The sequence below is a fragment of the Lissotriton helveticus genome, chromosome 7 (assembly GCF_964261635.1).
Source record: "Lissotriton helveticus chromosome 7, aLisHel1.1, whole genome shotgun sequence".
NCBI lineage: Eukaryota > Metazoa > Chordata > Amphibia > Caudata > Salamandridae > Lissotriton > Lissotriton helveticus.
In genome coordinates this window covers 1642095167-1642167255 of record NC_136068.1, presented here as the reverse complement: position 1 = coordinate 1642167255, position 72089 = coordinate 1642095167, and positions in this window count along the sequence as shown.

Below are 72089 nucleotides of genomic sequence, written 5' to 3'. Positions count from 1 at the left end.
AGAATTTGCCCTTGTTATAAAGTTGTCTATTGGGCCTATGAGTTTTTCCCCTCCCGCTGCAGTTTTGCTCCGTGTGCCTCGGGTAGACATCGTAATAGATGGACCCGGGGTGTAAGTAGAGATGTACGTCTGTAGTACAAGATGGTAAAAAGCAAGTTAGTACACTCAAACAGTAACTTACAAGTTGGAAGGATTCAGACCAGTCCTGTCTCTATCGGTCACTAACGGGCACAACCGGGCCCGCCCTTGGCCCGGGCTTTGCCCGGGCGCGTCCGCGTGCGTCCCGCGGGCCGGGGATAGGAGTCGACCTATATAGTAGGAGGGAACACGCCCCTTTGCAAACAACACAGGTGATGATTTACCAGCCCACTTTTTAAGGTTAGCGATGGAGGCGGGAAGAGGACCAGCTGCGGCAGGTCAGGCCGCACAGCACGCTGGTCCTCACAGTCCCGCTACGGGCCTCTGTTTAATGTTCCGGTTGAAAAATAAAATCCTGAAGCCAGTAGAAAGATGGGGCAGCACTCCGTCGGTGTTTAAACAGCACGAGCGGCTCCCGCGAAGCGGGGGCCGCGAGGCGTGGAGTCACACATTCCAAGGAGACAAACCCAAGGGAAACAGCGTCCACGGGGCTACATCAACACGCCCCTTTGCAAGCAACACAGGTGATGATTGACCAGCCCACTTTTTAAGGTTAGCGATGGAGGCGGGAAGAGGACCAGCTCCGGCAGGTCAGGCCGCACAGCACGCTGGTCCTTGCAGTCCCGCTACGGGCCTCTGTGTAATGTTCCGGTAGAAAAATAAAATCCTGAAGCCAGTAGAAAGATGGGGCAGCACTCCGTCAGTGTTTAAACAGCACGAGCGGCTCCCGCGAAGCGGGGGCCGCGAGGCGTGGAGTCACACGTTCCAAGGAGACAAACCCAAGGGAAACAGCGTCCACGGTGCTACAGCAACACGCACCTTTGCAAGCAACAGGCTTTTTGCTACCCAGAAATATAAAGTTTAAAAGTATATGTCAAATGCACCTCATCCTGCCCTGTGGGTTAAATAAGGCCTATCTTAGGGGTGACTTATGTGTACAATTGTGTCCCTGAGCCTTAGGCAACAGAAGGCAAGTCAGCAAGCCCATGGAGTCACTCTGGGTGCAAGTGATGTAGGTCCAGTCCTTCTCAGGTGAGCAACAGGCAGCAGGGCAGCTCAGCAAGGCAAAGTTCAGCAAAGAAGAAGTCCAGCAAAGCCACAATCCTTTCAGGAGCCTAGAAGTTCTTCTTTATGGCAAAGTAGTCTCAGGTCAAGAGGTTTACTGATTTGTTAGTGCCTGAGGTCTAGTATGTATATCCATTGGTGCCTTTGGAGTGGGGTAGACTTCAAAGAAAGCTTTGGGATGCACAGTGGTTCCCCCTTCCAGATCTGGCTCCAGACACGCTACACAGGAGTAATCAATCTTTTGTGTGGGGGCAGGATCTGACTCTTCCAGGTGCTCTTGTCAGCACCTCCCTCCCGCCCTGTCTTAGGATGACCCATCATCATGCAGATGGGCCACTCAGTCACACATACCCTTCCTTTGTGTGCACCTGTCAAGAGGGAATGCAGGAAACCAGTTTCCACCGTTCTTATATATTTGGGGGTTGGGCCCTTGAGAAACAGCTGGAATGGGCCTCCTTCAAATACATATAAAACCAAGAACCCTACTGCAATGTTCAAAAGATCTCTTTAAATTCAAGGTCAAGTAAATAAATTGTCTTAACCTGTGTATTTATTACCAGTTATTTCATGATCTTCTGTGCAATTTCCTATACAATTACATATATCGGTTAGACCACATTCAGACAATCAACATACACATTATTGCACTATACAATACTGTGATAACATAAACATTTTAAAAAACGTGCTCTCATGACCAGTCTGATAATTTACAAAACACAGTAGTTGCAATTATTATTATTATATATGTAGTGATGCTCTTGCTATTAGTTTCCCTTGGGGGTTCGAGATCAGTTCTATTACAGTAGACTTTTGAGTTCTGGATTAGAACTCATTCATTTTGCTTTGCAAGGATTCCTCTTCCATATAAAATCGGTTTCCTTCTGTCCTCCTTTCAAGTTCATATTCTGAAAGAAGGATTTAAATGTTAATGAAGCAACTTTTACTGAGCTCACATTTTTAATTGACTTCATTGATATTGACTTTATTGATATTTACAGGCTCTTACAGCCAGCATATGTCCATGAGGGAAAGCTTTTTCTTTGAAAGATTGGAGTGTTTAATGACTTGTCCTGTTTAAGTGTTGTTTAATTACAAGTACAAAATATATTGTTGCCATCTTATTGAAGTGTACTTTATCAGCCAGACAGTTTTTTGGAGTTGGGGCTACTTTTTAAATCATTAAATAAACGTTTGTTGTTAATTAGGGCTTCCATTGCAATTCATACTAAAAAGAGACTCTTCTCTGGCTGCATTGATGCAAGCCTGCAACACTGTATCCTATAACTGTGACTGGATTAGAAGCATAAGATCTGACTTGCAATGTGTATTCAGTCAAAACTATTCTGTGCAATGTGTTGTTCTGAATTTCATTAAAAACAACATTTCTCATCTTTCTTGGACCGTGCTTCACATTTCAAAAGATCTGTTTTTCAGATTAGGTGTTTCAACTTTGTTTCTCTTGAAAATAATTATGATACATGTGTGCCACTGGCTCAGGTCTGCAACTTTAAAACAAACATACTTTTCATGTTATCTAGAGTCAGTGCTTTATTTGTAAAATATTAAGTACAGCTGCTCAAATTTTTGTAGGAGGCCACACCCACTTCCTGGCTCCACCAACTTCCTTCACTGGCTCCACCCACTTACTATTTTTGCTCCACCCACATTCTCAACTGACATTGAAAACCAGATGTAATACCCGATCTGAATTTCAGCAAAACACGCTGTTAATAAAATCAAGGCAAACCCACAAAAGGGACTGGATAATATAACTTTTGGAATCGCAGATAATTAACTTTTTCTGACCATGAAAGGCTTTACTCTAAAGTATTGCTGGAATGACTATCTACTTCTCTTGTGTTTTGTTTCTCTCCAGGTTTGAATTTCAAATAACAGCCTAAACTGCCCCGGTCCATTCTATTAGTAGAAGAGAGTACCACACCTTGCACACTTCTCAATTCTTTTGCTCTGAGAATTTGCGAAATTTGCATTTCACTGATATATGTGCATCTTGTTACCAAACAATATATGGTATTTTAGAGCTGAGAGGTACGAGCCCACTATGAAGGCATTTATCACATGAAGAATATTGGACTCTGCTAGATACACAGTATGCACCTCTCTGGCATATGCACTGCCTATAACTGATTCCTTTACATCATTCAGTCCTGTCATATGCCCAATATGGACATCTAAAACCTCTGAATATATGCTATATCAGGTGTCTAAAATTTGCACATACTATATGCTCATGTAAAATGTAATATCACAGATATGCCTATAGTATACAGTGCAGACCCTTTGTATATGCACAGTATGTAATGTTGTAGCATGGTATCTGAAAATTACACTTTTCAGATGTGCAGATGACTTAAGAATTACAGCGCATATAATGAAGGTCTGCAAATGTTATATACCCGAGTCAGAAATTCCCACTTGTGCAGCCTTCTGTTTGTTTGGTATATTATATATGGCAAGTTGTGAAAGCCTATGTACATCATTTGGGCAGCTGATATTTGCCCACTACCACATGCCTCTGGCATATACATATTAAATAGCCATTTGATATTTGCCCAGTGCTTCAAACCTTTGGCACATGCATTTTTTGTTGACAAGAGTGCTCAGTAGTGCAGGCCTCAGGGATAGGCACGTTATGTGATCAAGGAACATTAGTCCAATTTTTAAATGTGTTTACATCAATAGTCAGGGATTATGACTCGTGTTTTCAACATTTAACACAGCAGCAGCACACCAATATTGCTGCAAATATTCTCTGTCAAGCCCTCCCATTTCTCATTTGAGAGGTACTGCTTTGGTCTAAAAGAATTTTTTTATAGAAGTTACATGAAACATAAAAACAGCATGTCTCTCCAAAATGTTCATAAAACACTCTCGCATATCATTCACATTAAAAAGGAAAACGGTATTTAAAACAATCTGTTTAAAAAAGAATTAGTCATGGTGATCGGGGCAAGACTCTCTGCAGAACAGAGCTAGCTAGCTAGCCCTGAAAAGCTGGGGCCCGAGCAGGGGCCCTCTTTTCCCATGCCTTAAAATGTCTCCACTGCTGGGTAGGCCAAGGGTTTCTGACTTTGTAGGTGTAGTGCTGCTGAAAGATCTTCAACAACGTGTGCACCAGACAGGGGACCTGAAAGTACAACCAATGTAAGAGGTTACAAAGATGTGTATAGCAAAGGAAAAAGCAAAACACAAAGCTAAATGGAAGGAGAGAATCTGGATTAAAGGGAGTTATGTTATGTTATGTTATGTTATGTTATGTTATGTTATGTTATGTTATGTTATGTTATGTTATGTTATGTTATGTTATGTTATGTTATGTTATGTTATGTTAAGTCCACTTGTAACGCGCACGGCTACTCGAGAGTGTCCCGGCGCGAAGCCTGAAAGGATACAAGAGGAAATTAACAAACAAAGAGGTGAAAGGGATGGAATGAAAAAAAGGAGACAGAATTAGTGGATACAAATTAGGTGGAAGCATAGAATGCAAATAGAGATAAAGAACAAGCGAGAGAGAAGACAGAGCCTGAAAGAGCGAGACAAACATGAGGAAGAAAAAGAAGTCGAAGTAATGAGATGAATGAAGACAGAGCGAGTGCTATAAAGGGTTCAAGCAAAGGAGAGAGACAGAGACATATGGAAGAAAGAGGAAAAAGATCTAAAAAGAGGGAAATTAAGTACATCTGTTGAAAAAAATGAAAGTTGGGGAAAGTTGAGCTGGCAAAGAAAGACATATAGACAAGAGTGGATGGACAGGCAAAGTAAAGAAGGGGCGGATTCACAGGAATGGAGGCGGAAAGTTATTTTGCCAATAACAACATTTTTGTAAAGAATATTGATGCCCTCTTTGCTCTAGTGGAATGCTGGTTAAAAAAAACAATGATTCTCATGACGTGGTGCACTCTTGTTTTGTATGGAGCAAAAGTTGATCAATTGATGGTTTCTCTTAATCACAGGGGAAAATGACCAAGGTACTTTACTGGTATTTCTAAAAATCCATCTAAAGGGATGCTGTAGTGTATTTACTTGATGGCTCTATATCCTTAGTGAAAAGCTAATCCAGTTATGTTCTTTTGTTTTAGTAAAATATGTAATCTCGTTTTAGTACAATGGGTACAATTAAAGTAAACCAAGATTACAGATCCCAGAATGCAATGGCATGCTAAAGAAAATTCAAGGTGAGAGTCCTGTTTTCCAAGTTACAAGAATTCATCCAAATCCCCTATACATGGACCCTGTATTGAACTTATTGTTACCACACAGTTCGGACAGTGGACCACTACAGCACAAAGCAAAGGACCAATCCACATATTGCCAAATTATTCAATTTTCAGTAAACCAGCGTGCAATTTTCCATATGGTCCCTGTCCCAAGAGCATTACCCAGACCTGGGTAGAGAATATATTTTGGTCCTAAATGAAAAAGCACCGCTACAAGGGTAAACTTCCTCAAATCATGGAAGATTAATGAGTCTTTCAAATATCCTCTTATATAGACGCTGAGTCGTGATGTACAAAATTCAATGTTCTTTTAATGATCCACTTAGAGACAAGACATCAGCCAATGCGTTTCGTTCTGTTACCAGAACTTCTTCAGGGCGCAAGCAATATTTCAAAAGCCGTGTTATATTCCAAACGAAGTATTTATCTTCGATCCCATATATATATAGGTCCTCTATATTCGGTTTTCCTTCTACGGTAAGCCCGGTGATCCGGGTGCTTAGATAAAAATGTTACAGGCAAGGCTTGACCTTGTGTAATTGAAGTTCTTTACACGCAGGCAGGAAGCGCCACCTCCTATTCTTTGTATTGAACTGTATGAACGAAGGCCTTAACCATGCCTCAGAGCACTGTAAGTGGTGGGCAACGTGAAAAAAAATCTGGGTCACTCGATCAGATGTTGGTGATCAACCCAGCTGCTCACCATTCCAAATTTCAGAACTGGTGAATAAGCCACAAGAATAGTTTGGGGAACACTTTTATCATGGTTACCATTGCTAGAGAAAACACTTCCTTGGTAACTATACTACACCTGACACTGTAAAGCCGGATTTTTTTCATTCTGAAGTCCATGTTCTGATCACAAAGTGGGTGTAATTGTGCATAAAATGTACTACATTTGCCTTGTAATGAGCTGCAATTTTATTAAACCGATTCCGAGACACATTTTTGGCATACTCAATTCACTCACATCTATCAAATGTGTGTATTGTTTAATATATTGTAATATAATTCTTTTATGGACATAGTTACAATTTTAACTGCAATTATGGTGGGGTTTATCATTTAGTAATATAAATCCTCCCACAAATACTGCAATCTCCAGCATCCAAGTTTCAAGCAAACTCGTCCTGCCTCCTCATTCCCTACAACCATTGGTTTCACTTTCTCTTTATATTTATAAAGCCCTAGCTCTCGGCTCCTCATGCTTTTTCAGATCTCTGCAAAATACAGTAAGAAAGAACACAACACTGCACCAACCAAAAAAATGAAAGCTGGAAACCTGGTTGCTGTAGAAACAACATGCAGAGTGCAGACACACTATTTATCATTACTCAGGTAGTCCGGCAATCAGGATTGTACGGCAGGTCATCTGCAGTAGAATTAGCAAATGAATTTAAACTATTTTTACATAAAAACAAGCACAAGAAATGAGAAGTTACACTTTTCTGGGCATGTACCTCAACCACTAACCAAGACATACTTGCGCATTTACGAAAATTAAACCATTCCTTACTGCCTTTCTCTTTTAAAACTTTTAATTATAGGGCTGATGCTGCGTGACACTCTGCTTGCTTCTTCAGCTGACACTAGTGCTGCAACTGCGCAGTGCGCTGGGGCGGGTGAAAGTGAGGACACTAATCTGCATTGGTCCGACTCGGGTGGAAACACTTGCTGATTCTCCAAGGAGGGTGGGGCCGGGCTATTAATCCATTTTCAAGTTGTCATTGGTAGCGCGCTAGCGCTATGATTGCTGTCAGTTCGGCAGAGGCAAGGCCCTCACCCAGGCAGTTTCTGGAGGTTTGTGCCTCATTAAGGCGGGCGGCAGGATCATCCAAATTCTAATATTATAAACAGAGATCCATGCCAAATCATTCCCTGCCCAACACGGAAACCCAGGTATGGATTAACAGTGGGTTATCACCTCTTTCAAAGGAAGATCGTGTGAATGTAGCAGTACTGGAATGTAGTGAGCTAATATCATGTGTAGACCCGGCCCTAAAAAATAATGCCGGTGCTAAGCACCGGAAAGCACGGGTACAAATTAAGCACTGTCTAGAGTGCATATACACATCGTAACTCATCTCTTTATCGTTCCTAAGCAGCTGAGTGAGTTTGGATACTTTCAAAATTACTTATACAAAGATTTCATGGAGGTTTAGCATCTCTGCGGTTCCTGCTTGCTTGAGTTTTCTGTGCTATTGATTACCAAAGGCTTGAGTAGTAGATTATTAATTGGGCTTCACTATTGCATGCTGGAAATTGTGGTAACAATAAGTGATGTCATATAATTTACAGGCCCTGGGCACATGTGGTGAACTTTACTATTGACTTATAAGTAAATTAAATATGCCAATTGGGGAATGAACCATTATTACCATGTTTTGTGGAGAGATCACTTTAGCGTTGGCTAGCAGTGGTAAAGTGCGCAGATGCCAAAAGCCAGCAAAACGTGGTCAGAAAAATGGAGGGGCACAGGCAAAACATTGAGGAAGGCTGTCAGGTCTAACATGTCTCTTGAAGGAATGTCCCACACTTGTGTAAACCCTTCAGTACCTCGAACACCTCCCATGAGAACCCATTACCGAGAGGTTTCCTGCTCTTCTGGTGCCCTATATATTCTTCTCTGCTTTTTCTGTACTTGTGTGCCTTTTCCAGAGCCAACCGATGACTCCCTCAGTCCATACCCCTCATCTGTGCAACAATTCATACCCTTGTTCACATAACGGGCATGTAATGTAATGTAATGTAATGTTACACAACACTTCTATAGCGCACTATCACTCCAGGGAGCATCTTGGCACTTTAGATCAAACTGATGTAAAAAAATGACCCGCAACTGTGCTGTCCATGGGCGCCAACACTCATACCAGCGCTTTACATACTGTATCCGTAAGACTGTAGAACCAGGTCTTAAGAGATTTCCGGAAGCACATTTCAGAAGAGATCTGACGAAGATGAGAGGGGAGTTTATTACAAGCCCTAGAGCCAATCACTGCCAGGGATTTCCCTCCCTTGTTAGCAAGCCTCAATCTAGGGATAGTCAGTAGGTTAGCTGTGGAGGATCTAAGGTTTTGTGATGGACAGTAACGGGTAAAGCCTTTCAAAAGATATTTCGGGCCCTGAGAATGAAAGGCCCTGAAAGTAATAATTAAAACTTTGAACAAAATGCATTTATGGATGGGAAGCCAGTGGAGGGAATCCAGCGCAGCAGGCATGCAGTACATATCGGCATATATATACTTGTTTTTTTACATTTCAAACAACACGTGACCATAGATAGTGAAAAAATACTTATGTGCAAATAAGGCAATGTTATGGATTCCACTTTCTTCCTTTGTGTATATATTATATATCCTTGAAATTTTCTGACAGCATGTAAACATATCCATATTACTATTTTCGGTTCATAGCAGCATAAATGCTTAATTTGAATGTGCAAAATACGCAATAAATATTGTTTATAAAATTAAATAATAAACAATTCACAGCTTTAACACATATTTGCAAACACCAAATTTAAAATCACATTTGGAATTTGTGCAACATACGCAATTATTCTTTCTTTTGTTAAAATCACATTGATGGCTCTATGTGCAAATAACAGCTTCAATGCTGAAGCGTTGTGCAAATCAAGCTACATTTTCAAAGAACTCATTTAATATCACCAATGAGTTCATTATTCTTGTGCAAACATATATAGGTGCTATATTACTGCCTTAATGCAGTCGCATTTGTGCAAAAATAAGCTTATGTATTAATAGCTGCCAAGATTATCTCAGAATTTTCAAGTATTTATAGTTTTACATTGTCAAGATTGAAACACTATTTTTTGTCAATACTTGATCCCAAGTATAAAATCCTAAAAAATCGTTCCATTTAAACTTGCCAAAGTGTTTAGTGCTGATCGTGAGTGCAAAATTAATAATAATAAAAAATCTTTTAAAACCAATGAATTATAGTTAGAAGCATAGACTGTATGTGGGGGCTTAATTGCATGTAACTCTTCCATCCCATATATAATTATATTCCCCAGTATCCAATATGTCGGGAGACCACACTCTCTACAAGCCTGCAGGAGTAGACTAAAGATATACAGATTTCATAAATGGTTCCCTTAAACCATCACAAGTGATAAAATCAAGTCAGATATTCTAGAGGAACGTATGTAAGTCTTCCGTAGTATTGAGACCATTTGGATATTTACTATCCAAATTTAAAATGTACCTCGTTTCTAATTGTCTCAATAATTTTTCCCTATTGCCCCCTCTACGTGGCATAGGAACAGAATCAATAACATAATATGATAGACAATTAATATCTTTAGTTTGAACAGATTTAAAATGTCTTGCGACTGGATAAGTCGGATCGCAGTTTCTGATGGCTCTAATATGTTGTAATATTCTCACGTGCACCTGGAGCTTCGTACTTCCCACATACCTTAGCCCACAGGTGCACGTGAGAACATAGACTGCAAAATCCGTGTGACAATTGAATTTGCCCTTAATGTCAAGTTCATTCTCTCTGAAAGGTGTGCTGTATTTAGTGGTGTTTACACCAAACTTACAAGTATGACAAGTAATGCATTTAAAGAAGCCCTGTTTAGTTGTCAACCAGGTATTCATCGAGGCCCGTTCCACTTTAGTTTTGGACAAGTGGGCTGCCATGGATTTACATTTTCTAAAAGTTACAACCGGTTTGACTGGTAGCCTTTCATTAAGAATGCTATCTGTCAAAACTATAGGCCAATTTCTATTTAAAATGTCTCTAATTTTGCGTTCTTGCATGCTGTAGGTTGTAATCAGTCTAGGTGCTTCTTCTCCCTCACTAGTTTCTTTTTCTATTTCTCTTTCTGTTGGCAGTAGAGATATTCTAGGTTTCGCACTGGCTTTTAAGACTGCATTAGCTAGGATTTTATCTGTGTACCCTCTCCTTCTCATTCTGTCCAGGGCTTCCTCCTGACACTTTTCAAATTCTTCCGGTGTACTACAGATACGTTTTAATCTCAAAATGTCCCCATAGGGTATACTAGCGATTAGATGTTTTGGGTGCGCGCTGGAAGCATGCAATGTTGCATTCCCTGCCGTCGGTTTTCTGAATGCACTAGTTGCTAAACTGTTGTTATTTGCATATACGCGTACATCTAAAAATTCAATTGTGGTGGCACTACTGTGTGATGTGAAGTGCAAATTAAAATCATTGACATTAATCTTCTCAATAAAATCCTCTGCACTTTCAATGTCTCCTTTCCAAATTATAAAAACATTGTCTATAAAATGTAGCCAGTGCCCAATCCTGTTATCAAAAATGTCCTTGTATTGTACCCTGAGGACCTGCTCCTCCCAGAACCCAACGTGTAAACACGCGTAGCTCGGGGAAAAGCAGGCCCTCATGGCAACACCTTGCTTTTGTCTGAACATATCATTGCCAAATGAAAAGAAATTGTTATTTAAGCACCATGTAATCAATGACAATAACATCTTATTGTATTGTATTGTATTGTAATTGCATTTATATAGCGCTTACTACCCCTGACGAGGCGTCGAAGCGCTTTTTCGGCGGGTAGCACGCCACTCCGGGACCCACAGAGGACCAGTGCTGAACTAGTACAGTGAAACATGCAAGCACACCCCAAGTGGTAGATAGGTCAGTCAGTCATTCGGACCCGGAACTATAGCAGAAGGACAGAGTAGGACAAAGGCCTGTATTCATCCATCGCTCGCTTGTTGACGCACGCCACTCAGGGAGCCCACAAAGGATCAGTGGTGAATTAACACGGTGAAATATGAGGCAATTTCAGTGGTGGATATTAGTCTGTTACCTGGAGTGAGAAGGACAGCGGATAGACAAAAGGGCAAGAAAGATTAGCACTCACATAGCACCCGCTACCCCTGATGGGTGCCGAAGCGCCTCCCCGGCGAGCAGCACGCCACTCCGGAACCCATAAAGGACTTCTGCTGAAAATTAGTATAGTACAAACATGAGGTAATCTGAGTAGTAGATATGTTATTCAGTTATTAGTATAGTTGAATATGGAATATGGAATTTGAGAAGTGAACACGCCAGTCCGTTAATTCCGAACGAAAAAGGATAGTGGAGGGATAAAAGAGCGAAGGACTATTTTATTTCTTATAAGTCTTAGCAGTAGGAAGAGGCCCATGGATGAGCAAAAAGGAGCTCCAGTGGGAAGGAGTCAGAGGGCAGCATTTCTGGCCCTAGTCCCAACCAGTCTCAAACAGGCCCAAACAGGCAACTACCCTTGTCCTCTCCACCCTTAGCCTCGACGCCCGGGCAGAGACGCCCCAAGCCCGGCCCTTCCCGCAGCCCCAGCAATCAGGCGACCCCCTCAGCCAATGGGAACCCCAGCCCCAACACCACCCAATCACAACACCAGCCCCAACATCCAGAACCAATAGGAGACCAGGACCCCACAGCCAATCCCAGCCCCAGTCCAAGCACCCAATCAGTTAAAAAAACCCTGCTCTCAACATCCAATAAATGCCTTAGCCCTACCACCAGTCCCAACACAACTCCAAGCAGCCAATCGCACAGGCAGACCCAGTCCCCACTTCCAACAGAAAGCCCAACCCCACTCCCAGTCCCACAACCGGTCGAACAACCAATCACACCAGAAGCCCCAAACAGCTACTTCCAATCAAAGGTCCAACCCTAGCACCAGTCCCACCCTACTCCCAACAACCAACAACACAGGAAACCCTAGTCCCCACTTCCAATAAAAATCCCAACCCTAGTCCCAGTCCCAACCCCGCAACGATTGAATCACAGACCGAGAAACCAATCCGAAGCCTCAAACACCCAACCAATGAGGACATCAACCCCAACCCAACAGAAACACCAGACACAACCACCAATCAGAGCACACACGTGCCAACCACCAGCACACCACACAAGGTCCCAGCAACCTCAGACAAGGTCCGCCGGCCAGGGAGCCGGAAGCCGCCTGCTCCTGTCCAGAATCTCCTAGGAGACAGACAGGCCCAATCCACAACCCTGGACCTCAACAGGCAAAGGCCCCACCAACTCGAAATCCAACAACACCGTCCGAACAAAGCTCCACTCCCCCTGCTGGCCAAAAAACGAAGTGCACAGGCACCAGCAAACACAGCCCAAGCAGCTCACAGAAGCACCCTCCGATGCAGAAAATCCCCGTTGCTGGCGGGGGGGGGGAGGGGGCCCACCGGCCCGTGAGCACAAAATGGTGGCCGGGGGTGCACTGCTCGAGCACACAGGCCCAAGCACAGAGCAAAGGAGAAATTTGGAGGGAAAACAGACCCGTCACCCAGGAATGAGAGGGACAACCACAGAGGCTGGACTGCAAATCCCACAATTCAACACACCAAATGAAAGCAATCATGGGCAGGGAAAACCACACATCCAAAACACAACACAGGTGACAAAATATGCAACCACAGGCAGGCCAAAAATACAACTTTCAACTGCAACAGCCGCAGGCACAGACAGCAAAACAATTGTGCAATACATACTCTGCAAACCTAGTGTTTAAAAAATATTCTATCCCTTGTAGGCCACACTTGTGTTCGATACACGTATACAACAACTCGATGTCCAAAGTTATTAAAATCAAGTCATTAGTCCATGCAATATCATCAAGTTTTCTTAAAAAATCTCCAGTGTCTTTCAGATAAGACGGCATGCTATTGATAGCAGATATAATTGAACGGCCTGGAATTGGAAACGTTCCTTTGTGTATCTTGGGTAAAAGATATAAGAAGGGCACCTCTGGATGTTGATTGAACATAAAATTATATTCCTAAATTGATATTAGCCCCTCACGTTTCCAATTTTGTAGTTATTTTTTATGGTGTCTTTTGCTTTATTATAGGCCTTCATCGTAGTTTTTTCATAACAATCCATGTTATTGAGATGCCGCATAGCTTCTTTCTCATATTGATCTTTTGGCCATAAAACTATGTTTCCGCCTTTATCAGATTTTTTCACCTTTATTCCTGAATTTTTACTTATTTTTTCCATAAGATTGTTGTATTGCTCTTGGTTCTGGTTTACTCGTTGCTTTTTTAAATTAACTTGACGATTTAGTTTTTTAATCTCTTCAATGACTCTGTCATGAAATACATCTACCGCGTCTTTTGGCATCAACGGCAAAAATGAAGATTTGGGTTTGAACGGACTTTCACCTGCACCTTTTTGTAGTAAGTCCATTCTTTTCAATTTAGTTTGTGTGGGCATTTGTGAAGTGTTTAATTCATCATTATTTAATTCATGCATAGTCCATAAGGTGGAAAACTCTGATGCTTGCAGATTAGAATTTGCCACTTCGTGTCCTTTATCCTGTTTATTGTCCCACCCATTTTTCAGTGCAAAGAAATTCCTTAATTTTTATTTTCTTATAAAGCAGAAAATATCAATGCGTGTTGTGGCATAATTAAAATTCGTGTTTGGACAATAATTTAAACCTAAAGCTAAGAGTTGTTCTTCTGCTTTGGTTAACGTCATGGTGGTTACATTTATAATTGTTTGTTCGTCCGCCACTATTTCTTGCGCAAATAATTTTTTCTTTTTTTCGGCTTCCTGCTTGCGTTTACAGCGCTCTGTTCGCCTGACTGTGTACCGCCTTTTTCGGGCAGTTTATTTTCGTTCCGCGGTCTTAGGGTTTTCATCCGGACCTCCACCAAAAAATCAATTTCCTTTTCTAAACTTAAAATAACCATGTTAGAATCTCTGCTATTGCTGGGTGTATCCACACTGGACTCACTTGTTAAAGATTCTGTGTCAGTTTCCGTTCTTACTTCATTCGTTTCCTCAGGACCAGAATTCAATATATTTGGTTCATTCACATTTTTGCCTTTTAATTTGCGAACATTAACGTATTTCCGGGCAAATGTATATATTTGCCGCAATTGATCATCTTCCTGGTCCCGGGCAAATTTATGCACCTTCCTTGTCTTTATCTTTTCTTCATGTTTTTTTTAGACGCTCTTTTATTTCATTTCTTTTAGTCGTTATCCAGTCCTTTTTGTCCGACTTACTTAGTTCCCTTTCAATCTCTTCAATTTCAGGTAGTAGTGCTTGGCGGTCAATTTCTGCATATTTACTTAAGATGTGTACTAGATTCATAGATGCTTGTAGGTTGCTTCCCCCTATTCTGGCAGCATTGGGTCCAACTATAGGGGGTACGATTTGTGTGCCTGCACTGCTATGCCTCAGACTTCTTAATGCCTTAACTGCAATCACAGGGGGTACGAATTGGATGCCTGCGCTGTGTGTGTTTTTAACTTCAATACCTCATTGTTTTTACTCTGCTGCGCAATTGACTCACTCTCCCCGTTCCAGCCGGAGCTTAGCTCGTTTGTTGTGGAGGGAGATTCTTCCTGTCCCTTGTTCTGGCAATTATCCACTTCCGGCGGAACGGTGAGCGGTCTAGCCGTTCTACCGCTTTCACCCTTCATAACCGATGTGTTGGACGACGCACAGCGGACGCGCCGGTGGCGCGCCAAAGGCGTGCCTAAGGCAAGCCCGTCTGCGCCCGTCCGCACCTGTACGTCGCCTCTCTCCAGGACATCTGGTCAGAACCTGTCCAACCCGATTCACTATGGTAGGGAAGAACTCCTGGCATTCAACCCCGGGTCCGTTACCTGTAAGGTCTTTCCATCTAACCTTGGGAGAGAACAATGGGTATGTCCTGTTTGCACCAATTTCTCTATCCCGGCCCCTGTCCTCCCAGCATGTGTTAAGCTGAATAAATCTCAGGCTCAGCTGAAAATACTTCAGCTTAATGTAAGATCATTGGTCAAACATCACGCTTAAATATTTGAGTTAATCACAGAGGAATGCCCTCACATATTCTTTATGTGCGAAACTTTGCTTAAAGATGAGATGGTAGCGGAACCGAACTTTGCTCTACCCCTAGGGTATTCCATCTGTACGATCAATAGGGACTACAGGGGAGGTGGCCTAGCTGTTGTTTTTAAATCTCACTATTCCTGCTTACTTAATAAAGAAACTATTGTAGGATGTGAAGCTGCTCGCTTCAGGGTTTCTGTGAGCCCTCAGTTTACTCTATCTGGCCTTCTGATATATCGCCCTCCAAGTCCGGCTGCTGAGTTTAAAGAGGCGCTCTTAGATGTAGTCAGCATGCTTGTTACGGGCTCAGCCAATTTTAGCATTTGTGGGGATTTAAATCTCCACCTGGATCTAACTCAGGACAATGCCACCTGTAGTTTTCTCACAGACCTAGCAGCACTACAGCTGGACCAATTAGTCTCTGGACCCACGCATCTTGCTGGGCACTTGCTAGACCCCCTATTTTCCAATCTGCAATCCCTAAAAATGGAGTTGCCTATTCCCATGGGCTGGACCGACCACTCTTTGGTTAAATGGTCTGTCCCGCTCTTAGAGCCCCCCAACTCAGGGACCTCAAAGTCTGTGTTTAAGCGCCCCTGGCATAAATTGAAGCTGGAAGACTTCCATAATTTCCTCAATACCAACCCACTAGACAACAACCTAGACTACGGTTCGTTCTGTGACTGGATTAATAAGGGTCTAGACACCTTAATCCCCGCTAAATGGGTTAAGGGGCGTACTTCCACTACTAGCCCCTGGTATAATGACTCCCTAACTGCTTTAAGGAAAGCATGTAAGCATGCAGAACGAGACTGGAGGAAAGATTATGAGCCTGAGAAGAAACTGTGCTATCTGGCGAAAATCAAACACTATCACAGATTGATCTGTAAAGCTTGTGCGGCCTATTATGCAAATGAGATCAGGTCTAGCTCCAATCCAGCTAAATGCATTTTTAAAATTCTTAAAGACCTTAGGACTAGGAAAGCGGATACACCTATTATACCATCTACGCATCACTGTGATGAGTTAGCGACCTTCTTTGTTGAAAAAGTTCGCACCATTTATCACTCCTTTCCTAATCCCTCCACCTTCCCCACCCTTGTGAGGTCTAGTGGGGGGTCCAATGTCTCCCTGGCAACAATTCCATGCCTTTCAGAGGAGGAACTTATTTGGCTGAGCGGCAAAATCAAAACTGGCTCCCCTCTGGACCCTTTGCGGCCATCACAATTTATGGAATCCCGTTCCATTTTTATGGATCCGCTCCGCAAAATAATCAACTCTTCTTTCTCAACTGGGACTGTTCCGGCCTCCTGGAAACAGGCATGGGTCTCCCCTATGCTGAAAAAACCGGCACTGGATCCCACCAAACCAGAGAATTTCAGACCTATATCCCTCCTTCCTTGGGTAGCCAAAATCGCAGAGGCACATGTTAACAACGTGCTAACTCAGTTTGTGAATTCCAATAACATTCTGGATCCCTCTCAGAATGGGTACCGTCCGAGCCATAGCACGGAAACGGCCCTTCTGGCCACAACTGAGCACCTGCGGTCTATCATGGATGCTGGTCAAAGTGAGGCGCTGTTCTTGTTAGACCTCAGCGCCGCCTTTGACACGGTATCTCACGGAATACTACTTCAGAGACTTGAGGAGGCAGGGATAGGGGGCCTGGCCCTGGAATGGTTACGTTCCTTCTTGGCCAATAGATCTTTTCGAGTTTCTGTTCCCCCTTTTTCCTCCCAGATCCACTCTATCGATCAGGGGGTTCCCCAGGGTTCGGCCTTGAGCTCATCACTCTTCAATCTTTACATCCAGCCTCTGGCTGCGATTGCCAAGCAATGGGACCTTACTATAGTCTCCTACGCTGACGACACGCAGCTTGTTATCACCTTGGCTCAAGGTTCTTCCCCTTCTGCCTATAGATTTAAAGAAGGTATGACTGCCGTAGCAGAATGGATGGTGGCCAATGGCCTGCAATTAAATGCTGTATAAACGGAGATTCTGTTGGTGGGGAAAACCGTCAAATTGTGGACCAAGCAGTGGTGGCCTACTGCCCTGGGGGCAATACCAACGCCCAAGAGAGTGATAAAAAATCTTGGAGTCTTGATGGATTCGTCTCTCACTTTTCAAGCTCATACAAAGCAACTCGCCGCCATGTGCTTTGGCATTCTGCGAGGCCTTCGACCCATTTTGAAGTACTTTGATCCACCAATACGACAACTGATCGTTCAGGCTACTGTTCTATCTCGCCTGGAATATGCGAGCTCCCTTCTTCTGGGGGCAAATAAGGCGGAAATACTCAGAATGCAGCCTGTCCAAAATCCGGCTGCCAGAGCTTCCGTGTTTTTGCTCTGCCACTAGCACTATCCGGAGACTGCATTGGCTTCCCGCTGAGAAGCGTATTCACATAAAGACTCTTTGTCTATCTTTTATGATCTTGAAATCCTCGAGCCCTACCCTGTTGGGCAACATGCTTAACCCCTACGTTCCATCTCGTCCACTCTGCTCTGCCGAGCAACATCTGGCGGTTGTGCCTAGAGTTAGGCTTTCCCGGGCGGGTGGACGTTCTTTTGGCTACCTCACGCCCAAGCTCTGGAATTCCCTGCCCGCACATATTCGTGCTATTGACTCCCTACTTGTTTTTAGGAAGGCTATCAAGACCTTTCTCTTCCCTTCATTATAGTCGGTTATAGGTTCTATCACTACTGTTCAGTCTGGTATTTGCTGTCTGTGCCCTCCTCGTGGCCAGCGCCGGTACGCCCCTTCGCTGGGGCAGCTGTGCGCTTTATAAAACTGTTAACATAACTGTTAGACCTGGCATCATTGGCATGAGTCTCTCCTCCATTTATTCTGTTTGCCTCCTCTGTTTACGATGTTTTTGCTGATATATTGCTTTGGGCACTGTGCCACTGCTGATCAGTGCCACAGTGCAAGTGCTCCCTATGTGAAATTGATGTATTGATTGGATTCCATGTTTGGCTTATTTGGTTTACTGTCAGTCCCTAGTAGAGTGCACCAGGAGTGCCAGGGCTTGTAAATACAAATGCTGCTAGTGGGCTTGCAGCACGTGTTGTGCCACCCACAAGAGCGGCCTAGTAAAAGTATGTCTAAAGGTCTGCCATTGCTAGACCTACGTGCAGTCTGGTACTGTCACGCATGCTGCGCAAGTACACCTACTTGCCAGTCCCTAAAACCTCCCCTTAACTTCATGTTAGTCACCCCTATGGTAGGCCCAAGGGCAGGGTGCATTGTAAGCATAAGGTAGGACAAGCCTGATGAGGTTGGCATGTCCTAATAGTGAATTACAGCCATATTCGTTTTTCACTATTGTAAGGTTACCTGCTCTCCGTAAGTTAGAATGGGAGGCCAGGATTTTTAATGGTATAATCCTAGCGGGCTCGAGGAGCATGGTGCAATGTCGAGTTTGGTATTCCTGAACTCAGAGTTTAATAACGCATCCGTTTGGGTGGATGGTTTTTGGACTCAGTTGTGTTTGAAAATAGCACTTTTAGAAAGTGGCTATTTTCTTGTCTAACTCTGCTGGTTTGGTGTGCGTGTGACAGGAGCTGGGTGGCTCCAGAGGTCTGAATGAGTCAGTGTGGGGTGAGTGGGGCATTTGCATTGAGAGTAGGGGAAGAGTAGCTCCTGATAGCCTGCCCTGCCTGACACAATGCTGGCTCCACCTCCTGCCAGGCGACTGATGGCTCTCTGCCTGCCAGGGACGATCCTGGCCCCACCTCCTACCGGGCGACTGATGGCCCTGCCCCTGCCAGTGACAATGCTGGCTCCGCTTCCTGCTGTGCGGCTGAAGTCTCTGCCCTGCACAGTGAAAAGGCCAGGTGCCTCGGCCTGGCAACACCCACAACAAACCCAGGATGGGGGGAAATCTCCCTACACAGACAAAGGGATCAAAGCAGAAAAGGGGTATAAGAGAAGGACCCCGGACCTGAGAATTTAGATCACTTCTGACAAGGAAACCTGAACCAAGGACAAGAAGCCTACTGATCCAAGGACTTGCCTACCCCTTCTGCCAGTGTGCTGTTTGTTGGGGGAATCCTGCAGTTACTTCTTTATTTTTGCCAAGGAACCAGGAGAGAGGAACTGAGTGTGTACTCAAGCTTTGCCTAGGAAATCTCCAAGGGCTGGAAGAGTGCCAGCCTCCTGTTGAAGTCACAGGGTTAAAGGACTTCATCATCTGCTAAAAGTGCTTGTTGCTGGAACCTGAAAGTCCAGCACCTCTGAAGAATCCAGCAATCTCGCCGCCGACGCCGCCGCCGAATCCAGCTCGACATCGTGAGTGCAGCTCTCGTGTCCCGCACCTTCGACGCCGGCCGCCGGGCCCGATCGACGCTAGTAGCGACGCCGCTGCCGACGCCTCGACACCGAGCCCTCTGGACGCCGTGAGCGCTGCTCACTCTTGCAACATCATCATCGACATCGACGACGATGCCGTATCCTGCTTCGACCCGTGAGCGCTGCTCCTGCCTGACATCTGTCGACGCCGCTGCAGATCACCCCGACTCCGAGGCCCGATCGACGCCGAAGACGCGACGCCGGACATCTCAACGCCGCTGATCATCGTGTGCTTCACTTTTCCAAGGTACTGTGTTGTGGGGGTCTGTGCGACTCCGGGCTCGACGTAGCGCTCCTCGCGATCGACGCCGAACCTTTGGATTAATTTTGCCTCAACGTCGTGTGACTCCTGTGGGGGTTACATTGTTGCCAAGAACTGTGATTTTAAGAAGAAGAGTTGCTTTTGTTATTAAAGACTTTTGTGCTAAGAAGAAACCGTACTTGAACTATTATTTTTCCTTCCAAGAGTATTTATTAAGATTGTGGTATATTTTTGTCGTTATTTGGTCTTGTGCTAAGCCTTATATAAACATCCTTATTTTTATAATACTACTGTGTCGTGTCCATTTGTAGTGTATTCACTTTATTACTGTATGTGGTCATAAATGCTTAACGCACTGCCTCTGAGATAAGCCTGTCTGCTTTGCCAAGCTACCAAGGGGGAGAGCAGGGGTTATCTAAGTGTGTGATCCCCTTGCCCTGACTAGAAAAGGTGTGTCCCTATTTGTCAGAAGTGTATACCTCTGCCAACTAGAGACAGCCGCTTCTAACAATAACATAACATAACATAACATTGCTGGGTTTGGTTTTTCGAAGCTGGGGGCCAATAAAATTCGCAGCCCCCGGGGTACTCTTCCTGCCTTGACATATTTGGTGAGTGATTTGTGCTCCCACCACTTTGTAATTTCTGTTTTCATTTTCCTCTCGAGGTTTTTCAATAAATCATTCACATCATTGTCAGCTCTACCACCGCTGTTATTGACACTTGTGATCGCTGTATTGGCTTTGGGAATGTTACTAAACAGTACATCTGCCTCTGCTTCACGTTCTCGTACTGCGTCTGATAACATTGTTGCCAAATGTGGATAATGTATATTTCAGCCTGCAAAACCAGTGCAATGGCTTTGAAGGGGAACCTCCCGCTTCCTAATGCTGCACTTAGCCTCGTCCTGCACAATAGCCTCGCTCACTCACCGATATCGTAGACGGTATACAACCTTTACAACGCAACTTTTACAACGACCTACCATTACCACGCATTTTTTACAACGCAGGATCCATTACAACGCATACCATTACAACGCATGTATTTACAACGCAGGTACCTTTACAACGCATACCATTACAACGTAAGTATTGGTAAGTATATCATTTTATTAAAGTTTGGGTTTTTGGGTAAAGGGGTATTTTTAGGGTTCAGGGTCAGTTTTCAGTTTTTGGGTAAAGGGGTATTTTTAGGGTTCAGGGTCAGTTTTCAGTTTTTGGGTAAAGGGGTATTTTTAGGGTTCAGGGTCAGTTTTCAGTTTTTGGGTAAAAGGGTATTTTTAGGGTTCAGGGTCAGTTTTCAGTTTTTGGGTAAAGGGGTATTTTTAGGGTTCAGGGTCAGTTTTCAGTTTTTGGGTAAAGGGGTATTTTTAGGGTTCAGGGTCAGTTTTCAGTTTTTGGGTAAAAGGGTATTTTTAGGGTTCAGGGTCAGTTTTCAGTTTTTGGGTAAAGGGGTATTTTTAGGGTTCAGGGTCAGTTTTCAGTTTTTGGGTAAAGGGGTATTTTTAGGGTTCAGGGTTAGTTTTGGGTTTTTGGGGTACAGGGGTATTTTTAGGGTTCAGGGTCAGTTTTGGGTTTTTGGGTAAAGGGGTATTTTTAGGGTTTAGGGTCAGTTTTGGGTTTTTGGGTAAAGGGTATTTTTAGGGTTCAGGGTCAGTTTTGGGTTTTTGGGTAAAGGGGTATTTTTAGGGTTTAGGGTCAGTTTTGGGTTTTTTGGGTAAAGGGGTATTTTTAGGGTTCAGGGTCAGTTTTGGGTTTTTGGGTAAAGGGGTACAGGGTAAAAAGTAAATATAATTAAATTTAAATTACATTAAATTAAATTGATTAAATTAAATTAAATTACATTAATTAAATTAAATTAAATTAAATTAAATTAATTAAATTAAATTAAATTACATTATATTAATTTTAATTAAATTACATTTAAAAAAATATTATATACCTACCAATACTTACGTTGTAATGGTATGCGTTGTAAAGGTACCTGCGTTGTAAATACATGCGTTGTAATGGTATGCGTTGTAATGGATCCTGCGTGGTAAAAAATGCGTGGTAATGGAAGGCGTGGTAAAAGTATGCGTTGTAACGTCATACATCCATCGTAGACAATCCTCCGCGAGTCCAGCGTTTAGGTTGAAGGCGGCCTCCAACTTCCAGGGCGGGGTCCGTGAAGGCGAAAGCAACCAAACTTCCGCAATTTGTATCCAACTACTTTCTGTCTCTCCAGCGCGGCACCACAGAAATAACGGACCGCCAGGCAGCATAGAGTATTCGGGTAGGTTTATTATCCCTCCTTTCCACTCGGCATGACGCGTTTCGGGTAAAAAGTACCCTTGTTCACATAACGGGCATGCAGTACATATCGGCATATATATATATATATATTCGCTGAAAAAACCATAGGTTATAGACCATATATAGTTAGGAATTAGCATTTAAAAAACCTTATTTTACTCACACAAAACCATTGAAATTCCATATATAGTTAGTTGTACTAACTATATATCGCGCACCCGCAATCCACTGCTGATGATGTCACATATTACATCATTCATGACATGGTCAGTGACATCACTGATGACATCACTGATGACATCTCAAATGACATCACTGATGACATCACTGATGACATCTCAAATGACATCACTGATGACATCACTGATGACAACATCCAGTGACTGTATGTTTCTGTAAAGTTAAAATATGTCTTACATATTGAAGAATGAGTGGATGTATAAATGTCTGGATGAAGGATTTAGTAGGTGCATGACTGACTGTATGAGTGAGTGGTTAAATGTGTCTCACTGAGTGCATGGGTTAGTGACTAAACTGTCTCAATTTGTGCATCATTATGTCTCTTGTTCTATAAACTGCTGCATGTGTTGATCATTAGCTATATGATTAACTATATGCGTTATTGATTGGTTGCCTACGTATTTGTATGGGAGACTGAGAGTGTGTATGGGTGGCTGGGAGGTGTATGACTCTGTGCATAGATGTGTGAGCAGTTGATTCACTAGATGTATGGGTTCAAAAGTGCATGTGGAAACAGCTGTATGGGCGGTTGACTGTGTGCATGAGTGTATTGCTGAGTGAATGGATATCTCAGTGCTACATGTAAAAGTAAGTACATATGTAAAACACAGTACATGTGAGAGTTGACATATATAAATAACTGTGCATAAGAGCCAGTGAATGTGTGAGTGGCTGTATGGATCATTGTGAACTTGTATCAGGGATTGTATAAGAGACTAAATATGTGTTAGTATATGTTTGAATAAGTAAGGTGTGTATAACTGTATAGTTGAGAAAATGGATGTGTGATTGATTCTTTGCATGACTGACTAGGTGTGTGTGTAACTCTATGGATGAGTGACAGTCTGTGAGTGTCTGTTTACACTTACTGTATCTAAGGTTATATTAGAGTCTGAAGAGCTTCATCGTATTATCACATGAATGATGTCATCAGTGATGTCATCAGTAATGTCAAATGAGATGTCATCAGTGATGTCATCAGTGATGTCATTTGAGATGTCATCAGTGATGTCATCAGTGATGTCATTTGAGATGTCATCAGTGATGTCATCAGTGATGTCACTGACCATGTCATGAATGATGTAATATGTGACATCATCAGCAGTGGATTGCGGGTGCGCGATATATAGTTAGTACAACTAACTATATATGGAATTTCAATGGTTTTGTGTGAGTAAAATAAAGTTTTTTAAATGCTAATTCCTAACTATATATGGTCTATAACCTATGGTTTTTTCAGTGAATTTCAATGGTTTTGTAAATGCTAATTCCTAACTATATATGGTCTATAACCTATGGTTTTTTCAGTGAATTTCATTGGTTTTTTAAAAGCTAATATCTACAGCTGTAAAATGTATTCTTCTTTAAATCCAAAAATATATTTTATATGTTTATTAATAAATTTTTTTAAATATTTTTTTTGTTTCGCTCCCGGTCCGCTAACCGGGAAGCTTCCCGTTAGCTCAATTCGATTCCGCGATCCGGTCCGCGAACCGGTAACAAATCAACATAGTGACGGTATCGCGTTGCCGCGTAATGCGTCTTATGACGTACTGCGTTAGCGCACCCGGAAGTGCCCCGGGGCGCGGACCGAGGCGCGAAACGCAACTCCCCGGAAGCGATCCGCGGCGCGAAAGCGCGACGTATCGCGTTGCCGCGAAATGCGTCTTGTGACGTATCGCGTTAGCGCACCCGGAAGTGTCCCGGGGCGCGGACCGAGGCGCGAAGCGCAGCGAACCGGAAGCTAACCGGGGAGCGTTCCGCAGCGCGTAACATGAGCGTGAGAGGTCATGTGACTTGTTAATAAAACTTTTCATTGGTTCATTTCACTTTTAGTTTCATAATTATGGAAGGCTAGGTCATGTGACCTAAAAATAACACTTTTCATTGGTTAAGAAGTATTGTTTTTTCCAAATGATGAAAACCACTCCTTCTTTCCTCACTCTGACTTTCATTATTGTGAGAGGAAGACCTATTTTGCTTCTTGGAAGACCTATTTTGATTGTATGAAAATGGCTTCACTGATTGCTTCAGCTGGTGCACCCCCACCACCACCTCCACCTCCTCATGGGAAGAGAGGACCACCTCCCCAGGTGGTTACCAACACTGAGGAGGAAGATGAAGAGATGGATGAGGAGGGAGAACAACCACAATTCCTGGAAGAGTTGCCCCGGGTTTCAAGAAAGAAACCCAGTTTCATCTGGCAGTTTTTTTCCATCCCTCGTGGCCAAAAAAAGGTCAATGCCAGGTATGCAACATGCCTCATATGCAAGGAACAATTGTCCAGAGGGACGGACAAAAAATACAGCTACGGTAATCATACCATGCATAGGCACATGATGAGGAAACATCCCCTAAATTACAGCCGGGCGGAATTAAGGGATATGATGGACAATCCTCGACCAACTCCTGTGGCGAGACCAACAACATCGGTTTCTTTATCACCAGAGGAGGCACGGGAAACTGTGCTAAATATCCAACCTAATTTTGGGAACATGATACACTTATGTATGCGCTGTCGTGCATTATTAGCTTGTGGCAACATGAGCATCAATGCACTGAACCTGGCGTATGAACACCATGATTGCCCTAACCGCCCCCAGTAATTTTTTTTTGCTCCTGTTGAGCCCTTTTCAACGCCTGTTTTTTGTTGTTTCCCCCCCCAAAAAAACAAAAAAAAATATAAAATCGTTCAAAAAATACAAAAAAAACAAAAAATGTTCAAAAAATACAAAAAAAATATAAAACAACAAAAATATTTTAAAAAAAGTTCTTTTCAGAACTACCTTCCCTTTCCAAAAAAATTGCTACAATGTTTAGCACTCTGGCAAGCTCTATTTCTTTTGGTTCGCTTCCGGGTTAGCTTCCCGGTACGCGGACCGGGAGCTAACCAAAAAAAAAAATTTTTTTTAAAAAAAAGTGTAAGTATAAGGAAAGTAAACAGAGAGTGATGTTTCAAGAAAGACAGCTATAGGGAGTAAAGAAGAGATACTGTTTAATAGATCTATTTACCAAAGAACAGACAGAAGAGGGTATAATTGTGAAAAACAAAATAGATAACGAAGTGAAAGAAAAACAAGCATTGGCATAGCCAATAGGTATCGACTTTGGGACCTTCTAAGTATTTAGTTATGCAGCATAATATCCTTGGTGCAGCAACATCAACTGTTGCATGGCTAAACACGTATAAGGTCCCAAAGGCGAGACCTATTGTCTATGCCAATGCTTGTTTCTTAAGTAGAATTGCAATACGTCTGGCTCTTCCATGTGAAAAGATCTTATCTTGTGCTCTAAAGATTGCTAAAGTCTCGACAGAGAACAGGCTAGATTGTAAGTAGGGTAAATTGCGCTTGGTGATCTGTTTGAGGGAGCGTCTGCTTTGCCTGGTGTCTTTGGAGAGCAATTTTGATTGTTATACTGGACAATATAGCCCTAATGTAAATAACATAGGGGCATATTATCAACATAGGCAATAAAAGTTTTGCAGCTTTTATCGGCAGAAATGTGTCGCTAGAGCTGCTTTTGCGGCAGAAAACTGCCGCTAAAGCCGCTTTTGCACCAGTTTTCTGCCAATAAAAAGAGCAATAATTTTATTGGCTGCATTCATAATATGCCCCTTAGTGTGCTTCAACTACACAGAGAAAGCTTTATGAACAAATAGTGATACAGTGATCAGTCAAAGACACTAAGAGTAATAGAGACGGAGTGAGTGAACAAGAGTGAGGAACTATGAGAAGAGAGGGACTGAGAAAAAGAGTGGAAGGAGTTGAGTAAGTAGGTAATAGAGAAAGGAATGAGGGAAGTAGCAAAGGCAGGAAACTGAGGATTAAAGAAATGAAGCAGTGGAACTAATAGTAGTTCAATGTGATAGAAATGTAACGAAAAGAGTACAAAATACTTACCTTATAATTGTCGTTAAATTCCTCATTTTTTATTTTTATACTTTCAATCTGTGAAAGAGAGAACAAACATTTGAAAAATATAAAAACATGTATTAAAAAATTACAAAAGACAAGGGCAAAGATTGAAGGACAAACAGTTTTTCAATAACTTTGACACTTACAGAAGCTACACAGTCCTAAAGATATACATTTTAAACTAACAGTATCTTGATGCAGATGAAGTGAGGCCTATCTTAAAACATGGTGCATCTTTTGCATTGCTGTTGTCTCAGAAAAGTGTCGCAAGACACTAAAATTTAAAATAATTGCTTCAGGATGCCAATAAGATGTCTACTATCCAGAGTTTTGTTTCAGGTGAGGCCTACTCAGGGTTGCAGATGAAATTTCGAGTTGTTGAAGAGAATAGAGGACATAATACATGTGAAGGTCTACCAATGAAGTGAGTCATGTCCACTGCAATCTTCAACAAAGTCCAAACCTCCTATGTTTCCCTGGACAGACCTGAACTTGATCTGCACAATGTGATTCGTAATGATAGGAAACACAGGTGATGTAATTGAAATACATGCAATTTATTTTGCTCATTTCACAATCACATCACTTGTGTTTCCTTTGCTTAGGTATCTCATTGTGCAGATGTAGTCTAGCATATGAAAGAATACGCAGAAGTGCAGCACTGCATGCAACAACTTTGACACTTACAGAAGCCTCACCTTCTCCATGCCTCCTACACAGTTCTACATATACATCATAAATGCAAACAGTACAGAATTAATTATACATGTTAAATGGTTTATTTTTGCTGTTCTCAGAATGTATCAAAATTCACTAAAAACAGTGACTTGAAGGTATTCATCATGTAACAGCGGGGAAAAAAAAACACAATCAAAATGATTGTGTTTAAAAAACCCATACAACATCAGAAATCAAAAATCAGAACTCCTTAAAGTTAACTTACTTTCCATGACGTCCAAGGATGTCCTATGAATAGCTTACACTCTTTTGTGCTGTTATTACTTTCAGCCCGCCACTTTCTGAAAGAAAATCTCCATCGTTTTTAAAAACATGTTACATACAATAAATGACTTCTTGCTCTCTACCACAAGATTCCACAAGGCCAAATCTTCTCAGGGCCATGTATAACTCTTGGATTTCTTGTTAGCCAATCCCATCATTTGGCATTTCCGCAACTTTCAGAATTAAAATGTTGAAGATCATTTTCACAATCCTGGAATAGTAATATCTTCCCCTTCTTGCTCAGTCATGTTCTACATTTCCTATGACACTGATACTGCTTAATATGAAGCAGACTTACACTACCTCTATGACTACAACAATTATTTAATTCTCTACATCACTTTTAATCACAAAGCAATGTAAAACAGTAGACAGCATTGCAGACTTACATTCCCTCTACTCCATGTTTTGATTGGCTGCTTCAATTAGCTTATAAAAAGAAACAGTTTTTCTGAACTCATTCAAAGTGCACATATATCTCCATGATGTCCAGTCCTATGATTAGAAGTTATGTCTCTGAACTACACTTATCCTCAAGGCCAAATTGTGTAGGAGCCATTAGAACTTCTTGAAATTCCACAGAGCACATCCCGAGAATATTTCCCTAAAATTTTGGTTTTAAAAACACCAGGTAAGAGTTTTTAAGGTCATACGGCAATTTTTTTTTGAAAATTAAAACAGAATCATTGCAGAATGACCAGCCATTTCTAGACTTTAAATAAGCTGTGTAATGTCCTGATGATATTGAAGGACCGTCATGATATATAATTGCTGTAGTTACAAAAGTCCTTCCTGATATTGACAACTGCGAAGCTACAAAATTTTTTATTAAAGTTGTCAATTTTGTTCCATCAGGCCTACATCGTTGGAACATTAAAATGACATACTGGCCATATGTTCGTATAAATAATGTGGACATCATTTCAGATTTACATTGGCTACACTCCATGTTGTGATTAGCAGCTTTTACTAGCTTATTAAAGGAGACTGATTTACTGTCTGGCAAAGTTAAATATATAAATCTTTCTGAGTCTACACTAGTAGTACTTGATATCATACAGTTCTCGCAGTCATGCTGCCATTGATAAGAAAGCCCAAACAGCTGATCTACATCTACACCTTCAGCATGTAATACATCAAGCATATACATTAAAAACTCCTGACAATCTTGCTGAATATTTTGAGAGAATTGTGTTTGGCCTGAACATCTGTCTAACAGATTTCGAATTTCAGACACACTTTCTATGTTTCTTCTATCAGTGGTACATTTCTCTAACACAGAATTTAACAAACCGCAAAATCTTTGATCAGAATTGACCACAATCTCTTCTTTTACATTTTTTAGAGAAAACAAAACATTAATTACTACATTAGCATAGCAGTTGACACCAGAACTGTTTTCAAACTGAAAACCAACAACATCTTCAACAGAATCCTTTTTGTTTCTGCTTGTAATTTTAGGTTCATTCACTTTTTGTCTTTTTGCTATAACCTCCCCAGTATTGTTCTCATTTCTTCGTTTCCGGCCTACCAGACGTTTCTCAAACAAAGGAAACTGAGGCAAATGTGGCGCATACTCTCTTCTTAACCTATTGTATTCCTTAACACAATCTAGATCTGCACAAATGTTTGTGACATCACACTCAATCAAGTACAATCCCGATAAAGTTCTAACTCGTGACAATGCCACATATGCCATACCCTCCTTGAACACAGAACTGCCAATATTCACCAATGCACTGTCTACACTTAAACCTTGCGATTTATGGATTGTCACCGCATATGCCAAGCAAACAGGAAACTGCTTACGGCGAACATATAAGTCTTTTACAAGCAAAAATCTAGCAGAACAACGAGCAATTAGCTGTACTTCCTCAATGCCATCAAATTTAATTTTTAAAAATTCAATTCCATCTCTATTTCTGTATTTCACAAAATCAACAACATTACCCATTGATCCATTTACCAGACCTCTTTCAACATGTAAATTCCTTCTTAAAATTATACGGCAGTTCAAGCACACATTCAGAGTCTTTTCAAAACCTGCAGTTTTAGATATACTCTTCTCTAATGAATCCAATTTTGTTTTCAGATTCTCAGACAAAATAATTGTTGATCCCATATGCTCTACTCTATCAATAGCTTCCAGTTTCACAATCTCTTGCTTTTCTAAATGCAACATTTTGTTGTTAAATTTGGCACATTCTGCAAGAGTTGGCATCAAACATATTCCAGATTTCTTCTCAGTAATTTTCTGAAAAATATTCTCAGGCACAACATCTTGTTCTGGATATAAATTTGACAGTAATCGTGCATGTAAAGCTTCCTTCCCATGCTCGGTCACTTTTCCAATTCTAACATCTTGTAGAATAGTCTTGTAAACTTCATCCTTTGCCTGACGCATATTTTCATGCAGTTCAGCATAATTGAAGTTTAACCATATATTGACGTTGCCAATGCTGCCTAGGCACTTCCTGGTATCTTCATGCGTGAGCATTTTGAACACAGGTTGCCCTTTCACTGGTGTCAGCTGCAAAAGATCTCCGAAAACAATGATGTGTTTGCCACCAAATAACACATCATACTCTGTTTTGAGAACTTCTTGCATCCTCAAATGCACAAAGGCAAGCATGACATTGGAAACCATGCTTACTTCGTCAATGATAAGAAGTTTCATTTTCCTCAAGATTCTTGAAACTTCAAAACAAGCATCTCCAGATAGCTTATGATATTCTAATTTGTTGTCATGCTCCACTGGCAGCATCAGTAAACGATGTAAAGTAATCCCTTTAATATTATGTGCTGCCAGTCCAGTTGGAGCAGTGACAACACAAGACAGCGATGACTCTGTCCTTTCCTGCAAATAGCATGAAATTGCTTTAATGAGGAAACTTTTTCCAGTTCCCGCTTCTCCACTCACGTACAGTCGGACAGGCTTCAACGACGTACATGAGCACTCTTTCTTATCATGACTTAATCCATGATCAATTTGCATGGTAACTTCGTCATATATTTTCCTCTGCTCAACGTTGAGTTGCCTTTCCAACTCTTCTAAGTTAACCGCATCCTCTTGAGCATGTGCCATGGCTCTTTCCACTTCATTCATAGCAGTGGCAGCTTCATTTTCGATAACAGGTCCTCCTAGTGGATCCTGACTCAATGAAGCAGAACTCTGACTGTCCTGAGAACTGTCTCTGGCAATCTCGGCTGCAATCGTTGCTTCCTGCTCAATTTCCGCATTCAACATTTCTACATATTTGGGAAAAGCAGGACATTCTATGGTCTCCTTGGCGACATTGAAAGAGTCTTCGTAACAGAGAAAATCTCCAAGCAGTTCCTCTTCTGCACGCCAAGGCTTGAAAAGTTGCAAAAGTGCTAAATAGAAAAACTCCTTTTTTTCAGGAGATTCGCCACTCAATTTTCGATGGTTTACCAAGTGGCATTTTCTTTGCTTGACCAGACATCCCTCACTTCCTATTACAGCATACACTCCTTTCTCAGTATCTTCTTTGATGTTCCTCTTGAATATGTAATTTTGCAGAACCTCATACAGACAAACATTCTCGAGGTGACTGCTTCGATTTGGATAATATGTATCCAACATGTTTGTCTTCAAAATGTCGGTACTGTTTGGCTCCTTTTCCGCCAAATACTCAATTTCCCGCACAGGTTTTAGAACTCGATTACGCGTTGCAGCAAGACCAAGACTCGCCCAAACGATACTCCTGGACTTGGCATAGAGACTTGCTGAAGACAACCGGTCAGAACATTCGTACGCTCCGATTTCTCGATGCGACAACATCTTCAGACTGAAACTGTACAACTTCTTGCTGAGGCTCTTTTCATGGGAAATGTCCTCCCACATATCCTTCAATTCTGTCTTCTCTTTTTTGGTGATGTAAGACGTCACATACCGCGCCACAGCCATACAGTTATCAGCCACAAACTGTATATCCATGTTAGCATTCCACATGGACAAAATCACCGGGTTGTAGTCGTTGATGTACTTGGACTCTTCGTTCCTCTTCAAATTGTAAGTGTTTTTAGGTGATTTCTTCATGACATTGTGTCGCAACGAAGACATCAAACTGTTTACTCTTCCTTTAGAAATCACCGGTCGTGGAAAGCCGAAACGACATTTAGTGTAGAACTTGTCTTTGTTTCGGAATTTACGACGGCAGTACTTTCCACATCGATGGCTTTGGAAACGCAGAACTTTTTCTCTTAGGCTTTTCTTCTCCTTTGCGTTTGGAACAGCACACGTAGAATACTGTTGGATGAAACTCATCACTGAGTCTTCTGGATCCGTTCCAAATTTAGGTGCATCCTTGATCCACAGCAACATATGTATATGAGGAGCACCTCTTGCTTGGTACTCCTTTCTCCAGAAGAAATCCAACACCTCTCCAAGAGGTGGATTCTTCTTATTCATGATGAAAGACATCATAGCTTCAAATCTATGATTGAAGTACCTACATACATTGACTGGATCCAAAGAGCACAGTTCTCCGGGTGTCTTGAATTCGATGTTATCTACGTTAGCATTTGCCTCTCGTAGAAATTCAATTAAGTCTTCCCAGCCATACTCGGCACAGCTCAGAGTGAGGAACCATGTGGGAGTACCTAAGTTCCTCAGCATACATTTTAAATCACCATGACGACGGTACCAGTACTCATTAGTACCACGCTGACACGCCATGAGATTAATCAGGTGAGAATCCAAAATACTATCTTGGACATTGACTTTATCCATAAAGTCACTTGCCGAGATGTTTTGCATGTGTATACCACTTTTCAAGATGTGGTTCACTGCATATGACAGTCCAGACAGATCGCTTTCAAACAGGAGATGAAACAAATAAGGAATGCATTGTCGAAACCTAGCATCTCCTGCATACAATCGCAAAGTCCGGTATTCAGAAGCAGGAATTTGATGAGGTCGCTCATCATATCTTCCTCCCTGACCTGTTGGAAAAAGCTGTGGGAAACACCGAGCTTCCAAACTTTCCTCCCAAACACTAATGGGACTCCCTTTGGCTTGTTTCATTTGAAACAACTCAATAGCATTCCCCATGACTTCCTTGGAATGCAAAGGATGAAAACTATAATGTTCATATATTTCTTCACTAGTAGAGGGTTCTACTTTCTCAATTTGACCAGCACACAAATCGCTATCCTCTTCCTCACTTACTTCCTCTTCTGCAACATATACATTCTTATAGTATTTATTATTTTTTTTCAAATACAATGTTGCCTTTTTAACTTTCCTAACATCTACTAAATCTTGCCATATTTTCTTATTCTTTGTCGGAACCCCATTAACTAAGATAACCAGAGGTTCCTCTTCCACTTTTTCTACTCCAATTGTGTTAATGTTTTTCTTGAAATCTAGAGGCAAATAAACAACTCTTCCCTTTAATCCTCTCTGTAAATCTGATGGAGGCAATTTCCCTGTCTTTGGCTCCATTCTTACAATAGCCTGAAAGGGATGGATACTTTGAATCAAAATAGATTCATAAGTATTTAAGTCCTTCAATTCAGAAGGAATCTCAACCAATTCCAGATTATTATGAACTGCTCTAGCAGGCATCTGGTTTTGTTTTAATTTGTTACAACAATAAGTACACACACGTTGATCCAATCCCAAATCAAAACAATTTTCTACCATCAAGTATGTTGCAAAATCCTTCCATTCACTATTATTTTCCCTTTCACTTTTTGCATATAAATCCACTAACTTAGTCTGATTCTTATAATAAGTGCGTCGACAACACACACAAGTGAAATTAGGCCTCTCACTTGATTTTACCTCAAACGTCGCAATTTCCCTCTGGAAATTATCTGTACTGGAAACCTGTACACTATCTTCCACATGACCCTCTACTTCTTGCTCAATTTCAACATTCTCCTCTTTACTTCCAAAGTAACAAAACTCAATTTCTTCACACATATTCTTCACATCTATTTCAGAACCATGCAAAAGAGCAGCGCATAATTGTTTCAGCATAATTGCTGGACTCTTAGCATAATACAACATTCTAACTAATTTCCTCACTTTGTTATGATGCACTGCTAGCATCCTGAAATGATGAAAAACACTCTGGCATACTCTCCTGGAAAGACAAGCCAGTGAATGACCATGCAAACCTGTCACTTCTCTTACTCTGCAAGGATCTAATTCTTGCAACAACATCATTTTCTGCTTCAAACTTTTTTTGTTAAATGACCGTACAAAATCACAAAGCAAATTGATGGAATCCTGTCGCACACTGCAAATACTACTACACTTCCAGGTGTACACAGGACCCTTAGCACGTCTTCCTAAAACCTCATTACCTAACACCTCTTCTGCCTCTGTTGTCACAAGTTTTTCTTTTTCAACTGGACAACCATCTTTCACTTCATAAGCACGACCACTGGTGTCAACTGCATGCACCAAATCATTATCCTGGAAATAACTCTCCTCATTAAAAAATGCCTCACAGCTTGAACTATGCATCCATTCTCCAGAAAAAACTTCACAAAAATTACTACGATTAACTATTCTCTTCCATCTACTATTTCTTTTGAAATCAAAAATTGCCTTGTTTAGCTTCCTAATTCTATTGATTATCAAAATAAATAACTTATGTTTAATTTCAAATGCCTGATCAATAACTTTCTCAACTTTTTTTTTTCTCTTATAAAAAACTAGTTTCTGTTGACCTTTCTTAATATTTTTCAACAAATTGCCAATTATCCTGTTGCGGAACATTCGTTTACGAATCTCCCTAAACTGTTGTTTCCTTCTACTATCATGCACAGATTTATCTCTTGCTCTAGCAGTAACATTTTTCATTGTCCTTTTCTTTCCATTTGATTTCCTTCTCGTGTTATGGACTGAAACATTTTCTGTAGTAATATTTTTTTTATTACAAATATTTCTTATGAAATATTTAGAGCTCTTACCCGGTGCTTTCTTCGTGGCTTGAGAAATCTTTTTGTTAGAGGACTGCTGGGTTTTTGTTTTCACCTGCTGTCTTTGACGTTTTGCAGCCTTTATCTGTCTTTGTATTGTAGGCATGGTTAAATCTTGAAATGATCTGCAGTTGAATCTGAGGAAAAATATAATAAAAAATGTTAATAAACATTATTACCAAACAGTAAATCAGTAACAGTGATCAAAAACTTAACACACTACTTGACATTTTAATTTGAAGATTTTTTAGTCATTGGCAATCTTACAATACAAAAATACCAGAAAAGAAATGACATTTATATTTATGTTACCTATGCTATTTTATATGTGAATCTGATCTAATTTTATGAACATATTTTAATATTTTATTGAAGACACTACACATAACCTGTTTTTGAAGGTGTCTTTATTTTTAAATTAAACGGTTTACCTTTTTACTTTTTATTAATTATAAAATTTAAAAATAAATGTTTATATTTCCAAAGGCTCAAGCAGGTCAGCTTCCCATCCTATATCATATAGTTCGGACAAATCTGCATCCTCATCACGCTCTTCTTCATCCTCAGGATTTAAATCATCCAAAGGATCAACATCCACTGATGTTTCAATTACAAGTTCAATGATGAGGTCAAAATCAACTGATTGCAGATTGTCGCTCATGTTGAGGTTGTCTTTATCTTTAAAGAAAGATAACAACAATGAGATGTTGCAGAGTAAGAGACAAATCTCAGAGATTATAATAGTAAAATTGTTTAACAAGATTAACATTTAGCAGCTATTATTTAGCCATGTCCAGCAATGCTGAGCAGGTGAAGCCTATGTCTAATTATTCACTGAACAGGACTCATCTCTTCTTAACCTTGGATAAGCCTCACCGACTCTGTGTCCCCTGCACATACTTAAATGTAAAGGGGCAGATTTATATTAAATGGCACATCCCCAGGCATGCACCAGTTAACGTGCACCACTGCTCTGCCACCCATGGTGTGCCGCATTTACAATCAGATAGGAGAAAGCTGCGTCAAAACCCTGCGCCTGCTTGAAGCTGGCATAGGTCTTGACGCAGCATTGTGGAGATGCGGCACCCCTGAGCCTTGCTGGAGCTGCATCGCACTTGCAATACAACTCCAGCAATGCGCCACCTTTACGGCACATATGCGTCACGCATCTGTGCCATTTTTGCCCCATGCTGCGCCGCATTGTAAATGCAGCACACCATGGGTGGTGGAACAGCGGCGCAGGATGACTGTCACATCCCTGGTGATGCGCCAGTCATCATAAATGTATCCCTAAGCTTCTTATCTTGTTAGAGATGAACTGCCATATGTATCATCAAAATATTTTACATTTCCTAAATAGCGAATTTTAAGGAATAAATAGCGATTCTTTACCATTCCTAATTTGCGATGAGCAAATTGCTAATTGCAAGTTACCCATTCATTTCCATGGGCTAGGAGGCTCATAGGAATGAAGGTTTAATTTGCGATTACCAATTTGCTCATCACAAATTAGGAATTTTTCCAAGGGTGCAGGGGTGTCTCAAGAACACCCTGCTGCACCCCTGAAAAAGAAATTTGGGGGCATATGGCACACATACATGCCCTAAGGGCATGTGTTGGCGTCATATGGCACCTTTTGTTTTTTTGAAAAAAAGCTTTTTGAAAAGAATTCACAAATTACCACCAATTTACCACAATAGTTTCCAAATCCTTAATGTCATTTTTTACATAGTTTTTGTTTGATACATTGCATTCACGTAGTCACAAAATTTGCAAATCCTTCAGTGCAATTGCAAAATAAGGAATAGCAAATTTTGCTACTCCTTATTTTGCATCAAACTTGTTTGATACATACCATTTGTCTAATTAACATTCACAAAGGCCGAAATTCGTAGAATTTTGATCTTTGCAAATGCTAATTACCTTCATACATATGGCCCCAAGTGAGGCCTGTCTTGCGGCATGGTGCATCTTTTGCATCACTGCTGCTTGGGTTTTATGTGGTACGTTTTTTTTACACCATGACATATCTGCCTAAATGCATCAATTTGTAATGTTGTCGCCTCATAGCAAATCTTTTGCACCACCGCTGCATCATAAAAGTGACGCACAGTGGCACAAAAGAGGCATACACCTATCATAAATCTGTCCCTACCATTTTAAATGATTAATCCAGGATGACAATAAAGTGTGTCCTATCCAGAGGTTTGTTTAAGGTGAGGCCTACTCAGGATTGCAGATTAAAGTTACGCTTGATGAAGAATACAGAGGAGATAATACATGTAAAGGCCTACCAATGAAGTAAGTAATGTGCACTTTATTGCGCTAGTCATCATAAATGTATCCCTAAGCTTCTTATCTTGTTACAGATGAACCACCATATGTACCATCAAACTATTTTGCATTTCCTAAATACCAAATTTTAAGGAATAAATAGCAATTCTTTACTATTCCTAATTTGCAATGAGCAAATTGCTAATTGCAAATTAACCATTCATTTCCATGGGCTAGGAGGCTCATAGGAATGAAGGTTGCAATTTGTGATTAGCAATTAGCTCATCACAAAATAGGATTTTTTTCAAGCGTGCAGGGGTATCTCAAGAACACCCTGCTGCACCCCTGAAAAAGAAATTTGGGGGCATATGGCGCACATAAATTTTAACAACATTCCTTTACCTCAACAACGATTTTCAAATCATAACTTCAAAACACTACACATGGGAAAATTACTTAAATTGTCCTTAAGACACATAAAAGCGTTTTTTGATTGGCTTTCCTGCATGGTAGGGTCACTTTTAACATGGCTATGTAACACAAACATTCAAAATCTAAATTTTCCATGCACATGTGGGAGCATATTTACAAGCAATTTGAGCCACAGAGAAAGGTCTTACACTAAAATGAGAAAAATAACATCAGGGACAGTCAATTGCCTTATAAAGAAGCATACACCATTATGTCCTTGTCATGATTTTAAAAACAATTCCTTTTCCCCAAAAACGATTTTCAAATCATAATTTCTAAACACTGCACATGGGAAAATGACTTAAAATGTCATTAAAACACATGAAAGCGTTTTTTGATTGCCTTTCGAGCATGGTTGGGTCACTTTTAACATGGCTATGTAACACAAACATTCAAAATCAAAATTTTCCATGCACACGTGGAAGCATATTTACAAGCAATTTGCGCCACAGAGAAAGGTCTTACACTAAAATGAGAAAAATAACATCAGGGACAGTCAATTGCCTTATAAAGAAACATACACCATTATGTCCTTGTCATGATTTTAAAAACAATTCCTTTTCCCCAAAAACGATTTTCAAATCATAATTTCTAAAAACTGCACATGGGAAAATGACTTAAAATGTCCTTAAGACACATAAATGCGTTTTTTGATTGGCTTCCCTGCATGGTAGGGTCACTTTTAACATGGCTATGCAACACAAACATTCAAACTCTAAATTTTCCATGCACATGTGGGAGCATATTTACAAGCAATTTGCGCCACAGAGAAAGGTCTTACACTAAAATGAGAAAAATAACATCAGGGACAGTCAATAGCCTTATAAAGAAGTATACACCATTATCTCCTTGTCATGATTTTAAAAACAATTCCTTTTCCCCAAAAACGATTTTCAAATCATAATTTCTAAACACTGCACATGGGAAAATGACTTAAAATGTCAATAAAACACATGAAAGCATTTTTTGATTGCCTTTCCAGCATGGTTGGGTCACTTTTAACATGGCTATGTAACACAAACATTCAAAATCAAAATTTTCCATACACATGTGAGAGCATATTTACAAGCAATTTGCGCCACATAAATCATAATTTTCTCCTCAAAGCACACTATTCTCTATCTAAAGTAAAGAAATATTTTCTCACCTTAGCAAATACTTTGAGTTTGAAAACAGTCTCAGAAACACACCAATTTGTCTGCAGCAAAGCAAAAGGTATGCACTCCAGAGTCTGCAGCTATGAAAAGCACAGAAATGCTGTAATTCTTCACACATATCTCTCATGTCACCCAATCAAAAGTCTTCCCTCACTTTTTTCAAATGAAAACCCATCCCCCCTCTGCCCTTTCTGCTTTATCTGCATGGCAACCACCTCCTGGAAGAACTCTGTTGTTTGCAAGTTCACACAACAATGTTGCAATTGAACTCTGAACTCTCAGTGCACCTGCATATCCAGTGCATTCTTTCATTTAATGATTTTTTATTGACCACTCAAAATACATCTTTCAAAGAACACATCCGTGCACCCTAACTTTTTGTTTTCAGCAATCAAAATCCACCAATCACTGTTACTGCTTCATGAACACAGAAACTCCACAGTTTTTTTCATTTCAAACTCTCATTTTTTCAACTGCCATTTCATTGCCACACTTCATCTGACTGCAGGAGAACCTTCTCTCACCATGTTTTCTGTCTGGATTGTTGGTCATAGTTATATTCACTGGGCTCAAAGGTACGTTGAAAGCAGGAATTTACCTAACCTCAATTTACAAGATGTGGAAATTAAGTGGTTTGGCCACAGAGGATTAAAATGTCACCAATTGATACCATTGGTGAAAACCTTTATGCATTTGCCCAAACCTGACCTGTTAATTGTGCACTGTGGAGGTAATGACTTGGGCACTTTGACTGGTGTAGGTCTGGAAATGCTTTTAAAGGACACCTTTGAGCAATTAATGGCACTTTTTCCTCAGACTGCCTTGGTATATTCAAATATATGCCAAAGACAGAAATGGAGGTGGTCAAACCAATTTTGTCCACAAATTGAGAAGTCGAGGAAGCATGTAAACAAATCTGTTTCAGCTTACATGAGAGACCATGGAATGGGCTCCCTGTACAACAATAACTTGCGTTACTACATGCAAGATATCTACAGAGGAGATGGAGTTCACTTCTCAGATGAGGGCAACAGAGTTTTCACTCTGAATTTAAGAATGTGCATTGGTACCTACTTATAAGTACCTAAATGTACCATAAACCCAAAAGCTCTTCTCAGAGCTACCCTACATCTGATCACTCACAATTATTATTTAACTCTAACATTTTTCACTAATTTTCAACAAAATACGCTACCGGGGCCGCTACCGGGTACGCGAACCGGGAGCTAACCTCGCGAATTTTTTTTTAAAAATGTTTTTTTTTTCGCACATATAAGCCTCCTCAGCCACCCTCAGAAAACCTAGGGGGTCAAGATAACTCTACCGTGCCCCCTTCTACCCATTCTGAACATTATTTGCCCTCCATCTTGTATCTTAATTCGACCGAAACACAAAATGGTGGACTCCCGGAACGCTTAAGGTCCGCGAACCGGGGCGCTCAACGGTTCGCGTACCGGGTCGCTCCCTGGGAAGCGCACCATCAAAAAAGGTGGGAAAGTAGTTCACACAAAAGCCACTTGAGACAATTTCACCAAATATAGATTAGCTCATACTACATACCAATCCCTACCATTTTCACAAATTTCATTGGAATTCCATTTAGCCATTTAGCCTGTAGACCTCTCTAAATACCGTGAGGTAAATTACTTCACAAAACACATCTGAAGTGTTGGAATTGACAACCAATTAAAATGTTACTTTCATTTTCTACTTTTTTTACCTGACATTTGATTGGTTATGTACCCGAATATATATAAAGGAAGAGAAGGAAACACAGCCATTTTGACTACTACTTCCTGGTGTACATTTCAATAGGATTTTCATTAATAACTTCAACTTCTTTTTAAAGGTAAGTTGTTATTTTTAAAACTGAAGTATATTGTGCACTTTAAGTTAATATGGCAAACTTTTTCTGTTAGTTATATACTATCCCTCTGTAGTACTTATAAATTTAGATACAATTTTTTATATTCCTACTTCCACTCTGATACTATACACTGCCCAAAGATAAATTCACTGTTAAAAACTGCCTATCTAAAATTAATCCCAACAGTGCCCTACCTCTACTAATATATATTTTTTTATGCAAATTTCAGGGAAAATGGAAAGCGAACAAAAAATTTCATTTGAAATTGTCCTTCCAGAGTCCAACACAGAAATCATTGATCCAAATGAGATTGAATTTATGGATGAAACTTGGGACCAAGAACTACTGCAATGTGTACAAGCAGTAGATAACCTCCTTGCAAATGAGGACATTTTACAACCTCAGAGACTACAATGTATATTCCATGATAATTATGAAATTTCTGACAATGAAATGTTAGAAAGTTTAATAAATTATGAAACACAATAAAAAATGCTTAAAAAATAAAAAAAAAATAAAAAATAATCAACAAAACCAACAATCTTTGGTCGCCAGTAGGTAGATATAGTTAGGATTTTTTCTCTATGGGATTTTTGAAAATTCTATGTCTAATAACTTTGGCGTTTGTGGACGGAATTGGCTGAAATTTTCAGGAAAATGGAACATTTTGTTTCTGAGCAGCCCTTGAAAATTTGGGGGGGGTTCGTCAAGGGGGGGCCGAGAAAAAAGGGGGGTCCCAAAACGTGTTTTTAACATTGAGTTTTCCATAGGGCGGTTGGCCTCACTTTTAGCCCGAACAACTGAATGGATTTGCACGAAACTTGGCAAAATTGTAGGGACTGGTAGCCCGATGTGCCTTTGCTAGGTCTCAATATATGTGCTTCAGTGGATTTTGAGAAATTAACGTTCAAAAAAAGATATATATCTGTAACAGCGGACCAGGCAGCGCTCCGGTTCGCGGACTTTTCGCGGTACGGAGCTTTGTGAAGCGAAGCTGATTGGTTCTCCGGCGTCTGTGAACATTCCAAACAGTCCGTAGCGGCCGCCATCTTGTCTCTCGGTAGGATCGAGAGACAAGAGGAGGCCAAAGCGAAGGGGCAAATGACCATAAGGGGGCATAGTAGATCCTCGCTGACCCCCTAGGTTTGATGTGGAGGTTTTAAAAGGGCCCCGCGGGGCAAAAAAAAAAAATTATAATAATAATCGAACGGCTGAATGGATTTGCACGAAACTTGGTAAAATATTAGGGACTGGTAGCCCGATGTGCCTTTGCTAGGTCTCAATATATGTGCTCCAGTGGATTTTGAGAAATTAACGTTCAAAAAAAGATATATATCTGTAACAGCGCTCCGCTTCGCGTAACGGAGGTTTGCGAAGCTGATTGGTTCTCCGGCGTCTGTAAACATTGCAAACAGTCCGTAGCGGCCGCCATCTTGTCTCTTGGTAGGATCGAGAGACAAGAGGAGGCCAAAGCGAAGGGGCAAATGACCATAAGGGGGCATAGTAGATCCTCCTTGACCTCTTAGGTTTGATGTGGAGGTTTTAAAAGGGCCCCGCGGGGCAAAAAAAATAATAATAATAATAATCGAACGGCTGAATGGATTTGCACGAAACTTGGCAAAATTGTAGGGACTGGTAGCTCGATGTGCCTTTGCTAGGTCTCAATATATGTGCTTCAGTGGATTTTGAGAAATTAACGTTCAAAAACAAGATATATATCTGTAACAGCGCTCCGCTTCGCGGAGATAAATTTATCTCTGTATTACCTAGCTGTTGCTAACACCAGTTAGCGACGGCTAGTAGGAGATAGCGACCATCTTGGGCCCCACTTTGCATGTGAGTGATATTTATCACTAATGACATGCAAAGTGGGCATGCCAAGATGTTAGCGACTGGAAACAGTCGCTAACATCGCTATCTCCTATTACCAACTTTTGGAAATATTCGCGATAAGCGCGAATATCTCCAAAAGCTACCACCTGCCCTGAGCAGTTCTTAGCCATGTTATCCAATGGGAGGTGGATAACATGGCTAAGAGCATTAGCTCGGTAATGCATGAATATCGCTGAGTTTTCAGCGATATTAATGCATTGCAGTCGTTTTTTATCGTATTTGCGATAAACCTTGATAATAGCAAGGTTTATCTGCGATAATTTCTGAAGATGCTTAGCGGTAAAAAATTTGTTGCTAAGCATCGTTAGGGATAAATATCGCTTAACTTTGGTAATATGCCCCAACGTCTGTTAACGTTCGATTCGAAGGAAATCAGGAAGTGTTGAAAAACATTGTCTGCGCCATCTTGCCTTTTTTCAAATGCCACACTTTTGTCGTGCACGGCAGTCATTTTAGATGCCTTGACCAGACCCACTCTCTGCACGCTGTCGATCCTTAGCATGGCTCCCCACCCTCGCAAGCATCTCCCCCAGGCAGTGGTCACCCCCGCTCTCTGTCTTAGGCATGGGTAATAAACCACCCCCCATCTGCGCTGCTCTTCCCTGAGAATCACACCCTGTGCCCGCCCGACACCTCCCTTTCGCCCTATTCACTACCGCACCCTCTGACACTCCTTTTCCTCTGTGTCCGATTGTCCAGGCCGGTCCTAGGGTATCAGCTAGCCCTGCAGATGTAGTTTATGGCCCCAGCTGTAAAGAATCACCCCTCTTCAAAGGAGTTATAGTAGATCAAGGCCCACACTCGATGAGATCCGTCACAGCAGACGCGTTCCTATTATCTGAAAACCATCCTGTATTGTGATTGGGGAGGGGACCGAGCCTGAAGCGGAAGATTCCAGGGATGACTCTTTGTACATCAAAGTTTTTACAATTATGTGTCACATTAAAAATATATAGCACTCCAACAAAGTAGTAAGATTATAAAACTTTAATAACTTATAAATATATACAAGAAAACAAAAACAGTAATAACATATAAACATTTTTAGGGAAAAACAACGAAGTAGCGGTCGGCTGTGCGAATAGTCCCAACGCAGCACAACGTCCAGATTTCACTGATTTCGGAATCCGGCGTGGGGCGTCGCGGGGGGTGGGTCATCAGTAGCAAACTGTTGTGCGAATAGTTCCAAGGCAGCAGAACGATGGCACCAAGGTGATGTCCAGTAAGTTGCCGCACTGGTTTTGGTATCCTACAATGCTGCTCCGAATAACGGCGTGGGGCGCCCCGGGGGAGGCGGCGTGAACGGGCCTCTCCAGGTGGAGTCTCGTCTGTTGTAGTGGGGCGCCCCTTTACCGTTTCAGTTGCCATTCCGTCCGCTTTTGGTCCACTGTGTCAAAAGCCGCAATTCAGCTGAGTTGCGCCCACTCTTGCGGTGCAGCGATAGGCGGCTGTCACAGGATTCTCAAAATGGCGGCAGGCTGTTTCCTTTTTGGGCCTGGTCCACTGAAATGGCCCTGGGACTCATTGGAAATCGGACGCTTGTCTGCTAGGTCTTGGACCCCATTCTCGAAAGCGTCCCCTCCGCCTTGAGGATTCATCAAAAGTTTTGGGGGCCCCCGACTCCTGCAGGCTTCTGGTGGGGAGCGCCTGCCATGATTGCTCGCGGAATGACTACGACGGAGCCACGAGATGGTGGTGCTTTCATGGTGACGCCAGCTTCAGTCTGAAACATCCAGAAACAAGGTGGGGCTTTCATCGTTTGGGGAAAAAAAAAGTTTTCATCCAATGAAAAGTGTTGTTTTTAGGTCATATGATCAAGCCTTCCATCATTAGGAAACCAAAAGTAAAATGAACCAATGAAAAGTTTTATAAACAAGTCACATGACCTGTTATGCGGCATAGGGTATAAAATGCGGAGAAAATACGTTGGCACGTGAGGCGGCGTCAGTAGCGGACCGATGTGCGAATAGGCCGAAGGCAACACAACGCGCCAAGATCCGGATGGCACCGAGGTGGTGTCCAGCAAGTTGCAGCACTGGTGTGGCCATCCTACAATGCTGAAAGTCGGCGTGGGGCGCCCTGTTGGCCTGTGAGTTCGCGTCAGTAGCGGACCGATGTGCGAATAGGCCGAAGGCAGCACAACGTGCCAAGATCCGGATGGCACCGAGGTGGTGTCTAGTAAGGTGCACTGGTGTGGCCATCCTACAATGTTGAAAGTCGGCGTGGGGCGCCCCGTTGGCCTGTGAGATGGCGTCAGTAGCGGACCGATGTGCGAATGGGGCCAAAGGCAGCGCAACAATGTTTTCTGAATAGAAGACACCACAAGGCGCTGAGATGCCAAGATCCGGATGGCACCGAGGTGGTGTCTAGCAAGTTGTGGCACTGGTGTGGCCATCCTACAATGGTAAAAGTCGGCGTGGGGCACCCTGTTGGCCTGTGAGATGGCGTCAGTAGCGGACCAATGTGCGAATGGGGCCAAAGGCAGCGCAACAATATTTTCTGACTAGAAGACACCACAAGGCGCTGAGATGCCAAGATCCGGATGGCACCGAGGTGGTGTCTAGCAAGTTGCCGCACTGGTGTGGCCATCCTACAATGTTGAAAGTCGGCGTGGGGCGCCCCGTTGGCCTGTGAGATGGCGTCAGTAGCGGACCGATGTGCGAATGGGGCCAAAGGCAGCGCAACAATGTTTTCCGAATAGAAGACACCACAAGGCGCTGAGATGCCAAGATCAGGATGGCACCGAGGTGGTGTCTAGCAAGTTGTGGCACTGGTGTGGCCATCCTACAATGGTAAAAGTCGGCGTGGGGCGCTCTGTTGGCCTGTGAGATGGTGTCAGTAGCGGACCGATGTGCGAATGGGGCCAAAGGCAGCGCAACAATATTTTCTGTATGGAAGATACCACTAGGCGTTGAGATGCGAAGATCCGGATGGCACCGAGGTGATGTCTAGCAAGTTGCTGTACTGGTGTGGTCATCCTACAATGCTGAAACTCGGCGTGGGGCGCCCCATTAGCCTGTGAGATGGCGTCAGTAGCGGACCGATGTGCGAATGGGGCCAAAGGCAGCGCAACAATATTTTCTGAAGAGAAGACACCAAAAGGCGCTGAGATTCGGTTACCACCGAGGTGATGTCTAGCAAGTTGCCGCACTGGTGTGGCCATCCTACAATACTGCTCCGAATAACGGCGTGGGGTGCCCGAAGGGGGGGGGGGGGGAGGCGGCGTGAACGGGCCTTCCTAGGTGGAGGCTCGTCTGCTGTAGTGGGGCGCCCCTTTACCGTTTCAGTTGCCATTCAGCTGAGTTTCGGCCGCTCTTGATGCTACAGCGACAGGCGGCTGCAACAGGACTCCTTAAAATGGTGGCTTGTTCTTTGGATTTGGGCCTGGTCTACTAAAATGGCCCTGGGACACTTTAGAACTCGGACGCTCGATTTTTTTTTTTCCTTTCCTGTACATGCAAAAAAATGTAAATGCCCGGTACGTTACACGCTTCATCTGCCACGATGTACTCTCCAGAGGAACCGAAAAAAAATATAGTTATGGTAACTATACCATGCATCATCATATGGAGAGGTGGCACCAATTAATTATAGTGCTGCATAAAAGAGAGATTTGGAGGAGAACCCCCGACCTGCCAGTACATTCATCAAAGAAGTGGCACTGACAGCATCAGAGGCAAGGGAAATGGTCCCAAATATTTAGAACTTTGGAAAGATTAAAATGACAAGTTTAGATTGTGGCAAATTAATTTCATGTGGACAGATGAGTGTTACTCTAATAAATACAGCATATGAACATCATCATAGTCGATGGTTGGTAGAGACATTTTGACTATATCCTGGACCTGCCCGTCCTCGCCCAAAATGGCGCCGGAATAAATGGGACTCGTAACTCCTTGTTGTGTACTGGTTGCAGAACCTTGAAATCACGAGATACGTATGCAGTTTTGAAGCATATGGCGGGCGGGGACGAGAATTGATTGAATATTTCGACATCCCTATTGATATTAAGTTCTGATGTGTTATTGATTACTGTACTATTGAAAGTTCGAATTAACGTCACCCATGGTACTTGCCCGCAAATGTATATCTAGATAATTTTATTGTAACTGGCCCTGTCGTATTTTAATTATAAAATGTACGTCCACCGATTCCGCAACTGTTAGACACCTTAGTTCTTGCAACCTAATGGCCCGCCCGTTACGTTCCTCTACAGTGTAAATGTCTACTCATCATATACGATTACAGTTTGCTCCGTGGCCGGCCCACGTGGTTATAGGCTCGTATTTGTATAATGAAATTTTCACAATAAAGGTTTTTAAAAGAAAACATGGTAGTAGTATATACATTGGTAAAGTTTTTAATAATAGTCACTGTTTTAGAATCATTAAAAGGCAAGTGAAATAAAGCAGACCAATTACATGAAGGGTAAAAGGTATAATACGCAGGAACGCAGTAAAGATAAATGGTCAAGGGCTGTTGTGTTTTCTACTCCTGCAACATAAAGTGATCGATAAGAATCTCATATTCAGGCGTATCGGCGACTAAGACAGCAGGTCGACCCTCTTTTGCTCAACGGCTCCGTCATGGGACGAAGAAACGCTCTTTTTCTCGAAAAAAGAATATATTTTACTTGCAGGACAGTTGTAAATTTTCCGGGAAAGTACATTAGCCTGGAACATTATAACATATATTTAAGAAAAAATAATGTTCGGAAGTAATAAAAAGCGTAATTTTTAGGTCATATGACCAAGCCTTTCATCATTAGAATAAGAAAAGTAAAATGAACCAATGAAAAGTTTTATTAACAAGTCACATGACTTGTTATGCTTACGTTACGCGCTGCACGTCGCGCCCCGGATGACTTCCGGATGCGCTAACGCGGCACGTCATATGACGCATTACGCGACAACGCAGGTCCAGAATATAGTCAAAATGTCTCCACCAACCAGCGGTCGGAACACACCCCTTTCAGCAGGCTAAATAGTTCTGTTAAATGACAACAGAAGGGACAGGCAACAAGAACCATCAGTCAAAGAGGGGAGGGCTAGTTCTTCTCTACCGGGTTACATTGGGGCACTACCGGAACTGATCGAATTGGTAGTCTACAGTGTTTCTGGATGTTTCAGACTGAAGCTGGGGTTAGCATGAGAGCACCACCATTTCGTAGCTCCGTCGTGGCCATTCCGCAACCAATCATGGCAGCCGCTCTTTATCGTTATTTTGGGCGGGGTGGGTGGCGGAGCCGAGCTGTTTTGCAGCCATCATTGTGTGGAGTTCAGTTCATCTCACTAGTTTTGTATTTGTCATGAGGGGTTGTTCCTAATGTTTCTATTTTAGCGAGGTCAAAAAGAGATCCCATTAGTGGCCTACTGATTTTGCTCGATTCCTTTTCTTTTTTTTACACGATTTTTCGTTATCTGCAAAGACTAAACAGAGTATTGCGACTCTGTGTCTGTTTGTAAATAGAGAATGAACCAAAGAGAACCAATTCTAAAACAGTAAATGCTTGGATAACAATCAATCAAATGGAGAGAGAAGCAGGCACGACGTATTACAACGGGGGCAAAGGCCTGCGTTAACTACCTTTCACTATCTGCAAAGAGAGAGTACTCCTAATAGAAATGAGGGGGGGCACCATTCAAAGCAGATGTTATGTTATGTTATGTTATATGGATTTGTATAGCGCGCGGCTGCCCCAGCCAAGGGGCGTCCCGGCGCTGCGAACTGACCAAAGTGCGAAATGAGGGTGCACAAAAGAACGGATTATTGGAAAAGATGAGTTTTAATGGCTTTCCTAAAGGCTAAAAGATCATGCATCCCCCGTATGGTAACAGGCAGGCTGTTCCATAGTTTGGCAACAAGGAGGCTGAAAGAACGTCCCCCAACTCTAGCAAGTCTGGTGCGTGGGATGGTCACTAGATGTTGTCCCTCTGAGCGGAGAGATCTGCTGGGTGTATACTCAGACAGGAGGGGGCTCAGCAGTGGGGGGGAGGCGGTTTTAAGGATCTTGAAGGCCAAACACAGAGCCTTGAACTGGATCCTCCTTCCCACCGGGAGCCAATGCAGTTTCCTTAAAGTTCCAGAAACAGAAGAGTGGCGAGGTAGGCCGACCAGAGCTCTGGCAGCCGCATTCTGGACTCTCTGCAGTCTAGTGATTTCGGCCAGGTTTGCTCTCAAAAGGAGAGAGCTGGCATAGTCCAGTCTTGAAAGGATCGTCGCCTGGACGATGAGCTGGCGGGTGCGGCAGTCAAAAAACTTCAGGATGGGCCTGATGTTGCGTAAAATGCCGAAGCACGTGGCGGCCACTTTCTTGGTGTGGATGGTGTATTTTAGAGCTGAGTCGATCCAGACGCCTAGATTTTTAACACAGTCTTTTGGCTTAGGGGGAGAGCCCAAAATATCAGGCCACCAGTTATCTCCCCAGGAAGCGGTGTTTTTTCCCAAGAGGAGAATCTCGGTTTTACCGGCATTTAGTTGGAGAAAGTTCGCCGTCATCCAGTTGGTGATGTCGATGAGTGTCTGTTTGAAATGACGGGCTTCCAGACCACTGTTGTTATTCAAAGCCACCACCAACTGGGTATCATCTGCATATGATACTAAAGCCATTCCATTCCTTCTGGCCACCTCCGCTAACGGGCGGACATAGACATTAAACAGGGTAGGGCTAAGGGACGAGCCCTGCGGCACTCCCTGTCCAATGCTATGCTCCTTCGAGATGTAAGGGGGGGTGGAGACTCTGAAAGACCTGTTAGACAGGAAGTCTCTAAACCACCCCAGGGCTGCCCCTGTGACTCCGATTTCCTCCAGTCTCATCAAGAGGACCTCATGTGACACCGTATCAAAGGCAGCACTGAGGTCCAATAGGACCAGTGCTGCAGTGCCGCCGGCGTCAAGGATGGAACGGAGGTCCTCAGAAACACTGAGCAAGGCTGTCTCGGTGCTATGACCAGCTCTAAACCCGTGTTGGGAGTCGTCCAGAATGTTATTGGTCCGGAGGAAGTTAGACAAGATGTTATTAACGTGTGCCTCGGCCACTTTAGCGGGCCAAGGGAGCAGGGAGATCGGCCTAAAGTTTTCCGGGAGTGAGGGATCCAAGGTGGGTTTCTTCAAAATGGGGGATACCCATGCCTGCTTCCATTTAATAGGGACCCTGGCAGTGGAGAGTGACCGATTGATAAAATCACGAACATGGTCTGTGATGAGTGCATGAGCGTCACAGAAGAGGTCAGGCTTTAAGGGATCTGCCGGAGACCCGGATTTAATCTTTCTACAGATTTTAGAGAAAGTATCACGGTCAAGTGTGGGAAAAGAAATGAGGGAATGCCTGGAAGGATCAAAGGTGACCGGTGCCTGTGGGTCTTTGGGGAAGGTGTCGTATATCTTCTTGATTTTGTCTGTGAAGAAATTAGAAATCAGTGTGCATAAACACGAAAATGTTTTCACTTACCACGTACTTGACATTCGACAGCTTATGATATTTGCTATTAAAAAACCATTGAAATTCACTGAAAAAACCATAGGTTATAGACCATATATAGTTAGGAATTAGCATTTACAAAACCTTGAAAATTCACTGAAAAAACCATAGGTTATAGACCATATATAGTTAGGAATTAGCATTTAAAAAACCTTATTTTACTCACACAAAACCATTGAAATTCCATATATAGTTAGTTGCACTAACTATATATCGCGCACCCGCAATCCACTGCTGATGATGTCATATATTACATCATTCATGACATGGTCAGTGACATCACTGATGACATCACTGATGACATCTCAAATGACATCACTGATGACATCACTGATGACATCTCATTTGACATCAATGACCACATCACTGATGATATCATTCATGTGACAATACAATGCATCTCCTCACATTTTAATATAACCTCTGTTTCACCCAGTGTTAAATACAGAGTATAATTTTTGAAACCATTGACACACCAATACTAGTTACTACATACGCACTCACTGATTCCTACGTCTACACACACATTCACTCATTCACCCATACAATCATTCATACATACAATCACTCATCTTTACAACACTATCATATGCACTCATACACCTATACAGACACTCACACTCTGCCACTCATCCATGGAGTTACTCACACACCTAGTCAGTCCTGTAAAGAATCAATCACACTTCCATTTTCTTGTCTATACAGTTAAACATAGAGCACCTTACATTTTCAAACATATACTAACACATACTTACTTTCTTATACAATCATTGATACAAGTACACATTGATCTGCAGAGAGTCACACACCTCCCAGCCAGCCACACACACACTCAGTCTCCCATACAAATACTTGGACAATCAATCAATAACCCATATAGTTAATCATATAGCTACTGATCAACACATGCAGCAGTTTACAGAACAACAGACATAATGATGCACAAATTAAGACAGTTTAGTCACTAACCCTTGCACTCAGTGAGACACATTTAATCACTCACTCATACATTCAGTCATGCACCTACTAAATCCTTCGTCCAGACACTTATACATCTACTCATTCTTCAATATGTAAAACATATTTAAACTTTACAGAAACACACAGTCACTGGACAATGCATTTGGAGTTCTTGTTGCCGCTTTTAGATATTTAAAGCAGGCTGAATTGTTTGCAGACCTCTCCCAGCTGAGTGTCAGGACCTTGCCATTCCTGCTGAGTGGCAGCACGGAGCTTTGTGCTCTCGAGTTTAAAATGCGCATGTCTCTTTGACTGACCGTCTTCTGACGGCCAGCCAGTCATGCACATTTTAAACCTCTCCAATCCAGTTGTCTTGTAAGACAGCTGAGAAAGAAAAGGCCTCCAGTGTTCTTGTAAGGGCTAATAGAGCCCGCTCTCACCAATCCTAGCACTACTTTCAGCTGCATGAGAGAAGCACCAGGATTGGTTTGGGAGTCGGGAGCCTGCCGGCCTCAAGGGGAGAAGGATCCAGGAGGACATAGGTCTCGAGAAAAGGTAAGTGCCTTTTGTGTTTTTTCGTTTTTTATGTGCCCCCCACCCACCATCCTTGGAACATGCCAGCCGCCACTGTGAGGGTGCCTCTGTGACGCTGAGGCTTATTTCCATGTCCCCTGTGCCGCCGGTACGTCACTTTCTCCCATTTTACAAGTGACACACTGGCACATGGGGCATGTAAATAAGCCCCGATATGAGCTATGTCTGAGCTTCCACACAGACGAAAAAGCCTAGCACCTACAAATAAACACGGTTTGTGATGACTCCTGGCACAATTAGCACCGCCTCCCTGAGACTAAAGGGGCATATTTACAGAGCGAGGTAAAGTGTGCCAGCCCATATTTACAAGGCCAGGCAAAGCTACTCTGCGTGGGTTTTAATGGCCTTGTAAATATGGAATAAGGCAATGACTTACTCTGCCTGCAAGCGGTCCATAGGTGTTGCTGTGGGTGTTCACACACAACACTTATGGTTTTTGACCCTGCTTCAGATTTACAATTTAGCCTAAATCTGGGACAGCACCAAAATTAGTGATTTCCCAAAGCAGGCAGAACGAAGAGATATGTTTACATTTCTTGTTTTTCTCCTCTTTGCACGTGTACTCCATTCTGCAACACACATAGAATGAGGAAAACACCTCATTTGATTGTTTTTGTGCAGGAAAGCATCTCTTGCTGCACAAAAAAATCATGTCAACAACACAGACACTCTTGCATCTAGGTGCAAGGGTGCCTGCTTCGGCGCTTGGCTGCAGTTTTGCGGTTTTTGCGCTGGCGTTGGCAGAAACGACAAGTGCACCTTATTTTGTAGATATGACCCAGTCCTGCCCTTTTCTTTAGACATAGGGCAGCACAGCTAGAAAGCTTGTGGCGCCACCCCATGCCAAAATATTGTAAACATGCCCCAAAGTGGGTGTGTGTAATATGGAAACCGCCACACCAAAACATTACAAGTTACAAATTGACACAATAATATTCCTAAACCAAATTAAACAGATTACTTAATGAGTAAAATGTCAAGACGTAAAGCAAATCGGACGTAGGGATCAAGAGTTATTAAAAAATCAAAGTGTGGTCATTTTTGCAAGGCACTTTTCGGGAGTAAGAATGTATGCCCATCAATTTTCCTGGTTTAGTTACCAAAGCCAACCCTTGGGGGACAGCAGTGCACTTGTTTTTCGTCCTAAAATCAATCAATGGACCCCAGTGAATGGTTTTAACAAAATATCTGTTTTCAGGAAAATTTTGAAGCCTAATACTAAGAATTACTACACTTATATAGCATAGTCTACCATTCATTGTGGGTCAAGGAATACATAATAAGTGTGAATTATGACTCAATGCAGTGGTAGTCATTTTTTGACAGAAGCAATACAAGCTCAGTGATCCACCTAGATTTACGGGAGAGGTGTGGCGCAGTGGCCTTGCAGTTCGATCACCAGCGGCAGCTCATCTCAGCATCATGTGACTCCGGGCAATAGCTCACTGAATCTCCCCGACAGCCCCCAGCGCCTTGAGACCCTTGGGGGTGATAAGTTCATGCTTTACAGATGCCGAATTTATGTATTTAGATTTGAATCTATGACCTTCGGGTTATACACAAATATTTCTAAATGATGCAATATGACATTACGCCTTGTTGCCAGCTATTAACTTCAAGGTTCTCCCTTGCAGCTAAAAATATAATTGTTTAAAAAGCTGGGTTTCAATATATTACCAGACTATTGGAAGTATTCTTTCTTCCTTAGTCATCCAAATGTTTACATATTTTATTTTTCCAGCCTGAAGATTTTCTTTATCTTTTTTAAACACAATCCTATGGGTTGGTTTTTTATAACTGAGGATCACTATGTTCAATATTTTTAATTTTGGAACATTTCTAATGCTAAGCTCTAAAATCCTTTTTTTCCTGGCTGTATTGCTGTTTGGTTGAAGATGGGCATATTTTTTATTTTATTTTATTTTACTTAAGTGTGTTACCTGTTTACACAGAGCATACATAAAAAATCAAAAGGAGCAGCAGTATCATTCAAAATATCAAATAGCACGATAAAAATTGGTCGAAGAATCATTACAAATTTACAATAAATTCAGAGTCTCAAATCCATCTCAGAATTGGAAATTTCACACACCACACTACTTTTTTGTTAGTGTTTTAAAAAAAGGCACTTTTAGGGCATTCAACACATTCATCAACATTTGCCAAGAACTCATGTGTAGTATGCCAAGTAGCTCTAGTGAAGGAGTCATAAACTCCCAAAAATAGAACAATAACCTCCCCATTGATTCTGGCCAACCTTCGGCAGAAGTTGACTATATGATTTAATGTACAGTGTAGGCTAGGAACATCAAATTCCAAATATTGATAAGACAGAATATCGTTACAACAATTTCGAGGGACAAGATATCAAAAGAAAAATTTCTATACATTTTCTGTACCTTACTCCACATATACCTACCTTGGCGATATATATCATCAAGGTGCATAGATTTGGAGTTAAGAATAGTAAATCCTTACCTCCGTATGTGCACTTACCTGTCAATATTTTGGCCCTCGGTATGTTGTATCAATATTCTGTTCGGTTGATATTCAGGATTCGAATTTTCCCTACTACATGCCTGCTCTAGCACAGCCCCTCCCCTGCCATCCTTGACTAGGTAGGGTGGCCTCTAAATATGGAAGGATGTATCTGTAGAACACCGTAGAAATATTCCAATCACTGTGACTCAAGCCCATTGGAAATAGCCTTGTGCTAAGGAGGCTACAGTCAAACTGTGCAAATGAATGACTATTAATGACTACTTTGCATAAAATCCAATTCAGTATATAATGAAAGCTCAGTGATCCATTGTCATAGAACAGACGTACACCAAGAATGAGTAAGGGGAAAGCTCAGCATGAGCTTGATCATGTATTGCATCACTAAAAGGTATTTAGGCACTTAGGAGTTCTTTCTTTCCATGGGATGCTATCTTCCAGTTGTTCCTGCCTTACAAGGTGTGTGTTACAGCCTACCTGGCGATGGCATTGCCATTTAAGGTAGATAGCTAATCCATTGCTACAGATGTACATAGGACTAGCACATTTCTCCAAATTGGAGCCTTCATTATACCCCAGGTAACATTGCAATCTGGGTTCCAATTCTCAGTCCCAAAATTTAGGATGGACTCGACCTTACCTAAATAGGTCTCTTAACGCCTGAATCAAATATCCACCATAAATGCTGTTCAATTTTCTAAGGCCCCCTGAAACAGCTGCCACCGATCGCATTTTAGATTCAAACAAAGCCCCATTTGAAATCTCACTCAAATTGCAGCATAAGATATTTATAAAAGGAAAAATGCTCACATTTTTAAGAGTCCTACTACTACATAGTTATACAGTGTTTAAAATATTTTAATCTTAGTTGTCTCTATATTAAGCCATAAGGGATTCACCTTAGTTTATGCATCCAAAAAAGCAAGCGCAGCAGCAAACTCTCCAATGTTTTGCCAAAAAACACTATATCATCAGCATGGAATAATGAAGCAATGTGCTCTATGCCCAAAAACTTGGATAGAAAAGTCAAAAAACATTCTTCTGCAGGTATGTTGCTGATATGCATTGGACAAGAAAGGAGGCAAGCACATATCCTTGCTTCACACTTAATAAAAACAAGAGTAGTGAATGTGGGCACTGAAAAAGAACGATCGTCCCATATTTCCCTACACATATCACTTATGATGTAGTCCAGACAATTAGGCACACAGTATTCTGATATTTTTCACATGTGCCCTCTGTTCATCATAATGAAGGCTGTTAAGAAGACCACAAATGCACAATACAAGCGTCTACTTGTGCTGTGAACTACATGGCATCCACTAAGGCTGCTGCAGTGCTGCACTTTGTGGACCTATTATCACAGAAACCCATCTGAACCTTGGGGATTATTGCACAGTCCACCCTGTCCAAAGGATGGCGCTCAAAAACTTTGGAGAATAGCTTGACAAAGGAACAAACCACTGACAGTGTCCGATTATAGTGCAGCAGGTTCACATCCTTCTTTATATGTAGTGGATAGATAAATAGCTCCCTTCCATACACTTGGAATTTCTTCATACCGCAAAATAGCATTTGACCACACCACCATTCCTGGAAGCCACTAATCAACTCCTCCATCGGGATCGCTTGAGGACCAGCCATCAGGATAACAGAGCTCTTTGTCTCATAAGGCCCTTTATGATCACAGGCACAAATATGGTGACAATCACATAGAGATGCTGCAATATGCACCTCCAGACAACAAGTGGCATCAAATTTCACGCGAAATATACAGACCATCTGTAGAGGAAACCTCTATATAGGGATAGTTGGTTATAGTGGCACAATACATCAGTGTAAGTTACTTGGCACATACAATATGCATTTTCTCTGAGAAAGGTCCTGCTGCTTGTGTCAAGCTGCTGCGAATGGGTCAGTTGATAAGTGTGGGTCACATTGTTTGAGCCTTGTCACAGCTCCTACCTAGACAGTCTTCTTGCCACTGCCCTAATTTTTACAGGAGATGTTTGATGGTTGAGTGATGTGTAATCAGAAAATTCAATGTAGAGTGTGAAGTGTGAAATGGTATCTCCTGTGACTTACATCAGTCACTCTTTCTTTTTAAACTTTTTATTATTTTGGTTTCTTGCAGCAAAAGGGCAATTCATCATCAGAATACATTTATTGTCAGAACTCACAGGCTTCTTTATAAGAGCCCTGTGTCACTTTTGCACCTTGTAAAGTGGGACACGTGTGACGGAGAGCTCTCATGAAGATTTATAAAGCCACGCAAAGCCAACCTGTGTGACTTTTAGTGGCCTCAAAAATCATGATTAAGGCGACACATCGCAAATCACTGCACTCCCTTACTCTGCAGGGGAGCGCAGGACCCTACTGAGACCACTCTTTAACAAGAAACATATACGTCTCGCAGGCAAGCAGTGCTGGCAAGCTTCTCTAGCGACGATATCCAACTGAGCCGTCATCTGGTAAAATGTCTAACAGCGACAGAAATCAACATTAAAAAATGAACTAACTGCTTAGTAGGTGACATGGTTCCAGAAGCAGTGAGGAAACATTACCATGACACTCTTCGAGAAAGACAATGTCTGCACCTCCACTTTACCAAGAATTCCAACGCTGGCATAACACCAAACAACTCAGAAAATATTTTGTATCCCCCAACAGCAGCAACTGGCCCAAGGACCCTAAGCCGTGGAATATCAGCAATCAATCAATGAACTTTCAAACCAGTCATTTGGCCTTCATTGTTTTTCAGATACCACCTTCATTTCTGTTTAATCAGTTTTTTGTATCCTTGTAATGGTTTTTATATGAATGCATTTGCTTTACTATATAGCGCAGGTCTTAACTAACTAACTAACTAACTTTGAATCGAAATGAAGAAGATCGTTTAAGGTCCCTTGGCGGGTCAATTCTGACCATCCTGCACCCGGTCATCAAGTCGTTCTCGCACCCTGCGCCTGCACAACTGCAAATTTGCTGCTTGCTGCTGTAACCATTCTGCTGCTAAGCACTTGACCAAAGAGGTGAATTAGCCCTGCCCATAATAGTCGCCAGTCTTCTATTTTAATTTCTCGCGAACTCTAGTACTGGCAAACATTTTCACACTTTGCACATCACACACTTTAATGTAACAACTAAGTATGCATTTTAAAATCAGCTGTCTGGACTCTACAGCTTTTTTAGTAATGGTCGCGATTTTGCACACTAATCCCCTCTAGCTTTCTAAGGGTTACATAAGAATGTGTGTGCTTTATCCCAGTACATAGGCTTACTTAACAAATAAGATTGCTCATAGAACTTCAGTGGGCTTTTCCTGACTGCCCCGCTCTTGGCCATTGAGTCATTCTTGTACTCCGTACTCTCCACGGCACACCCCTGCATCTGTTGCTCGCTGGTCGAAAAGACTCTGCTGCTAAGTATGCATTTAAAGAAGGTAATTAGGTCTGTCTAGCTGCTATTCTGATGCCTATCAATTGCCAGTTTGCATTTTTTATTCATGTTGGTTTTAGTTGGAGAAGTTTTATGTTTGTCCATATTGTAAAGCTTTTTTCTTCCTTTCTTTAATCGCCTTTTTTACTTGATTCAAACTGTCACCAGGAAAAAGTGTTATGAGATGTACGTTTGTAATGGTTTTAATTAACTGTACAATAAACTTACTTACACCACCCGAGAGGTGTTCCATGGCTGTTTGGGTGGGTTTTTCCATGCAACCCCCATGGAATTTGAAGTTGCTCAGATTTTTAAAAATGATATAAGCCTGGAGAAGCGCTAAATCCGTACACCTCCAGAGGTGAGGCATAACGTGAAGACATATGTTTCTCCCTCTTCGTCTTTTCCTAGGTGCCCCTTCCTTTAACAAAAACAATCCTGCCTGCAACGGAGGCACCTTTGCACCATGGTGCACAGGAGCCTACGTTGGCGCTAGTCTACCGAAATGGAAACAGAGCAACAGAAAGGACACGAAAGAATTCTGGCACGGGCAGCGCAACACTTTGCCTTGCTGCGCTGCCCTATGCCAAAATGCCATAAATGAGGGCCTCAATTCCTTAAAGGTTAGGATAAGATGCAAACAGTGTTCTTAAATCGTAAAGTGCAAAACATAAATTAAACTATATAAAAAAGTACATCATAAAATAGGAAACATACATTACAGTGCAAAAGAAAAAAACATTGATAGCCTAATAATTAAAACAAGCATCATAATATGTAAGAAAAACATTGTATATAATCAAATGTATCAAATAATAAATAATACTAGATTCACAACCCCTAATAAAACTTGCCATAACAGAAGGTTCTTTGTGACGGCAAGCTCATAACCGTGCTTTCTATAGTGTCAATATTATTTGTTAAACAGAGCAAAGTGATGTGCAAGAGTTTAGATGAAAAACATAGACTGAATGACTTAAGAAAGAACATTATAATGTGCAAAACATAGATTACACTGTGAAAGAAAATTAGTCTATTGACGAAAAATGTAAACAAGCATTGAAATATGTCAGAAAAACATTATATATATTAAAATTCATCACATAAGGAATTCTACTCAATTTACAGCCCCTTAACAAAACTTGCATGTTCAAAAGTTCCTTGCGATGGAAATTTCACAAAAGTGCATTCTGAAGTGTCAATATTATCCGTTAAACAGAATAAGGTGTAGTGCAGTGCAACCGCTAAGGAACCCAATTTCCCCCAAATATGTTAACAAACTCCACTCCCCCAAATCCACCCTTGCTTTTGCTGCTCATAAGCATACAAAACTAGCTGCTGATATACTTTGACTTAATAAAATCAATAAAGCAACATTTCATTTAATAATAAACACCCCAGTGTATTTCAAACCTTACTAAGCCTTTTTTCTTTCCCTATCTGCTTTGCATACAAGAGCTCTCTAACATATGCTATGTGTACTTTGTTCACCCAGGTTTGCCGTTTAGGAGGATCGTGCAATTTCCAAAGAGCAGTTAGTGGAGAAGTGTGGCTCACTGGTTAGTGGAGAAGTGTGGCTCACTGGTTAGAGGAGGCAGACCCTGAAGCAGAGGTCAGACCCGGGACCAGGGTTCAATTCCCGACGCGGCAGGGTCTTGAGCCCAATTATCCACGGACTCGACAATTCTCGCTTCGGTGCCTACTTGAATCACGGGTTCACACTCTGCAGCTCTGGGCATTAGCCTGCTTAATCTCCACTACGGCCCCCCTGCGGCGGGATGCCTGGCTTTCACCTTGGGGATGCCCAGTACGGGTATCTCACAGGGAAAAGCCAGGACGGGTTCCCAAGGCAAGCGCCGAGATGCCTACGGGTAATCGAGCGCTATATAAGAACTCATAATAATAATAATAATAACTGTACATCATGCCAATAGCATTGTGATAAACCACCAACTGCATGCCGGACCTGGGTTAATTCCTAACGGCTTGTAACAGCCCAGCAAAATTGCATTTGCATCTATCGTGTACTCAATCCCAAGGGAGATGCATTCGCATCTACCTTACACTCAATCCCAACAGAGATCCGCATACCACTCAAGACCCCTTCCCAAAATGCCTTAACATTATTGCATTCCCAAATAATATGAATCCAGCTCCTGGATTCCATACATCACCGGCATTACTTTGAGATATTTGGGTTCCATGTGTATAATGGTGAAGGGGTATAATATACCATGCATCTACTGAAAATTAAATGTTTGTAGTGCTTTGGGACTACAATATGAGGCCTCAAACCACTGCTCCCTGGGTAGATTTATCGTGTTTGAATGACATGGTACAGATCCTTTAAATCACTGACTAGGGAGGACAGTCCGCCTACACAATAACTCTGTTTTCTTGTCTCACTAGTAGATTAAAATAGCACTTGAACTAATTCCCTAATTTGTTCAATTAGCAGCGGTTGGTGTTCCTGAAATACAGAAGACATTTGTATATATAGCAAGTTTATTCTGAGCCCAAGCTGTAGGAAGACTATGCTTCAACACCTCCCAAAGATTCAATACTTTATTTCTCAGCCAATCACCAACTTTGCCTAAGTTACACATTTTCCATCTGGCAGCAACTTTAACCAGTTCATCAGGACAATAGAGGTTTCTGCATGTATATTACGAATCCACACCATTGGAAAGTTGTTTTCTTTAACCTTAAAGGAAAAAAGGAAATTATATCTCATCTTTTTTGGGTTCTTCACCAGAGGAAGAGCCGGGTCTGGGTGGAAATGAGTTCCACCACACAGAGCCCTATGACGGGAATTATCAAAAGTCCTGCGGTTGTCAAAGTTGCGGTACCTATCACAAATTATTAAACGAGCATCAAATTACTAGTTTCCAGTTAAAAGCAATAAACCTCCTTCCTGAACTGGTAATGTCAACGTTTTAATATTAATCTTCGGGCTACACTTATTTCATATACATGTCCTGATCAGAGCATTCAGTCTCTGACAAAACTTATTTTACAATACACAAAGACCTGATGTAAAAAAAGAAATTAACCATAGGAAGGATATGCATTTTGACTGGTGCTACTTTCTTGATTATCGAAATTGGTATCCTTCCCCACATAACCATCATATTCTGGATTTTAGCAATCAGGGGATCACAGTTTAATTTAGTTCATATACATCCTTATACCTTAATACCCAATTACCTAACTACTTTGCCATGCTAGGTGGCCTTCAGAGCTTGCAGTAAAAAGCATTCATTCATATTAGAAAGAAGAATCTCTGTAGCATATGTACAACCCCCTATTGCCGCCACAACGTCACTTTTTCCGATGTTGTGGTGGCAATAGGGGCTTTGTCTTATTTACAAGGCAGCGTTAAGCCACTTAATGTGGCTTAATGCTGCCTTGTATATAAGACCCCTTTCATGCTATCTTCAGCATGAAAGGGGAGAGCAATGGGTGTTGCGGATAGCGTTCCACAGCAACACCCATTGATTTTGATGTTGCCCCCTATGTACAAGGGCAGCGTACATAGAAGGCTGCGCCAAAATTAAAACCAGAAAAAACCTGGTCTTAACTTGGCGAAACTAGGAGAAATGCATACTGCCATGGATTGTTTATGTACAGGAAGGTACCCCTTCCTGTACATAAACAATCTGTAAAACAAATGCCATTTTATGACTTTCATGTGTGCAGCATCAAACAGCACACATAAAAGGGACAAAATGGCATTTAAAGATTGTTTATGTACAGGAAGGGGGACCTTCCTACACATAAACAATCTTTTCCCTACATGCAGACACCATTGCACTACGGTGCAAGGGTGCCTGCCTTGTCGCTACACTGCTAAGTGGAGTGCCAGTGCAGGGTGAAACACAAGGCTGCACCATATTCTTGTAAATATGGTGCAGCCTTGCGTTTCTGAAGTGGCGGAGTGAGGTGATAAGCCATGACGGCTAACGCCTCACTTCGCCACTTCCTCGTACATGTGTCCTTCTGTTTTAGAAATATTTAACCGATAGCCAGATAGCTTTGAAAATGTATCGAAAATACCCAACAACTCTTGATACACTGACTTCTTGGGAGCCAAATATAACACCAAGTGATCCACAAATTACTTAAGTTTAGATTCATTGGGAATTGTGGCTCTCACTGGGAATTCTGTCATAGCAAACAAGCCAGGTGTTCTATAAAGATGGCAAAAAGATATGGATATAGGGGCAGCCCTGCCTGGTGCCCTTGGTAATCTCAGGTGAGCTCCTAATTCTTGCTGTTAAGATTTATTGTGGCAGATGAACCCTCCTAAAGTAACACAATTGAACTTGTGAGCCGTGAAGAAAATCCAATAACCTCCATCACCTTAAATAGGTACTCCCAGCTCACAAGGTCAAATCTTTTTCTGCATCAAACAATATAATTTAATTTGCACCCTGAAATAGATCCCGTCTGATTATAATCAATCAGAATTTTTAGAAAAATCTTATAATCCACATTGCGCAGTGTTATCAGGTCAAATGAGTTTACATTCTCAGGATTATTATCCTTCTTAGGGAAACACATGTGGAGCCCCTTATAAAATGAAGGAGGAATGGGAACCCCTTCAAATATTTAATTATATACAAATTCAGCATAAATGTACTAATTTCCATAAGTAGCATATGATATCACTTTGATGGAACCCGTTGTTTCCTGCAGTTTTCCCTCATGGGAGATGTTTAACCGCCCCCTCTTTTTCGATAAAGAGTTGAATGGGCAAGATTTTGTGCTGCTTCACTTTGGGAGACCAATACTGGCCAAAAATCTGTCTATTTCATCACTGCAAGAATCTTGATGTGTGGCGTAAATGCTGCCAAATTGGTCTAGAAACATTTCCTCTATTTGAAGGGGTTAATGCGTCGAAATACCCGTTAAAGGATCCCGAAGTGTATAAACAGCATTTTTACCTGTGTAGATCTAGCCCGCAAGGGCAGCAGTCTCTCACTTCCCTCCTTATATACCTCCTGACAAAATGTTTTACTATTTAAAATGTGTCGATCCAACAAAAGATGTTGTAGCTTAATCTTTGCTGGCTCCCTTTCCTTGAGATGTTGGAGATTAAACTCCTGCGTGCGCTTAAGCTATGCCAAAAAAGGGCTTCCAACAGTTCCCAGATTTCCATATTTATTAACATATAAAGATTGCCTAAAATACAAAAATACCCCCCATCATAGTCAATCCAATGCCTCCCATACATTTGCCATGGAAGGGCAGTGTTTAGGCTCCACAGAAAACAAGCTAGCCCCCCTTCATTTTGTTGCACAAAGGACCTTCTGTTAAGAAGTCTCTGTTTAAAGTCCTTCGATTAGGGAAGTCTGGTTTCTCAGAAAAGGTCACCTGTAGACCTAGACTAATAGCAGTATGATCTGATAAAGAATTTGGAATTATTGAGGGAGAAGAAATCAACAAATCTTCAGAGGTAAGACAATAATCTGGGAAACATCCTTTACAACGCAACTTTCACCACGCAGTGCCTTTACGACGCAACTTTTACAACGCAAACCATTACAACGCATTGTGCTGGAGGGCGCTCTAGGATAGGGAATACGTTTAATTTACTATCCAACACCTTCCCTAGTGTCTACGGGGACTGGAGTTGGAATAGTAAATTAAACTATTCACTATCCTGCACCCCAAAGCGCTATGCGTTGTAAAGGTTTGCCTTGTAAAAACCACGTTGTAAGGCATGCGATGTAAAAGCATGCGTTGTAATGTCATACATCCCAATAATCTATCCTAGAGGCAGAGTAAAAATTGGAAGTAAAAAACTATTAAGCTTACATGATGGAAAAAGAACCTGCCACAGATCTAATAAACTGTCCTCCTCCTTAATCCTCTGCATTGCCCTAGCAACCTAAAGTTTGCATTGAGGGCACCCACATACTTATATCTACCTCTATCTGTTGTGCAAATTAAAATCCCCACACATTTTGGTTTTTATTAGGAAACCTCACCAGCTGAAGCAACAAATCAAAGGTTGGACCATAAAATAACACGATGGAACACTTCTCACTAATAATTACAATTTCTACCTTTGCCTACCTACCAGATGACTCAGGTACCCCCTGCCCTACCCACAAACTTACTACTGACGAGAATTGCAACCCCTCTAAAAGAAGCATATACATAGGAGTAAGTCAAAAGTTGGATAGGGCTCCAATCTACTGATAATGTTTTTGATATCTAATATGAGTCTCCTGCAACAAAACAAGAGTCTCTTTCTGCTCAACGAGCCACTGGATAACTGCCCTACACTTGCATGGGTTTAGCAGACCATTAGCATTCACTGAAACAATCCTGCAACTCACCCCTGGACCCGGTCACACCTGGATCCATCAAAATCTGGGTTTAAACCTAGCAATAGTACAGAGACTATAGCTCTGGCGGTCACATATTCTCTAAGACTCTAGCTTGACTTGGGGGTTCCATCACTGTTAGTGCTGCTGGACTTGTCCGCAGCTTTTGACACAGTATGTCACTCAAGGCTGTTACAGAGACTTCAAGAAATAGGTATCTATGGCACTGCTTTTAAATGGTCCAAATCTTTTTGGGAGATAGAACCCAAACTATTGCTCTTGGTTCCATTACCTAACGCAAGATGCGGCTCGACAAGGGTGTACCACAGGGCTCATGCTCAAGCCCTACCTTGTTCAATATATATGTGGCACCCCTTGCTAAGATTTTGGAGCCATTTGGATTTGAAATAATCTTACGCTGTTGAAATTCAGCTCGTTTATACTTTTGATAAAGATTTGGCTAAAACTAAAGATTGTTTTGCAAAGGAAGTGTTAGCCATCTCTACTTTGATGACAGACAACCATTTACAGCAGAATGTCGGTAAGACCAAGTTTATGATTTTTGGCAAGGGAACAACTTTTTGGTCTGATGAGTGGTGGCCTTCTCAACTGGGTGCAGCTCTGGCTCCCAGAGAGTTTGTGAAAAATTTTGGCGTAAAAATTGACCAAGCTCTATCCTAGAAAGAGCAAATCTTGGCTACCACTGGTCTGTGCTTTCATACCATGCACCTACTTTGAGAAGGCTTCCCCTATCTTCCTATTTCTGCCAGAAGAATGTTAGTCCAAGCCTGCGTAGTTAGCAGACTGTACTATGGCAATGCTCTATTGGCCACAGCAAATGTGACGCCTATGGCTAAATTACAAGTAGTGCAATACACTCCAGCCAGGCTTGTCCTTAACCTTCTGTCAGGGGGTTCATTGGCCCCTTCACTGAAAGCCTTACATTGGCTTCTGGTAAGGCAGAGAAGTATTTCCAAATTTAAGGGGCAAAGGCACAAGATATCTCCAGCAGAAATGTAAATGCTACTTACCTACTGGAAGCCTAGGATCTTTGGATGAAGCCTTGTTAAGTGTGCCCCCTACCCGCCTGTCTAGGTGCAGAGGCCGACCCTTTTCTTACCTGGCTCTGCTCTATTGGAACAACTTACCTCTTCACGGTCATACTAATTACTATAAATTCAGGAACATTCTAAAAGTGTCCTTATTTCAAGTGAATGTTCTTCTGTTTGTGCTTGCTTGTACCGGTAGGCAGCGCTGAGATGCCCTTGGGTGAGTTGTGCTCTATAATACATTTAATTAATATAACATAACAACACCAGCTGTCAGGCTACTCATAATCCCTCACTGCACCTAAAACACTTTGATACTTCCTTTCCATCCACAGTTTATACTTGATTAAATTGCTTTCACCAGCTCCTGTAGAAAATCCTATTGTTCCCCAACATACTTGCCACAGCCCTACTTGGGAGCTGTTAGAACTGCCCTCAACCCCAGCTTTGCCCCTACTCCAGCCACAACCTAAAAAAACACAACCCGACCCTTCCAATACCCATCCTCCTGCCGGGCTCCAAGTTGCCCAGTTACGGCACCCCTACTCTCCACCCTCCAATGCAGTGATTGCACCTTCCTGAGGCCCCATTGAGCTGGGGCCAACAACCCTTCAACTAGCATAGAGGCTAGTCAAAAGCAGACATACATACTATTCACTTGCTGTTTGAATCGATTGAATCCAAACACAATTATAACCTATTTAATATGCAAAAACAGCCCCCACCATGCTCCTCCCCAGATAAGTCCACTGCTTTATTTAAATTCATCAGCATCAATTAAATTCATAAAGCACATTTTCAGATCACCCATAGCTATTTCTAAGAGTGAATTTCAGACAAATAGTTGTGTGCCATCGCAGTGTCAGTGAAAACCTTAAATGTTCCCTCTAAGGCAGAATTGTCAATCTAGCAGGCTGCAGAAGATTGACTTGACCCCCTGCAGCTTGAAAAGTAGAAATTATCTTCTCGAACTCTTTTTGTTTTTAAGAGGTCTCAAAAACTTATCTGGTAAGGCATGCACATTAAACCCATCTCTTTGCTTGATTGCTCTATTAAGCACCCTCTCCCAGATTCTATAATATACCCAAATTCACCGGCATTCTACGGGGACGCGCCCTGTCTGCATACTCCAACAAGGAGTTCGATGGGCACGAGTTATTGTCAGAACTGTAAATCCTGATGTCTAAAACTAGAGGTGGGCAGAATTTGCGTAGTTGCGCTACGCAAAGCTCTACTAAACAGTAAAAAATCCCCGCAAGCACGCAAAAGTTCAGCGAACAACCAGAATTGCTTGTTCCGCATGTTCGCGATGCTTTTTTCCCTGCTCGCGAATGCTATTTGCGTGTTCAGGGAGAAATATCGGAATTTCCGTTGATTCCGCGTTCCGCGAAATTACCCAAATTCCGCGAGGAAATGGAATTTACCGCACAGGCCTTTGAGTAAATCTTTCCCTAAGACCCCACATTGTTTCAATATGTGCTTCCTTTCTCTTCCTTCCCGCAAGTATTACAGTTTTCTTCATAGGCTAAGAACCTTTCTTAAAAGATCAATCCTAGAAAATATTTTTTTCATTTTCATTTTGTGCGTTCACACTTTATACATACTTTGGAAATCGGATTAGATTCCTAATATGCTGTGTACAGGGGTGGAACCTATTTCCACCACAAGGATGTTCTCTGACACTAGTTTGGGGGTTATAGAGCGCGGGCTCACCGGCTCAGTTTACTATACTCACCTGGGCCCATAAACTATATACACATTGAACAGGTACAACCTACACTCAATCAATTTTGATTTTACCATTCGGGATCTATACCATTTGTCTTACCAATCCAAGCCACAAATACCTATAGTCCTAAAGGATCAAGGGAGTTAGCAAGAAAATAGGTAGTATAATAACATTTAGCATTTCATGAATAACCACAAACTCGGGAAAAGTTTAACTTCTTTTATCTAAGTAAATCTTTAAATGTTTGAAACCATGAAATCAATAATTTCTTATTTAGAATAATGAAGATTGAAACAACATATGCAATAATTTTGAAAGAAAAATATCATTAAGGATTTAGACAAAGGGTGGGTAGAGAAAAGGGAAAACAGTACAATGACAAACTTCATAGTTACCTAGAATGGTGTGGTGACCAACCCTGGTCACCACACCATTCAAAGGATAAGAAATTCAAAGTGCAGGTGCCAGCAGGAAAGAACAGGTGCAGACCAGAATCAGAACAGGTTACGGACCAAATTGGATCAGGACAGGAACACCACAGGCTAAGACCTGCACCCACAGCTAAAGTTCAAACGCCAGCGTTGTAAACCCTCTCTGCAGCTAACAGTCGAACCCCGATTGGGTCATAGATCTCCTTCCCAGAACCCCGATTGGGTTATCAAATCTTCTGCCAGAGTGCTCCGCCGAAACTTCTGCTCTCGATCACCTATTGAGTGTGTTGGATCAGTGACAGGTCAGCTATTTGGACAAGTTGGACAATCTAACTACCTAAGTCTACCCTAGTTATACTATTTTCCAGATCAGTGTACCACCCCCAATGTTGCAAATGTCTGAATCCCACAATTTTATTGGACAAAGGATGAGGAGAAGTCATCACACCATATTGATATGAGGTAACTTGTCAATCATGTATTTAAATGTTCCCTCCCATAACTTTATCTTCCCATGTACTTTTCATTCCGCCCGGTAGTGAATGTAACAATAAGACATTTAAACAATTTATTCAATTCAGCTTCCTCTGGCAGGCTGATGAGTTCACTCTTCTCATAGTTTCTTAATCCATGTCTGTTCTGGCACTGTTTTAATGCCACAGCTTTAGTGGCTCGGGGTTTCTTTTGCACAGACGCAGTCTCTCCAAAGATGGAGTTCAGAGGTACATTTAGGCCCAAATACGATACATGCAAGAATAGAAAAGAAACAGTTTTAGAGGCACAGAATAAAATGAAGGCACTATATACCACTTCTTTCTACTCTATTCCCATCATTTTATTTTAACTATTGCATTAAAGGTTAGGCAAAACAAACAGCTTAGCCAAGCAGCGATGCAAGCTTCTTGCATGTTAGGACACAGAACAGCCATCTTAGTTTTAGTGCGCAGAAGCAAAAGTTTCCCACCAAGCATGTCACGTGAGTATGACGGACGCATGCGCAGTAGAAAATCCCATGTATAAGCAGTCATTTTAATGCAAGCGGATTCTAGTTAGTAAAATGAAATTGTTAAGCTTCCCCTAGATACCTAATATGTTGTGTAATGCAATATTAATATGACAATATATGTGTTAGTTAGTATATTAATATTATTTTCGAGAGGGCTGAATACAAGCAAGTCACTTTATGTGTTCAACCTAGCTCCATCAATCCCCTCTTTGATGATATTTTATATCATCACCAATTAATGAAACAGATGCCAACTTTCACATTTCACTCAATTCAATTTCTTCAAACTTTCTGTTAAAAATGTTTCCATTTTTCATATGTAGGTTTTTCACTTTCTTGTATAAATGTCCATTATGCTCTTCTAATTCGAGTTCATTAATATTTCTTTTCTTTCCTCTCTTATTCACTGTATATGTATTTTTATGCTTGTGACATTTGCAACAAGTTATTATCCCTAAAATCAGTAGGGCTATTCCCACCATTGGCATCATTATTCTACCTAGAAAACTTTCCCCTATGTTAGAAAACAAACTACCTATAGAGGAGAGACCATCTGTTAGTCTCTTCCATGCACTATCAACTGCCAATGGTTTGAGTTATTTTAAGTGTGTAATATTCCTCACATATCCTTTAAGTTCTACACTTTTATCAGGTATGTAAGTGCAACAATGTTGCGCTTTCAACATTCTACAGACTCTGCCCTCTTTTGCCAACAATGTATCAAGAGCAAGTCAATTTTGTAAAACCATTGACCTTACCGCAATTAGTTCAGTATTAATCATTAAAAGTCCTCCAGTAGTGTCAGTCGATAAACGATCCACCACTGTTGACAATTTGCAAAGTCTTTGAGTATTCAGAACCACTCCCACTGAAGGTATTAATGCACTAAATATATCAGCTACAATTTCTGCTAAACTAGCTCTTTTTCTATGTATTAGTCCATTAATGTCTTCATTGCATCCAGTGATTTTATTTACATGGTATACCTTTGGGAATACTATTCCAAAATAGCAACTTCCATACCAATGATCAGGCAATTGGTAATATGCTTTGTTCCCACAGATATAATAAATTCCAGGAAATGCTGGCTCAGTTCCATCTTTGAAACCCCAACCCCCAATTACTTTATAATTATGTTCATATTCACTAGAACCAATGAATATAATGTTATAATAACTTGTTCTTTCCCTGTGGCGACAGAGTTTCCCTTTCTTTTCAAAGTCCAGTAACATAGCAGCATGAGTTTTGCCATTCAAGGTGTATTCTTTATTTTCTGCCCATTTAGGAATTTTTTGTTTCTGTTCTGTAGCTTTTCCCTGGAAATTCTCTCTCCTTTTCTCAACTAAATTTAAAAATATCTTTTCTTCTTCATGTAAAATGCATGTTAAAGTATTCTTGTGTGCTTCAGCTCTATCTATTTTACCTATTGTTAGAAAATATTCATTCACCCTTATAACGAGTTATGTCACCCTTAGTATGTACAGGATTCAGGTTACTATGAATAGGAGGCTCAGAGAAAATTACGTCTGAATTAGAATAATAATATTGCAAGGGTCCTTTCTTGTAAAATAAACTAGCTAAAATACTACATGAAATACCATAGGTCAAGGGCAAATGGTGGTAAGTGACGCCTTCTGCTACAGACAATGGCACCTTCATACAAACATAGCAATCACTTATTTCCATTGCCTCTACATAATGTACTAACAGATTTGCGAATATGTTCAAGTGTGTTCTATTTCTAACTTTATCGTAATGCAATTCTTCCTCATCTGATGCTTCTATTTCTACCTTTTGCTGTCTAAAACTACTTATTCTTCCAAGTATATTTAACTTTTCAGATAGATTTACTTTCTCATGAATACTAGTGTTATTTGTCTCACTTTTATCCATTAGGTAAAGAATGGCTACTGTCAGTCCTAACCATATTATGAGTACTATTATTACACTACATGTGAATATTCTACAACATGTCTTTAAGCAGTTTCTTTTCGGTTTGCCATTAACAGTATGATCAGCCATTTTCTGTTTAAGAAGACTTAGCCCCTCTTTGAAATTTTTCACAGAATTTTGACCTGTGAAATTTTCAAGTTGGTCGTACTTCTTCGTCTGTTGGATCATCAATTAATTCATCATCATTTTCATTACTCAGTTCTAAATTTCCAAACTTTTCAAGGATGACGTAGGTTCATTCAGAGCCTGTGAATTTATTATTCAGTCATTTCAGTCGTGGACACCTTCTTCTTGGTTGCTCTGTGGAAATTCCAGTTTGACCTGATATCTCGTTTACTTGCTCTGGTTCTTCATTTATTGATTTAAGACGAATTTTCAGTCTTTTGACAAAACCTGGCCACTTATCTCCTTTTCTGAGTCTTTTAGCTGGTACTATGCTTTGTTTTTCTTGTTTTTCTGGACAGATCATGGGGTGGTGCTGTTTACCATCCTCAGCCCCCTGGTGCAGAAGGCATTGTGTGATGGGAAAACAACTAGGATGTGTAGGGCATGGAAAAACCTTGATGGTATGGCCTTGGAGGAATTGCTGATGGCCTCTAGGACAGCCTTGCCTGCAGATGTGAACAAAGCCACCACCGAGTATACAGACTGGATCGATCGGGCCTGCCATACATTAGTTCCACCTAAGTTATGCCGGGCCACTAGGTCGGTTCCATTTGCTCCATGGTTTTCGGACCAGCTGAGAGAAGCCAAAGCAGCTTGTAAGAAGCGGATCTGGCGAGCGAATTACAGTGATCCGGACAAAGAAAGACTGAGAGTGGGTCAAAGGACTAACAAAGATAGTATTAGGAAGGCCAAGAGTGCTTATTACACGGACCGCATTGAGAAGGCCAAGACCTCAGCAAGGGAACTCTTCGACACAGTGGCCAGTACGACCACTCCCAAACCGGTGATTGTGCCTCCTAGTATCGAACTCTGTGAGTCCCTGGCCAATTTTTTCCTGAGCAAGGTTCAAGTAATTTTTACTACACTCGAACCGCAGGTGGCTCAGAGCCTCTTGGAGGGGTCTCACAGGGCTCCTCTTGCCATCTCATCGGGGGCTAAATTCTCGGCTTTTGAGCCAGTACGCTCCGATGACGTTTTAAAACAACTGATGGCAACCAAGTCGGGATGTCCTTACGATCCCTGCCCTACGTCAATCGCAAAGCTGGCAGCCTTCCCAATAGCTGACACCCTAGCCAACCTTTTCAACCTGATGTTTGAAAAGGGTGACTTTCCCACAGTGTGGAAGCGGGCCTCCATTTCCCCATTGCTCAAGAAACCCTCGTTGGACATTACGGATCCTAATAGTTATAGGCCCATAGCCAGATTGCCGTTGCCAGCAAAACTTATCGAGAAAGCCATGAATTTCCAGTTATGCTCATTTCTGCGCACCTCAAAGGGTCTGGACCTAGCCCAGCATGGGTTTAGGGAAGGACACAGCACTGAGACCGCTCTGATTAAGTCCACAGAGGAGGTCAGGAAGGTGTTGGACGAAGGGGGCCAGGCGGTGCTGATCCTACTGGATCTTTCTGTGGCCTTCGATACGGTCCACCATGCTGTTTTGGTGGACCGGCTGGAGGATTGCGGTGTCCAGGGACAAGCACTGAGCATTCTGAAAGCCTTCCTTAAAAATCGGGTTCAAGTGGTGGCGATGGGAGATTTCGAGTCAAGACCTTTCGAACTCCCAGGTGGGTCCCTAAGCCCCACTTTATTCAACATCTATGTATCTTCTCTTGCCCCGGTGATCCGATCCTTTGGGTTCGAGTTAACATCTTACGGAGACGAGACCCAGATCGTGGTTTCAGTGCTTCCTGGGAAAGAGCTGGGTGTGGCAACTAGGTTTCAGGACTGCATGTCAGCAGTTAGCTCATGGATGGCAAAGAGTTGCCTAAAACTGAAGCCCTCCAAGACCGAGATGCTTATCTTCGGGTCTAACACAAACCTCTGGAGCTCCAAGTGGTGGCCGACAGATATGGGATCCCCACCATCTCCGGCTCCGAAGGTGAAGAATTAAGGAGTTATTATTGATAACCAACTCTGTTTTAAACCTTAAGTTAAGGCGATTACCTCTTCCATACACTGGACTCTGAAAATCATTAGGAAGGTCCTTCCCTTCCTACCAGTCGAGAGCAGAAAGACGGTGGTGACGGCACTTGTGCTGTCTCGCCTCGATTACTGCAACAGCCTTCTTCTTGAGGCCCAAGAGGGGTTGCTTAACAAACTTCAGGTCCTACAAAATGGGGCTGCCCGCCTTATAGGGGGTTTGCCCAGGTTCTCATCGGTCACCGGGGAACTGGAGAAGCTGCACTGGCTCCCGGTGCGGAAGCGGATTCTGTTTAAATCTTTGTGCATCGTCTTCAAGGCACTGCATGGTCAGGGCCCGGTGTTCCTCCAGGATTTCTTCCAATGGTACAGACGAGGCAGACAACTAAGGTCGGCCAGTATGGGGCTGATCAAAACAGCCCGCATCAGGAAGGTGCGCTGGGGGGGCAGAAGCTTCGTTAGGGGAGCATCGAAGGCTTGGAATGCCCTTCCTCATGCCCTCAAACAAAATATGAACCTGTTGGCATTCAGAAAAAATCTGAAAACATGGCTCTTT